This window comes from Eucyclogobius newberryi, unplaced genomic scaffold, assembly GCF_026437365.1.
Source record: "Eucyclogobius newberryi isolate DKJ021-1_F unplaced genomic scaffold, fEucNew1.0.hap1 SCAF_4, whole genome shotgun sequence".
Lineage (NCBI taxonomy): Eukaryota > Metazoa > Chordata > Actinopteri > Gobiiformes > Gobiidae > Eucyclogobius > Eucyclogobius newberryi.
In genome coordinates this window covers 41,221,754-41,293,052 of record NW_027316056.1, presented here as the reverse complement: position 1 = coordinate 41,293,052, position 71,299 = coordinate 41,221,754, and the positions used below count along the sequence as shown (strand labels likewise).

The 71,299-nt window shown below is 49.6% G+C and overlaps 4 protein-coding genes across 5 annotated transcripts in view; all 4 read left to right on the top strand.

Moving 5' to 3' along the window:
* Positions 1–10,315: 10,315 nt before the first annotated feature.
* On the top strand, positions 10,316–12,025 carry LOC140377649 (E3 ubiquitin-protein ligase TRIM21-like). Its single transcript, XM_072463125.1, has one exon. It carries the CDS (start codon positions 10,319–10,321, stop codon positions 11,939–11,941), a length of 1,623 nt encoding a protein of 540 aa, XP_072319226.1. The 5' UTR covers positions 10,316–10,318; the 3' UTR covers positions 11,942–12,025.
* A 4,337-nt stretch (positions 12,026–16,362) lies between these two features.
* On the top strand, positions 16,363–39,684 carry LOC140377565 (atlastin-2-like). The gene is made up of 13 exons (XM_072463017.1): positions 16,363–16,432; positions 21,687–21,937; positions 23,622–23,759; positions 26,602–26,706; positions 26,791–26,841; positions 26,987–27,043; positions 27,184–27,276; positions 28,424–28,562; positions 28,682–28,809; positions 30,875–30,931; positions 30,999–31,070; positions 31,844–32,275; positions 39,495–39,684. Exons 1-13 carry the CDS (start codon positions 16,372–16,374, stop codon positions 39,603–39,605), a joined length of 1,695 nt encoding a protein of 564 aa, XP_072319118.1. The 5' UTR covers positions 16,363–16,371; the 3' UTR covers positions 39,606–39,684.
* Positions 39,685–44,618: 4,934 nt separating this feature from the next.
* On the top strand, positions 44,619–50,649 carry LOC140377507 (uncharacterized). The gene is made up of 2 exons (XM_072462940.1): positions 44,619–44,692; positions 50,302–50,649. The coding sequence occupies exon 2, from the start codon at positions 50,309–50,311 to the stop codon at positions 50,501–50,503; it is 195 nt and encodes a 64-aa protein (XP_072319041.1). The 5' UTR covers positions 44,619–44,692; positions 50,302–50,308; the 3' UTR covers positions 50,504–50,649.
* A 7,504-nt stretch (positions 50,650–58,153) lies between these two features.
* Positions 58,154–71,299, top strand: part of pex6 (peroxisomal biogenesis factor 6) — a 22,505-nt gene continuing 9,359 nt past the window's right edge. The window contains exons 1-14 of one of the 2 annotated variants that reach the window (XM_072462952.1): positions 58,154–58,508; positions 59,106–59,341; positions 59,428–59,688; positions 59,852–60,133; positions 60,442–60,605; positions 61,150–61,230; positions 63,880–63,979; positions 64,056–64,189; positions 64,807–64,909; positions 65,212–65,408; positions 68,533–68,719; positions 69,057–69,133; positions 69,779–69,896; positions 70,395–70,600. In XM_072462952.1, the coding sequence (XP_072319053.1) occupies positions 58,256–58,508; positions 59,106–59,341; positions 59,428–59,688; positions 59,852–60,133; positions 60,442–60,605; positions 61,150–61,230; positions 63,880–63,979; positions 64,056–64,189; positions 64,807–64,909; positions 65,212–65,408; positions 68,533–68,719; positions 69,057–69,133; positions 69,779–69,896; positions 70,395–70,600 (2,399 nt within the window). In that variant the 5' untranslated portion in view covers positions 58,154–58,255. The remainder of the gene's footprint in view (positions 58,509–59,105; positions 59,342–59,427; positions 59,689–59,851; positions 60,134–60,441; positions 60,606–61,149; positions 61,231–63,879; positions 63,980–64,055; positions 64,190–64,806; positions 64,910–65,211; positions 65,409–68,532; positions 68,720–69,056; positions 69,134–69,778; positions 69,897–70,394; positions 70,601–71,299) is intronic. The other variant, XM_072462951.1, reaches the window with a different exon arrangement.

The following is a 71,299-nucleotide window of genomic DNA, read 5'->3' as shown; positions in this document are numbered from 1 at the left end:
TCTAACTGCAATAGAAGTATGACTCAAGTAAGAGACTCTAACTGCAATAGAAGTATGACTCAAGTAAGAGACTCTAACTGCAATAGAAGAATGACTCAAGTAAGAGACTCTAACTGCAATAGAAGCATGACTCAAGTAAGAGACTCTAACTGCAATAGAAGTATGACTCAAGTAAGAGACTCTAACTGCAATAGAAGTATGACTCAAGTAAGAGACTCTAACTGCAATAGAAGTATGACTCAAGTAAGAGACTCTAACTGCAATAGAAGCATGACTCAAGTAAGAGACTCTAACTGCAATAGAAGCATGACTCAAGTAAGAGACTCTAACTGCAATAGAAGTATGACTCAAGTAAGAGACTCTAACTGCAATAGAAGTATGACTCAAGTAAGAGACTCTAACTGCAATAGAAGTATGACTCAAGTAAGAGACTCTAACTGCAATAGAAGTATGACTCAAGTAAGAGACTCTAACTGCAATAGAAGCATGACTCAAGTAAGAGACTCTAACTGCAATAGAAGTATGACTCAAGTAAGAGACTCTAACTGCAATAGAAGTATGACTCAAGTAAGAGACTCTAACTGCAATAGAAGTATGACTCAAGTAAGAGACTCTAACTGCAATAGAAGTATGACTCAAGTAAGAGACTCTAACTGCAATAGAAGCATGACTCAAGTAAGAGACTCTAACTGCAATAGAAGTATGACTCAAGTAAGAGACTCTAACTGCAATAGAAGTATGACTCAAGTAAGAGACTCTAACTGCAATAGAAGCATGACTCAAGTAAGAGACTCTAACTGCAATAGAAGTATGACTCAAGTAAGAGACTCTAACTGCAATAGAAGTATGACTCAAGTAAGAGACTCTAACTGCAATAGAAGTATGACTCAAGTAAGAGACTCTAACTGCAATAGAAGCATGACTCAAGTAAGAGACTCTAACTGCAATAGAAGTATGACTCAAGTAAGAGACTCTAACTGCAATAGAAGTATGACTCAAGTAAGAGACTCTAACTGCAATAGAAGTATGACTCAAGTAAGAGACTCTAACTGCAATAGAAGTATGACTCAAGTAAGAGACTCTAACTGCAATAGAAGCATGACTCAAGTAAGAGATTCTAACTGCAATAGAAGTATGACTCAAGTAAGAGACTCTAACTGCAATAGAAGTATGACTCAAGTAAGAGACTCTAACTGCAATAGAAGTATGACTCAAGTAAGAGACTCTAACTGCAATAGAAGTATGACTCAAGTAAGAGACTCTAACTGCAATAGAAGTATGACTCAAGTAAGAGACTCTAACTGCAATAGAAGTATGACTCAAGTAAGAGACTCTAACTGCAATAGAAGCATGACTCAAGTAAGAGACTCTAACTGCAATAGAAGTATGACTCAAGTAAGAGACTCTAACTGCAATAGAAGTATGACTCAAGTAAGAGACTCTAACTGCAATAGAAGCATGACTCAAGTAAGAGACTCTAACTGCAATAGAAGTATGACTCAAGTAAGAGACTCTAACTGCAATAGAAGTATGACTCAAGTAAGAGACTCTAACTGCAATAGAAGCATGACTCAAGTAAGAGACTCTAACTGCAATAGAAGTATGACTCAAGTAAGAGACTCTAACTGCAATAGAAGTATGACTCAAGTAAGAGACTCTAACTGCAATAGAAGTATGACTCAAGTAAGAGACTCTAACTGCAATAGAAGCATGACTCAAGTAAGAGACTCTAACTGCAATAGAAGTATGACTCAAGTAAGAGACTCTAACTGCAATAGAAGTATGACTCAAGTAAGAGACTCTAACTGCAATAGAAGTATGACTCAAGTAAGAGACTCTAACTGCAATAGAAGTATGACTCAAGTAAGAGACTCTAACTGCAATAGAAGTATGACTCAAGTAAGAGACTCTAACTGCAATAGAAGTATGACTCAAGTAAGAGACTCTAACTGCAATAGAAGTATGACTCAAGTAAGAGACTCTAACTGCAATAGAAGTATGACTCAAGTAAGAGACTCTAACTGCAATAGAAGCATGACTCAAGTAAGAGACTCTAACTGCAATAGAAGTATGACTCAAGTAAGAGACTCTAACTGCAATAGAAGTATGACTCAAGTAAGAGACTCTAACTGCAATAGAAGTATGACTCAAGTAAGAGACTCTAACTGCAATAGAAGTATGACTCAAGTAAGAGACTCTAACTGCAGTAGAAGTATGACTCAAGTAAGAGACTCTAACTGCAATAGAAGTATGACTCAAGTAAGAGACTCTAACTGCAATAGAAGTATGACTCAAGTAAGAGACTCTAACTGCAATAGAAGCATGACTCAAGTAAGAGACTCTAACTGCAATAGAAGTATGACTCAAGTAAGAGACTCTAACTGCAATAGAAGTATGACTCAAGTAAGAGACTCTAACTGCAATAGAAGTATGACTCAAGTAAGAGACTCTAACTGCAATAGAAGTATGACTCAAGTAAGAGACTCTAACTGCAATAGAAGTATGACTCAAGTAAGAGACTCTAACTGCAGTAGAAGTATGACTCAAGTAAGAGACTCTAACTGCAATAGAAGTATGACTCAAGTAAGAGACTCTAACTGCAATAGAAGTATGACTCAAGTAAGAGACTCTAACTGCAATAGAAGTATGACTCAAGTAAGAGACTCTAACTGCAATAGAAGTATGACTCAAGTAAGAGACTCTAACTGCAATAGAAGTATGACTCAAGTAAGAGACTCTAACTGCAGTAGAAGTATGACTCAAGTAAGAGACTCTAACTGCAATAGAAGTATGACTCAAGTAAGAGACTCTAACTGCAATAGAAGTATGACTCAAGTAAGAGACTCTAACTGCAATAGAAGTATGACTCAAGTAAGAGACTCTAACTGCAATAGAAGTATGACTCAAGTAAGAGACTCTAACTGCAATAGAAGTATGACTCAAGTAAGAGACTCTAACTGCAATAGAAGTATGACTCAAGTAAGAGACTCTAACTGCAATAGAAGTATGACTCAAGTAAGAGACTCTAACTGCAATAGAAGTATGACTCAAGTAAGAGACTCTAACTGCAATAGAAGTATGACTCAAGTAAGAGACTCTAACTGCAATAGAAGTATGACTCAAGTAAGAGACTAACTGCAATAGAAGTATGACTCAAGTAAGAGACTCTAACTGCAATAGAAGTATGACTCAAGTAAGAGACTCTAACTGCAATAGAAGTATGACTCAAGTAAGAGACTCTAACTGCAATAGAAGTATGACTAAAGTAAGAGACTCTAACTGCAATAGAATTATGACTCAAGTAAGAGACTCTAACTGCAATAGAAGTATGACTCAAGTAAGAGACTCTAACTGCAATAGAAGTATGACTCAAGTAAGAGACTAACTGCAATAAAAGTATGACTCAAGTAAGAGACTCTAACTGCAATAGAAGCATGACTCAAGTAAGAGACTCTAACTGCAATAGAAGTATGACTCAAGTAAGAGACTCTAACTGCAATAGAAGTATGACTCAAGTAAGAGACTCTAACTGCAATAGAAGTATGACTCAAGTAAGAGACTCTAACTGCAATAGAAGTATGACTCAAGTAAGAGACTCTAACTGCAATAGAAGTATGACTCAAGTAAGAGACTCTAACTGCAATAGAAGTATGACTCAAGTAAGAGACTCTAACTGCAATAGAAGTATGACTCAAGTAAGAGACTCTAACTGCAATAGAAGTATGACTCAAGTAAGAGACTCTAACTGCAATAGAAGTATGACTCAAGTAAGAGACTCTAACTGCAATAGAAGTATGACTCAAGTAAGAGACTCTAACTGCAATAGAAGTATGACTCAAGTAAGAGACTCTAACTGCAATAGAAGTATGACTCAAGTAAGAGACTCTAACTGCAATAGAAGTATGACTCAAGTAAGAGACTCTAACTGCAATAGAAGTATGACTCAAGTAAGAGACTCTAACTGCAATAGAAGTATGACTCAAGTAAGAGACTCTAACTGCAATAGAAGTATGACTCAAGTAAGAGACTCTAACTGCAATAGAAGCATGACTCAAGTAAGAGACTCTAACTGCAATAGAAGTATGACTCAAGTAAGAGACTCTAACTGCAATAGAAGTATGACTCAAGTAAGAGACTCTAACTGCAATAGAAGTATGACTCAAGTAAGAGACTAACTGCAATAGAAGTATGACTCAAATAAGAGACTCTAACTTCAATAGAAGTATGACTCAAGTAAGAGACTCTAACTGCAATAGAAGTATGACTCAAGTAAGAGACTAACTGCAATAAAAGTATGACTCAAGTAAGAGACTCTAACTGCAATAGAAGTATGACTCAAGTAAGAGACTCTAACTGCAATAGAAGTATGACTCAAGTAAGAGACTCTAACTGCAATAGAAGCATGACTCAAGTAAGAGACTCTAACTGCAATAGAAGTATGACTCAAGTAAGAGACTCTAACTGCAATAGAAGTATGACTCAAGTAAGAGACTCTAACTGCAATAGAAGTATGACTCAAGTAAGAGACTCTAACTGCAATAGAAGTATGACTCAAGTAAGAGACTCTAACTGCAATAGAAGTATGACTCAAGTAAGAGACTCTAACTGCAATAGAAGCATGACTCAAGTAAGAGACTCTAACTGCAATAGAAGTATGACTCAAGTAAGAGACTCTAACTGCAATAGGGGCTGGGCTAGAGCAACGCCGGCGTCTGGTATGTGGACTGCCGCTTCTGTCCCAACGTCTTTGTTTTGTTAGTCGTTTCCATTGTTTTGTTTTGTTCCAGCGTCTCTGTGTTGTCTTCTGTCTACATCCCTGTTCCTTAACTTCATCGGACATTACTGCACCGTCCATCGCTCATCTCCTCCCTCACTCCTGGACTATCTACTGCCCTAGCCGCCAGCTAACAGCTGGCTTAACACCTGCGGAGGTCCGTCATGGTATCGCGGGGCCTCCCTGCCGTGCAGACAAGGTCTGGGGCAACCAACGCCACTCACTCCACCAGCTTCAACACCCGGTCCACTGCCGCTTTTTCACAACTCTCTGCCCACCAGCTTCTAGTTAACCAGCCTCTAGCCACCGCCAACATTCTAGCTGGATTACTCTCATCTGCTGCTACGTTCCATCTCCTCCTCGGACTATCACTCCCACGCCTCCAGGCCACCGCTCCACCAACTTCTCGCCTACTCACCTACACCGCTGCTGACCTTCACCTCCTCAACCATAACCACCGTCTCCCAGCTGCTGCTGCCTCTGCAGCTAGCTCAGCTGGGATCCTTCGCCGGCCCCGCTACATCCACAGGGGCTCTGGTCTCTCCCATAACCAACACTCCAACGACGGCTCACCTATCCCCTCACTCTGGACTAGTTTTCGCCCCCCTGTCACCCCCACCTGCCGCACTGCCAACCTCAGCAACCTCCACCCCCCCACCCCTGCGCCCCCATCCATCTCCCTTGCACTGCTGAACTGCCGCTCCCTCGCCAACAAATCACCTGTTATATCTGAACTGCTACTGGACAATAACATTGATCTGCTTCTCCTCTGTGAAACATGGCAACAGCCCCTGGACTTCTATGCTCTCAACCAAGCCACTCCCTCCAACTACACTTACACTGCCAAACCCCGCCTCTCCGGGCGTGGGGGAGGTCTTGCTGTTATTCATAAAAAATCTACATCCATCACTGAACTGAACCTCAACCTTCCATCCATCTCATCATTTGAATACCTCGCCTTCTCCCTCCCCAACTCTATCACCGCTATCCTGATCTATCGTCCCCCAAAGCCCCACCCCTCTTTCCTCACTGAATTGTCTGAACTCCTCACCATCGCATCCTCTCTCTCTGCCCGCCTCCTACTCACTGGTGACTTCAACATCCACATTGACTGCCCCAACGCCCCACTGACATCCGACTTCCTCTCTCTCCTGGACTGCTTCCATCTCACCCAACATATTGACTTCCCCACCCATACCAAAGGCCACACTCTGGACTTAGTCTGTTCCTCTCTCCTACCCATATCTAAGCCCCACCCCCTCCCCTTCCCACTCTCTGATCATCTCTGCATCCTTTTCTCCGCCCCCCTACCCTCGCCCCACAACCCCAAAAAACGCACCACCACCTACCGCAATATCAAGTCAGTCAACCCCCTCACGCTCTCCCAGCTCATATCCTCTGCTTTCCCCCCTGACTCCCCCCCCTCTTCCCCCGACGACTATGCTGTCATGCTCAACACCACCCTCTCCGACTCCCTTGACTCCCTAGCCCCCTGGAAAACCTCCTCCGTCTCATACATCAACCCCGCCCCCTGGTACACCCCTGAACTCCGCACCATGAAGCAGACTGGCCGCCAACTCGAACGACTCCTCAAAAGAGCCCGCCTCACCGTCCACGCCGAAGCTTTCAAATTACACATCTCCTCCTACCGTGACGCTCTCCAAGCCGCCAAATCTGCCCACCTCTCCACCCTCATCAACAGCTCCCACCGGAGCCCTCGCACCCTGTTCTCCACCGTCAACAAGCTGCTCCAGCCACCGGACATCACTCCACCCTCCTCCCCTGACCTCTGCAACTCTTTCCTCCTTGCCTTCAATGACAAAATTTCCAAAATCAACAGCTCCATGACTGCCGTCTCCATTAACTCCATCACCACCCCCACCCCTGCCCCCCCTCCTCTCCCTGACCACCCACCCTTCCCTGCCCTCACCACCTTCTCCTCTGTTAACTCCTCTCATATCATAGACCTCATCACCGCTTCCAAAACCACCACCTGCTCTCTCGACCCCCTCCCAACGAATCTAACCAAGGCCTGCCTCCCTGCTCTCATCCCCCATCTCACCACCCTCTTCAACCAGTCTTTATCCCTCGGCCATGTTCCTTCCATCTACAAACTGGCCTCCATCACCCCCATCCTCAAAAAACCCACCCTAGACTCCGCCAACCTCTCCAACTACCGCCCCATCTCCAACCTGCCGTTCCTCTCAAAAACGCTGGAACGCATCGTCGCCGCCCAACTTCACACCCACCTCCAGTCAAACAACCTCTATGAACCCCTCCAATCTGGCTTCCGCCCACTTCACAGCACTGAAACAGCCCTGGTCAAAGTACTCAACGATCTCCTCACCTCTGCAGACTCCGGGGCCCTCAACATCCTGTTACTACTAGACCTAAGCGCAGCCTTTGACACTATAAACCATTCCATCCTCCTACAAAGGCTGCGCCAACTGGGTGTTGAGGGCTCTGCACTTGACTGGCTCACATCCTACCTCACCAACAGGCAAGAGTTCATTTCCCTCTCCGGTCACTCATCCACCCTCTCCCCAGTAACGCAGGGGGTCCCCCAGGGCTCAGTCCTCGGCCCCCTCCTCTTCATCTGCTACATCTTCCCCCTTGGTCACATCCTCCGCCAACCTGGACTTTCACTGCTACGCTGACGACACCCAGATATACCTCACCACCAAATCCACCCAAAACCCTCCCCTCACCCACACCCACACCCTCCCCTCACCCACACCCACACCCTCCCCTCAGCCACATTGAAACCTGCATCTCTACAATAAAATCATGGCTCACTCTCAACTTCCTCAAACTGAACAGTGACAAAACAGAGCTCCTCCTCATTGGCACCAAATCCACTCTCAATAAAACTGGTCCCTTTTCACTCAGCATCGACACCTCGACCATCACCCCCTCTACCCTGGTACGCAATCTCGGTGTCATCATGGACCCCACCCTCTCCTTCACTCCCCATGTCAGCCACATTGTCAAGACCTCATACTTCCACCTCCGCCGCATCGCCAAAATCCGACACTGCCTCACCCTCCCCGCTGCTGAATCCCTCATCCATGCCTTCATCTCCTCCCGCCTTGACTACTGCAACTCCCTCCTCACTGGCATCTCCTCCCATTCCCTCCATAGACTCCAAATGGTCCAAAACTCCGCTGCCCGCCTCCTCACCCACACCCGGTCCCGTGATCACATCACTCCCGTTCTCCGCTCTCTCCACTGGCTCCCCATCAAGCAGCGCATAAACTTTAAAATACTCCTCCTCACCTTCAAAGCTCTTCACCACCTTGCCCCCCCCTACCTGTCTGACCTCCTCATCCCCCACCGCCCCACCCGAGCTCTCCGATCCTCCTCCTCTCTCACCCTGACTGCACCAACATCCCGACTCAAAACTTTTGGCGACAGAGCATTCTCCCGAACAGCACCCCGACTCTGGAACTCCCTCCCCCAACCTGTCCGCCACTCTCCCTCACTCACAACATTCAAATCCCGCCTAAAAACATACCTCTGCACCCAAGCCTATGACCTCCCCTACCCCTAGCCTCCTCTACCCCATTGCCTACTCTTCTACCCCCTGTTACATCCCCATCTTTTTCTCTCTACTTCTTCTGTCTTGTTCATTTTATCTGTATATTAATGTGTTCTGTACGTGTTGTCCCCCCTGTCTGTAAATACCCCCCCTTTTTTTTATTATGTTCAGCGTCTTTGGGTCACTGAAAAGGGCTATATAAATAAAAGTTATTATTTATTATTATTAATAGAAGCATGACTCAAGTAAGAGACTCTAACTGCAATAGAAGTATGACTCAAGTAAGAGACTCTAACTGCAATAGAAGTATGACTCAAGTAAGAGACTCTAACTGCAATAGAAGTATGACTCAAGTAAGAGACTCTAACTGCAATAGAAGTATGACTCAAGTAAGAGACTCTAACTGCAACAGAAGTATGACTCAAGTAAGAGACTCTAACTGCAATAGAAGTATGACTCAAGTAAGAGACTCTAACTGCAATAGAAGCATGACTCAAGTAAGAGACTCTAACTGCAATAGAAGTATGACTCAAGTAAGAGACTCTAACTGCAATAGAAGCATGACTCAAGTAAGAGACTCTAACTGCAATAGAAGTATGACTCAAGTAAGAGACTCTAACTGCAATAGAAGTATGACTCAAGTAAGAGACTCTAACTGCAATAGAAGTATGACTCAAGTAAGAGACTCTAACTGCAATAGAAGTATGACTCAAGTAAGAGACTCTAACTGCAATAGAAGTATGACTCAAGTAAGAGACTCTAACTGCAATAGAAGTATGACTCAAGTAAGAGACTCTAACTGCAATAGAAGTATGACTCAAGTAAGAGACTCTAACTGCAATAGAAGTATGACTCAAGTAAGAGACTATAACTGCAATAGAAGTATGACTCAAGTAAGAGACTCTAACTGCAATAGAAGCATGACTAAAGTAAAAGACTCTAACTGCAATAGAAGTATGACTCAAGTAAAAGTAAATGTATGACAAAATGTAATTCCAAGAAGAAATGTAGCTGAGTACTGCCACCTCTGGCCGGTTCGGATTCATTTTGCACAGAGAAAACACCTGCACATAACGAAAATACGTGAGGCCAAGGAGTACACGTATATATAGATACATGTATACTGCATCATTGAAAATATACATAACTTTCTTTGGGGAAATACTTTTTTCGCTTCACCGGTTGTGATTTCAGTCCCAGTGTCTGCTCTGAGGTTTGAACCGTGAACCTCCTGGTCCTGAGGCGCTGTCACACACTCTGCAGTGACAGAGTGAATCCACTGGTCCATATTCACCTGCGACAGTGAAACATAGATCTGACTCGTCTGCATCATTGTGATACATTTTCACTGCGTATCAACTGACCTAACAGCAGCATGTAGAAGTTGAACAGAAGGGGTCCCAGGACTGACCCTTGGGGCACGCCACAGGTCAGGGTCATGTGGTCTGAGACACAAAGTACTTCCTGTCTTCCAGATAGGACCTTAACCAGTTTAGGGCGGGGCCAGTAATTCCCACCCTGTCCTCTAGTCTCTGTAAGAGGGTCACATGACCCAAGATTAAAGTTGGGTGGAGCCGATTCTAATAGTTCTACATTTCCTGTGTTTAAAAACATAACATCCAGATTAAGTAAGGATCTGTCATTTAGTTTCAGACTATTGTCAGTCTTGTCTTTTTTCCGGGAATATGAATCAAAGTAAAATACAACTAAACTAATTACAGTAAATTACTGTAAAATAAAGGGTAATATTGCAGTGATACTTTATGTCACTGCAATATTATTATAATATTACAATCATTTGGATTACAGTATCACCACTTAACTTTACAGTAACTCTTTACAGTAAGTAGTGACAGTGTTTATTCGATATAAAGTAAAGTGCAGAATCACTACTTGTGTGTAGTCATTTCAAGGCTGAGACATGATTATAACACGGATGCTTTGACCACTGTGTGTTCAAAATCATTGATTGTTAACATGTTTTCCCTCCTGTCCTCAGGTGAGACATGTCTACTGCTGCTGCTGAGGACACGTTCCTGCGCTCCATCTGTCTGGAGGTCTTCTCTGAGCCAGTGTCCACTCCGTGTGGACACAACTTCTGCAAACGCTGCATCGGTCAGGCCTGGGACACTGATGGGTCCTGTACATGTCCTCTGTGCAAAGAAGTCTTCCACAGCAGACCACAGCTCAGGGTCAACACCTTCATCTCAGGGATGGTGTCTGAGTTCAAACTGGAGGCAGAAGTTAACTTAAAACAAGAGTCCAAACCTGTGGTCCAATGTGACTTCTGCTCTGAGCCCAAGATGAAGGCCCTGAAGTCCTGCCTGGTCTGTCTGTCCTCGTTCTGTGAGACCCACCTCCAGCCTCATCTCACAGTCTCTGGACTGAAAACACACCAGCTGATGGAGCCTGTGGAGAACCTGGAAGACAGGATGTGTCCCGCACACCGGCGCCCCCTGGAGCTCTTCTGTGGTACTGACCAGCAGAGCTGCGTCTGTACGACGTGTGTCCTTCTAGAGCACAAGAACCATGAGTTGGTGTCTCTGGAGGAGGCATATGAGCGCAGGAGGTCCTCTCTGCTGTACACTCAGGCTCAGAGGCAGCACATGGTGGATCAGAGGAGGCTGAAGGTCCAGGAGATCCAGTGCTGCTTGGAGCTTAGCCAGAGAAAAGGCCACAGAGAGGCCACAGAGATGGCAAAGGCCTTCACTGCTATTATGGAGTCTGTTCAGAAATGTCTGGACCGTTACACCACAGCCATTCAACAAACCCAAACTAAGCACAAAAAACAGGCTGAAGTCTTCATCCAGCAGCTGGAACAGGAGATCTGTGAGCTGGAGAAGAGGAGTTCTGAGGCAGAGCGGCTCTCACATGACCCTATCCACTTTCTACAACACTGGCCTGCACTCACGCCCCCTGCTGGTCTGAAGGAGTGGAGCAGCGTGAGCTTTAAGCCAGAGACGTGTGAGGGCAGTGCAGCCCGGGCTCTGACTGAGCTGGAGAAAAGAGTCTCTGATGAATTTAGACAACTGGCCTTAGAGTCTAAGAAGGCTGAGTTCAGGAGAGTGCAGCAGTTTGCCGTTGACATTACTCTAGACTCAGACACGGCAAATCCTAACCTAGTTCTGTCCAAAGATCTGAAACAGGTTTGTTACAGTAATGTGAAGAAAATGCTTCCTCAAAGTCCTCAAAGGTTTGATTATTGTGTTAATGTTCTAGGAAAGCAGAGTTTCTCCTCAGGCAGGTTTTACTTTGAGGTCCAAGTCAAAGGAAAAACAGACTGGGACTTAGGAGTGGCCCAAGAGTCCATCAACAGGAAGAGAAAGATCACTGCAAGTCCCAAACACGGCCAGTGGAGCATCTGGTTGAGAAATGGAAATGAGTACGTAGCTCTTGCTTGCCCTAATGTCCCGCTGTCTCTGCAGCGAGCTCCTCAGAAGGTCGGGGTGTTTGTGGATTATGGAGCGGGTCTAGTCTTCTTTTATGATGTAGATTCTGCAGATCTTCTCTACTCCTTCAGCGGCTGCTGCTTCAGAGGGAAGCTGCTGCCATTCCTCAGCCCTTGTCTCAATGACAGAGGCATAAACTCAGCTCCTCTGATCATCACAGCAGTTCAGACTCAGGTCTAGACCTTTTTGGTTCAGTTCAGTGGCATAGATAACCAGAGGAAGAGCTTTTCTGTTTATAACACACTTTGCAGATAACTGACAAAACTGTCCAAGACTCACTAGATTTCTAAAGTCTGTGCTAGTGTCGCTTCAATTTAGAACAGCCCAAAGGGCCTTGGAAGTGGTTAAGCCTCTCCTAAAGAAGAGTAGTCTTGATACCACAGCAGTGAACAACTACCGGCCCATGTCAAAACTGCTGTTTTTGGACCTTCTTTGAAAAGATTGTTCACCAAAGATTACTGGTTTTCTCTTTGTAAAAAAAAGCTCCTTTGATGTTTTCCCACAACTGACTCTCTTATCGAGGTGACAAATGACATCCGCCCGTCTGAGTCTCAGTCCTGTGGATGTCAGTGCAAGTTTTGACATTGTTGATCATGGGACCACAAGGCCTTGACCTGTGTGTGGATATCCCCAAGGGTCAATCCTGGGACCTTTTCTGTTCAATATTTACAGCTTATGCTGCCGGTGTGTGTGTTTGTGGGTGGGTTTTTTATATATAAATGTAGCTTTGTAGACTGCTGTTTGTGATATGAATATATATATATACGTTTCAATACACTTTATTTTATGCTTTTATTATTGGGGACATTTATTCTGTATGTTATGGTTACATTTCTTTACTCGGAAAAATAAATAATTTTGAGCTGATCTTGTCTTATGTATTGTTATGGGGAGAGCCAATTATGTGGCTTATACAGGTTGTGACCGCCAGGGGGCGTCAGTGAGAAAGCACCAGGAGAAACGATTCAGGGTTTTTATCTTGATTAAATATTTCACACTGTGTGTGTGTGTGTGTGTGTGTGTGTGCGTGTGTGTGTGTGTCTATGTGAGTGTGTGTGTCTATGTGAGTGTGTGTGTGTGTGTGTGTGTGTGAGTGTGTGTGTGTGTGTATGTGTGTGTGTGTGTCTATGTGAGTGTGTGTGTGTGTGTGTGTGAGTGTGTGTATGTGTGTGTGAGTGTGTGTGTGTGTGTGTGTGTGTGTGAGTGTGTGTGTGTGTGTGTGTGTGTATGTATGTGTGTGTGTGTGTGTTGATCTATAAAAACAACAACATATAATACACAAATACACATGAGCTTTGTCATAACTAATACTGTTAGCACTTAGCTCGAGGCACTTAGCATATTACAAATATTAATATATGCTAAATATCCTCAAACTATCCTATTTAACAATTTGCAGGGCATGCAACGCTTGTAAAACTATGTAAACAAATGTAGGGTTTATATGTGCCTTATTTCCATCCACTACTCACTTTTTTATTACGCACACAAATCAAGCAGGAGCTCTGCAAGGCGCTGAGAAACAACTCAAACTTAGCAAACACGGAGTGCTGTCAACCATACTTGCCTATGCTAACTTATGATTGGCTACTCGGCCTGTCACACTCGGCCTGAGATGCAGAGGTCTCTGTTTGTCCCTGTCTGTGGCTCCAGCGTACCACACGGCGATGGAGGATGGAACTGCACCATCATCTGCATTGGCAGCTGACTTTCCTGAGATCCAGGTTGTTACTACGGCACCACAACACCAGCCGGTCCACCTCCCTCCTGTAGACAGACTCCTCCCTTTCCGAGATGAGCCCGATGAGGGTGGTGTCGTCATGGTGATGAGGGTGGTGTCGTCCGCAAACTTGAGTCGTAGCTGGAGGTGCAGCAGTTTGTGTACAGGGAGAAGAGCAGAGGAGAAAGTACACAGCCCTGTGGAACTCCTGTGCTTTATGTTTGTGTAATTACTGGGCCTCTCCACATTAAACTGACATATTCAATGTCTTCTCTGTTTAGGTGAATAAACAAAAGTGAAATAACGTTCCACAATAGCTTGATGTGGTGCCATTATTCAACCCCAAAGAGGTGATTGTTGGACTGCAGCACAGAAAGGGTTCGATTCCCGTGTGGGGCCCCTCTGTGCTGAGTTTGCATGTTCTCCTTGTGTCTGTCTGTGTTTCTCCTGCCTTGGAAAAAGCGACTCTGACTCTCAGTGGGACTGTCCTGGTTAAAGAAGAATAATAATAGGTCAATGATAATGATAAAGTTCAACATTTCTGTGGATTTTTCTTTCTAAAACAGAAACCTGCACTTCAGCTGAAACTATAACACCATCAAATTCTAGAATGTGAACACCCCAAAGTATTCTGACACTCAGGGTGATAGGGCATATAGTATTGATGTCCCAGTACAGCTGATCACGTTGTTCCATTGCTCTTTTCTTTACATTTAAAATGGTGTTTCGTCTGGAGTATTTTTATTGATGATTTGCACTGCTTCCAACAAAAGACGATAATGTTCACATTATGAAGTTTGATCTCGGCCTCTATTGCAAATGATTGATTTGAATGTTGTGTATAACTCACTGTATTAAAGCCACTTTGCATTTAAAGATGTCACTCTCTGTTTTTTATCTAATATCTAAATCTAATATGTCCCAACACCACAGCGGACAGTACCAATGGAGACCAAAACAGGACAAAAAGAGGACCAAAAGAGGACCAAAACAGGACCAAGACGAGACCAAAACAAGACCAAAGCAAGACCAAAACAGGACCAAAACAGGACCAAAAGAGTAACAGAACAGGACCAAAACAAGATCAAAACAGGACCAAAACAAGACCAAAACAGGACCAAAACAAGACCAAGACAAGACCAAAACAGAACCAAAACAGGACCAAAACAAGACCAAAACAAGACCAAAACAGGACCAAAACAGGACCAAAATAGGACCAAAACAGGACCAAAAGAGGAACAAAACAGGACCAAAAAAAGATCAAAACAGGACCAAGACAAGACCAGAACAGGACCAAAACAAGACAAGACCAAAACAGGACCAAAACAGGACCAAAACAGGACCAAAACAAGACCAAAACAGGACCAAAACAGGACCAAAACAGGACCAAAACAAGATCAAAACAGGACCAAAACAGGACCAAAACAAGACCAAAACAAGATCTAAACAGGACCAAAACAGGACCAAAACAAGACCAAGACAAGCCCAAAACAGGACCAAAACAGGACCAAAACAAGACCAAAACAGGACCAAAAGAGGAACAAAACAGGACCAAAACAAGACCAAAACAGGACCAAAACAAGACCAAGACAAGACCAAAACAAGACCAAAGCAAGACCAAAATAGGACCAAAACAGGACCAAAAGAGGAACAAAACAGGACCAAAACAAGACCAAAACAGGACCAAAACAAGACCAAAACAGGACCAAAACCAGACCAAAACAGGACCAAAACAAGACCAAAACAGGACCAAAACAGGACCAAAACAGGACCAAGACAAGACCAAAACAAGACCAAAACAGGACCAAAAGAGGAACAAAACAGGACCAAAACAGGACCAAAAACAAAGACAAGACCAAAACAAGACCAAAGCAAGACCACAGCAAGATCAAAACAGGACCAAAACAGGACCAAAACAAGACCAAAACAAGATCTAAACAGGACCAAAACAGGACCAAAACAAGACCAAGACAAGCCCAAAACAGGACCAAAACAGGACCAAAACAAGACCAAAACAGGACCAAAAGAGGAACAAAACAGGACCAAAACAAGACCAAAACAGGACCAAAACAAGACCAAGACAAGACCAAAACAAGACCAAAGCAAGACCAAAATAGGACCAAAACAGGACCAAAAGAGGAACAAAACAGGACCAAAACAAGACCAAAACAGGACCAAAACAAGACCAAAACAGGACCAAAACAGGACCAAAACAGGACCAAGACAAGACCAAAACAAGACCAAAACAGGACCAAAAGAGGAACAAAACAGGACCAAAACAGGACCAAAAACAAAGACAAGACCAAAACAAGACCAAAGCAAGACCAAAACAGGACCAAAACAGGGCCAAAACAAGACCAAAACAGGACCAAAACAGGACCAAAACAGGACCAAGACAAGACCAAAACAAGACCAAAGCAAGACCAAAACAGGACCAAAAGAGGAACAAAACAGGACCAAAACAGGACCAAAAACAAAGACAAGACCAAAACAGGACCAAAACAGGGCCAAAACAAGACCAAAACAGGACAAAACAGGACCAAAGCAGGGTTAATGCTTTTTCCTTTTGCCTTATTGACCAAATTCTACCGGTGTTGTGAATTTAGACTTTATCATTTAAATCAGTCAGTGATTCAGTCAAAATTATTATTTATTTCACATTAGAATTGTATTTGTGTCAATTTATTATTGTATATTCATTCCTTTTATTTATTTATTTTTTTAGATTTTCCATTCAAAGTTTTTCAAACAGGTTTTTATTTGAAGATTAAAATAATAATATAGTTTTATGTGTTTATTTTTGGCCGGTGGGCGTGGCTCCAGAGCACGCACACAGCGCAAAGCGGCGCGTGCGTGTTACGTCACAGCAGTGAACAGCAGCGGGGGAAAGATGGCGGCGGAGGAGAGCGGGCTGAAGCGTCGGACTCACCAAAACAGCGTCCTGACACACGGTAAGCGCCCGTTTGTCCCGCACCGAACACCGCCGCGGACAGACGCCACGCTCCACCGCACCACGCGCGTATCTCCCGCACCGGAAGCGCGCGTGGAGCGGGAGAAACGGCCGTAAAAAGAGAGCAAAACGCCCGACGCGGCTCCGCTGAATAATCGCAGCATCTGCCCTTCTGCATCCAGCTCCCAACACCGCCACGAGCTCTGAACGCGGGACCGAGGGCTGACTGAACGCGGGGCTGAGGGCTGAACGCGGGGCTGAGGGCTGAACGCGGGACCGAGGGCTGAACGCGGGACCGAGGGCTGAACGCGGGACCGAGGGCTGAACGCGGGACCGAGGGCTGAACGCGGGACCGAGGGCTGAACGCGGGACCGAGGGCTGAACGCGGGACCGAGGGCTGAACGCGGGGCTGAGGGCTGAACGCGGGGCTGAGGGCTGAACGCGGGACCGAGGGCTGAACGCGGGACCGAGGGCTGAACGCGGGACCGAGGGCTGACTGAACGCGGGGCTGAGGGCTGAACGCGGGACTGAGGGCTGAACGCGGGACCGAGGGCTGAACGCGGGACCGAGGGCTGAACGCGGGACCGAGGGCTGAACGCGGGACCGAGGGCTGAACGCGGGACCGAGGGCTGAACGCGGGGCCGAGGGCTGAACGCGGGACCGAGGGCTGAACGCGGGACCGAGGGCTGAACGCGGGACCGAGGGCTGAACCGGGAACACCCTCAGATCTGACGCGTGCTGTGGAAACATGTTCATCTAAAGCTGCAGTTCTGTGTAAAGCGCCTCTTGATGCTGTTCTATTCTTTCTACTGGTTTTGTTTTCCCCACGAGTGTTTAATGCATTTAAAGTTCTTCTGATTGGATCGAGCTTTTGGGAAAACTGTTCCATGTTTACTTTAGACTTGGGTCTTCTGACTCTTTAGGGTTTAGTCCTGCTGTAGACCTGCTTTAGTCCTGCTGTAGACCTGCTTTAGACCTGCTTTAGACCTGCTTTAGACCTGCTTTAGTCCTGCTTTAGACCTGCTTTAGTCCTGCTTTAGACCTGCTTTAGTCCTGCTTTAGACCTGCTTTAGTCCTGCTTTAGACCTGCTTTAGTCCTGCTTTAGTCCTGCTTTAGTCCTGCTTTAGACCTGCTTTAGACCTGCTTTAGTCCTGCTTTAGTCCTGCTTTAGTCCTGCTTTAGTCCTGCTGTAGACCTGCTTTAGTCCTGCTTTAGACCTGCTTTAGTCCTGCTTTAGACCTGCTTTAGTCCTGCTTTAGTCCTGCTTTAGTCCTGCTGTAGACCTGCTGTAGACCTGGTTTAGTCCTGGCTTAGACCTGTTTTTAGTCCTGCTTTAGTCCTGCTGTAGTCCTGCTTTAGTCCTGCTGTAGACCTGCTTTAGTCCTGCTTTAGTCCTGCTTTAGTCCTGTTGTAGTCCTGCTGTAGACCTGCTTTAGTCCTGCTGTAGTCCTGCTGTAGTCCTGCTTTAGTCCTGCTGTAGACCTGCTTTAGTCCTGCTTTAGTCCTGCTTTAGTCCTGCTGTAGTCCTGCTTTAGTCCTGCTGTAGACATGCTTTAGTCCTGCTTTAGTCCTGTTGTAGTCCTGCTGTAGACCTGCTTTAGTCCTGCTTTAGTCCTGCTGTAGTCCTGCTTTAGTCCTGCTGTAGTCCTGCTTTAGTCCTGCTGTAGACATGCTTTAGTCCTGCTTTAGTCCTGCTTTAGTCCTGTTGTAGTCCTGCTGTAGACCTGCTTTAGTCCTGCTGTAGTCCTGCTGTAGTCCTGCTTTAGTCCTGCTTTAGTCCTGCTGTAGACCTGCTTTAGTCCTGCTTTAGTCCTGCTGTAGTCCTGCTTTAGTCCTGCTGTAGTCCTGCTTTAGTCCTGCTGTAGACCTGCTTTAGTCCTGCTTTAGTCCTGCTTTAGTCCTGTTGTAGTCCTGCTGTAGACCTGCTTTAGTCCTGCTGTAGTCCTGCTTTAGTCCTGCTGTAGTCCTGCTTTAGTCCTGCTGTAGTCCTGCTTTAGTCCTGCTGTAGTCCTGCTTTAGTCCTGCTGTAGACCTGCTTTAGTCCTGCTTTAGTCCTGCTGTAGTCCTGCTTTAGTCCTGCTGTAGTCCTGCTTTAGTCCTGCTTTAGTCCTGCTTTAGTCCTGCTGTAGACCTGCTTTAGTCCTGCTTTAGTCCTGCTGTAGTCCTGCTTTAGTCCTGCTTTAGTCCTGCTGTAGACATGCTGTAGACCTGCTTTAGTTTCTTACTTTACTCCTGCTTTCGTCTCTTGTACTAAAGTGTTTCCTCGTTCTCAGCGTGATGGTAGTTTACAGTAACTAAAGCCTGGCTCACCTCAGTGCTTCAGGCGCCACTCCAGCCCATATAAGAGCGGAGCGATCCCAGAGACTTCCCATGAGCCTCGGGGGGGCAGCGATCCGAGAGACTTCCCATGAGCCTCGGGGGGGCAGCGATCCGAGAGACTTCCCATGAGCCTCGGGGGGGAAAGGGCAAAGAAGGGCGCGTTTGTGAGTGAAGACGAGCGAGGAAGAGCGAGACAGAGATGTCATGGGACCAGGACTAAACGGGATCACGCACCGGATGAGGAGGACACGAAACAAGGCCGCACGAGTCTGGCGGGACATTCGGTTTCAAAGCAAATATTTTTAAGAGTGACGGCGGTGAGCGATATTTCTGTTTTGAGTTCTCGACCTAGACACGTCTGACTTTCTCCTCTTTTTGGTCTGTTTCCCCCACGATTGTTTAATGCATTTAAAACTCTTCTGTTCTGTTTGGATCATGATCTTGGTTTACTTTGGTCTTCTGGCTCTGTTCAGAATTTAGACCTGGTTTTGACCCTGTTTTGACCTGGTATAGATCCATGGTATAAATGGTGTATAAGTCTAAACACACTATTACATGTGTATAAGTCTAAACACACTATTACATGTGTATAAGTCTAAACACACTATTACATGGTGTATAAGTCTAAACACACTATTACATGGTGTATAAGTCTAAACACACTATTACATGGTGTATAAGTCTAAACACACTATTACATGGTGTATAAGTCTAAACACACTATTACATGGTGTATAAGTCTAAACACACTATTACATGGTGTATAAGTCTAAACACACTATTACATGGTGTATAAGTCTAAACACACTATTACATGGTGTATAAGTCTAAACACACTATTACATGGTGTATAAGCCTAAACATACTATTACATGTGTATAAGTCTAAACATACTATTACATGGTGTATAAGCCTAAACACACTATTACATGGTGTATAAGCCTAAACACACTATTACATGGTGTATAAGTCTAAACACACTATTACATGGTGTATAAGTCTAAACACACTACATGGTGTATAAGTCTAAACACACTATTACATGGTGTATAAGTCTAAACACACTATTACATGGTGTATAAGTCTAAACACACTATTACATGGTGTATAAGTCTAAACACACTATTACATGGTGTATAAGTCTAAACACACTATTACATGTGTATAAGTCTAAACACACTATTACATGTGTATAAGTCTAAACACACTATTACATGGTGTATAAGTCTAAACACACTATTACATGGTGTATAAGTCTAAACACACTATTACATGGTGTATAAGTCTAAACACACTATTACATGGTGTATAAGTCTAAACACACTATTACATGGTGTATAAGTCTAAACACACTATTACATGGTGTATAAGCCTAAACACACTATTACATGGTGTATAAGTCTAAACACACTATTACATGGTGTATAAGTCTAAACACCATCAAGAAATTTGAATATTGTCTTCCCAAAACTTAATGGAAATGATAGATAAACAAAAACACAAAGTCATTTAAATATATGACCATTGGACACTGTATAATACACAATGTAAATGTGTTCAGTTTTAACTCATGCCAGGATCAGGCTGAACTCATTTAGACACATCAACTCTTCTTGTCCTTTTCATCCATTGGACACAGGCTCAGTCAGGACCATCAGGGTTATTGGGACCTTCAGGGTTATTGGGACCATCAGGGTTATTGGGACCATCAGGGTTATTGGGACCTTCAGGGTTATTGGGACCATCAGGGTTATTGGGACCTTCAGGGTTATTGGGACCTTCAGGGTTATTGGGACCATCAGGGTTATTGGGACCTTCAGGGTTATTGGGACCATCAGGGTTATTGGGACCATCAGGGTTATTGGGACCTTCAGGGTTATTGGGACCTTCAGGGTTATTGGGACCATCAGGGTTATTGGGACCATCAGGGTTATTGGGACCTTCAGGGTTATTGGGACCATCAGGGTTATTGGGACCATCAGGGTTATTGGGACCTTCAGGGTTATTGGGACCATCAGGGTTATTGGGACCATCAGGGTTATTGGGACCATCAGGGTTATTGGGATCATCAGGGTTATTGGGACCATCAGGGTTATTGGGACCATCAGGGTTATTGGGACCTTCAGGGTTATTGGGACCTTCAGGGTTATTGGGACCTTCAGGGTTATTGGGACCATCAGGGTTATTGGGACCTTCAGGGTTATTGGGACCATCAGGGTTATTGGGACCTTCAGGGTTATTGGGACCATCAGGGTTATTGGGACCTTCAGGGTTATTGGGACCATGAGGGTTATTGGGACCTTCAGGGTTATTGGGACCATCAGGGTTATTGGGACCTTCAGGGTTATTGGGACCTTCAGGGTTATTGGGACCTTCAGGGTTATTGGGACCTTCAGGGTTATTGGGACCATCAGGGTTATTGGGACCATCAGGGTTATTGGGACCATCAGGGTTATTGGGACCTTCAGGGTTATTGGGACCTTCAGTTCCAGGAGCATCAGGTTCTCCAGGATCTTTGTTCACAGAGAATTCCTTGACTTGGTCTTGATTCTCCCTAAAGTGGAGAACTCCCTCTCACAGTCTGAAACACTGAGACTCAAGAGGATGAGAGAGTTGCCTTATCTCTTGATTGGTTGTTGCGCCCTAATAGATCCATAGCTGTTAGGGTTAGCGCCCCGCACTAGCACCCGCGCTGGGTTTTAGGGATGGTTTATTTTCCCCCCATGTCAAAACGGATGGGGGGCCATTTTGATTTATGTTGGGGATGGCGGGGCCTGAATGTACCAAGACCCCTGTACATGTGATGATCCATATACTGCTCCTGATATTCTACAATATATATCGTGATTTTTTTTTTAAACAAACCCAATACATTTGAACAACATTTTTCTCTGTAACCCCTCCCCCTCCCTCTGTAACCCCTCCCCCTCTCCAGGCGAGCGCAGCCCGTCGTCGCCGCCGCAGATGCCGCCCTCGGAGCCGGAGCGGGGCCGTCCCGTGCAGCTGGTGGTGGCGGACGAGGAGGAGCACTCCTTCTCTCTCCAGGAGGGGGCGCTGGAGAGGCTGCTGCTGCGGGAGCCGGTGCAGGACATGAGCGTGGTGGTGGTGTCGGTGGCCGGGGCCTTCAGGAAGGGGAAGTCCTTCCTGCTGGACTTCATGCTGCGCTACATGTACCGCCCAGAGCAGGTAAGCACACGCCTCCCGCTGGTCAGCGCACACGCCCCCCGGCTGGTCTGCGCACACGCCCCCCGCTGGTCTGCGCACACGCCCCCAGCACACGCCTCCCGCTGGTCAGCGCACACGCCCCCAGCACACGCCCCCCGCTGGTCAGCGCACACGCCCCCAGCACACGCCCCCCGCTGGTCAGCGCACACGCCCCCAGCACACGCCCCCCGCTGGTCAGCGCACACGCCCCCAGCACACGCCTCCCGCTGGTCAGCGCACACGCCCCCCGCTGGTCTGCGCACACGCCCCCCGCTGGTCAGCGCACACGCCCCCCGCTGGTCAGCGCACACGCCCCCCGCTGGTCAGCGCACACGCCCCTCGCTGGTCAGCGCACACGCCCCCAGCACACACCCCCCGCTGGTCTGCGCACACGCCCCCCGCTGGTCTGCGCACCCCCCCCCCCCCCCGCTGGTCTGCGCACACGCCGCCCCCGCTGGTCAGCGCACACGCCCCCCGCTGGTCAGTGCACACGCCCCCCGCTGGTCAGTGCACACGCCCCCAGCACACGCCCCCTGCTGGTCAGCGCTCCTCGCTGGTCAGTCTTAGTAATGCTCTGAGTGAGTAGCGGGTGGAATTGGCCAATTACGTAATCATTATCATAAAACTACAAATGTAAACTCCATTTCGATACTAAGGAAAAAAAAGAGTAGTTTCCTTCTTGTTTTATGGACGTCACGATATCAGATGTTAGAGTTTTGGATCAGTGCAAACATGTTCTGAAACACAGGGATTCATTTAGAGGTTTGTCAGTTCTCCTGGGCGTGTTTAACCAGGCTTTTAGGTGGCATTTGAAAACACCCGTCCAAATAACTATTGTCCGGGGATACGGGGGCCGACAGGGCAAAAACTACGTGGAGCTTTGGCATTCTCCGGACTAATAAAAAGTACTTAAAAAATTGGTGGTTATGGAAAGCCAATATGATCACACTCCGCCACTTTACGATCACACTTGAGCTTTTACAAAATAAAGCGCCGCTTTCAACGGTTCTGACTTGCGTCGTAAACAAGCCCCGTAATTACGTCATACGCCGCTCCTAAGTGGCGGATCATATTGGCTTTCCATATTATCGAGCGCCGTGGGCGGCGCGAGCAGAAAAGTTACACTGAGGGCGTCGCTCGGACGTGATCTGGTGAAAAGGCGCCAAATAAACATTTGGGACCAGAATGGAAGTCGTCTACGTTATTGAGTGTGGAGCAGGGAGGGACATTCTGCAGCAGCTGTAGTATGTGGGCTACGGCGAGCAGGGAGGGACATTCTGCAGCAGCTGTAGTATGTGGGCTACGGCGAGCAGGGAGGGACATTCTGCAGCAGCTGTAGTATGTGGGCTACGGCGAGCAGGGAGGGACATTCTGCTGCTTTAAAGAGGATTTGAACACAAAGGTCTGTGTGTGACCGGGGCCTCCAGGCTTCAAACGGCTTTATCTGAGGTCAAAGTTCAACTGCAAAAACTACAGCAACAAGTAAACACCCCCCCCCTCATGTGTCTCTCTGGTGCTTGTTCTGCCCCAGGGCGGCTGTGGCTCATGTGTCTCTCTGGTGCTTGTTCTGCCCCAGGGCGGCTGTGGCTCATGTGTCTCTCTGGTGCTTGTTCTGCCCCAGGGCGGCTGTGGCTCATGAGTCTCTCTGGTGCTTGTTCTGCCCCAGGGCGGCTGTGGCTCGTGGCTGGGCGGTGAGGACGAGCCTCTGACTGGCTTCACGTGGCGAGGCGGCTGTGAGAGGGAGACCACCGGGATCCTGGCCTGGAGCGAGGTCTTTGTGGTGGACAAACCCGACGGATCTCAGGTCAGAAGCGGGGCTAGGGCTGGGTCAGAAGCGGGGCTGGGGCCCGGGTCAGAACCGGGGCTGGGGCCACCGGGGCTGGGGCCGCCCGGGTCAGAACCGGGGCTGGGGCCACCGGGGCTGGGGCCGCCCGGGTCAGAACCGGGGCTGGGGCCGCCCGGATCTGAACCGGGGCTGGGTCCACCGGGGCCGCTGGGGCCCGGGTCAGAACCAGGGCTGGGCCCCGGTAATCATTAGGGCTGGGTCAGAACCGGGCGGGCCGGCGCTTGGGCTTTAGACTGTGTTTACATTATTATATCCAGTAATCATTAAATCAATAAACGGCTCAGTATTTATCACGTGTGTTTTCTTATTATGACCTGGTCTTTGTGACCATGGCGCTTAAGCCACAGTTCGTTAGTTTGTTAGTTAATTACAGTTCTTTAACCACATTATACAGTCAGAAAGTTTCAAGCTCGATTGCCATAAAATTGCAAATTTTGCCTCTTTTTTTTGTTGTTAAAACATGAATAAATCAGGTTTGGAATTAGATCTGTCAGAATCTTGTGCAGTTCAAGTTTGTAAAGTTTGATTTGACTTTGAAGTATTTGAACATCTTGAAGTTCTCCCACTTAGAAATGATGAAGGTCTGACATGTTCATCGTTTGTGCGTCCGACCTTTGCGTCTGTGTACCCTTAAGTCCGACCTTTGCGTCTGTGTACCCTTAAGTCCGACCTTTGCGTCTGTGTACCCTTAAGTCCGACCTTTGCGTCTGTGTACCCTTAAGTCCGACCTTTGCGTCTGTGTACCCTTAAGTCCGACCTTTGCGTCTGTGTACCCTTAAGTCCGACCTTTGCGTCTGTGTACCCTTAAGTCCGACCTTTGCGTCTGTGTACCCTTAAGTCCGACCTTTGCGTCTGTGTACCCTTAAGTCCGACCTTTGCGTCTGTGTACCCTTAAGTCCGACCTTTGCGTCTGTGTACCCTTAAGTCCGACCTTTGCGTCTGTGTACCCTTAAGTCCGACCTTTGCGTCTGTGTACCCTTAAGTCCGACCTTTGCGTCTGTGTACCCTTAAGTCCGACCTTTGCGTCTGTGTACCCTTAAGTCCGACCTTTGCGTCTGTGTACCCTTAAGTCCGACCTTTGCGTCTGTGTACCCTTAAGTCCGACCTTTGCGTCTGTGTACCCTTAAGTCCGACCTTTGCGTCTGTGTACCCTTAAGTCCGACCTTTGCGTCTGTGTACCCTTAAGTCCGACCTTTGCGTCTGTGTACCCTTAAGTCCGACCTTTGCGTCTGTGTACCCTTAAGTCCGACCTTTGCGTCTGTGTACCCTTAAGTCCGACCTTTGCGTCTGTGTACCCTTAAGTCCGACCTTTGCGTCTGTGTACCCTTAAGTCCGACCTTTGCGTCTGTGTACCCTTAAGTCCGACCTTTGCGTCTGTGTACCCTTAAGTCCGACCTTTGCGTCTGTGTACCCTTAAGTCCGACCTTTGCGTCTGTGTACCCTTAAGTCCGACCTTTGCGTCTGTGTACCCTTAAGTCCGACCTTTGCGTCTGTGTACCCTTAAGTCCGACCTTTGCGTCTGTGTACCCTTAAGTCCGACCTTTGCGTCTGTGTACCCTTAAGTCCGACCTTTGCGTCTGTGTACCCTTAAGTCCGACCTTTGCGTCTGTGTACCCTTAAGTCCGACCTTTGCGTCTGTGTACCCTTAAGTCCGACCTTTGCGTCTGTGTACCCTTAAGTCCGACCTTTGCGTCTGTGTACCCTTAAGTCCGACCTTTGCGTCTGTGTACCCTTAAGTCCGACCTTTGCGTCTGTGTACCCTTAAGTCCGACCTTTGCGTCTGTGTACCCTTAAGTCCGACCTTTGCGTCTGTGTACCCTTAAGTCCGACCTTTGCGTCTGTGTACCCTTAAGTCCGACCTTTGCGTCTGTGTACCCTTAAGTCCGACCTTTGCGTCTGTGTACCCTTAAGTCCGACCTTTGCGTCTGTGTACCCTTAAGTCCGACCTTTGCGTCTGTGTACCCTTAAGTCCGACCTTTGCGTCTGTGTACCCTTAAGTCCGACCTTTGCGTCTGTGTACCCTTAAGTCCGACCTTTGCGTCTGTGTACCCTTAAGTCCGACCTTTGCGTCTGTGTACCCTTAAGTCCGACCTTTGCGTCTGTGTACCCTTAAGTCCGACCTTTGCGTCTGTGTACCCTTAAGTCCGACCTTTGCGTCTGTGTACCCTTAAGTCCGACCTTTGCGTCTGTGTACCCTTAAGTCCGACCTTTGCGTCTGTGTACCCTTAAGTCCGACCTTTGCGTCTGTGTACCCTTAAGTCCGACCTTTGCGTCTGTGTACCCTTAAGTCCGACCTTTGCGTCTGTGTACCCTTAAGTCCGACCTTTGCGTCTGTGTACCCTTAAGTCCGACCTTTGCGTCTGTGTACCCTTAAGTCCGACCTTTGCGTCTGTGTACCCTTAAGTCCGACCTTTGCGTCTGTGTACCCTTAAGTCCGACCTTTGCGTCTGTGTACCCTTAAGTCCGACCTTTGCGTCTGTGTACCCTTAAGTCCGACCTTTGCGTCTGTGTACCCTTAAGTCCGACCTTTGCGTCTGTGTACCCTTAAGTCCGACCTTTGCGTCTGTGTACCCTTAAGTCCGACCTTTGCGTCTGTGTACCCTTAAGTCCGACCTTTGCGTCTGTGTACCCTTAAGTCCGACCTTTGCGTCTGTGTACCCTTAAGTCCGACCTTTGCGTCTGTGTACCCTTAAGTCCGACCTTTGCGTCTGTGTACCCTTAAGTCCGACCTTTGCGTCTGTGTACCCTTAAGTCCGACCTTTGCGTCTCCCTCTTAACCTTGTGTGCCGTGTGCGTTCAGGTTGCAGTTCTGCTGATGGACACACAGGGGGCGTTCGACAGTCAGTCCACCATCAAAGACTGTGCCACGCTGTTCGCCCTGAGCACCATGACCAGCTCTGTCATGGTGCGTTTGCCCTCACACACGCACACGCGCGTCGCCGTGAGCAACAGGCGGCACGACTCACACACGTCTGTCTTCATCTTTCAGGTTTATAATCTGTCGCAGAACGTCCAGGAAGACGACCTTCAGCATCTGCAGGTCAGAAACGCTTAAGCAGTCTTTACTCAGTACTTTACCTTTAGTCCATTAAACAGTCATCCATTTGTAGTCAGTTCATTGATTCATCTAATGTGTTTATCTGTCTGTGTGTGTGTGTGTTTGTTTGTTTGTTGTTGTTGTGCAGCTCTTCACAGAGTACGGGCGTCTAGCCATGGAGGAGGTTTACGAGAAGCCATTTCAGGTACAAACTGCATCCGGCTATATCTTCTGCTTTTAATCCTCTGAGTTCTGTTTTAAAGATTCCTGTTTTACAGTTTGATCACTGGAAACAAAAAAGCTCTAAAGTCGCTCACTAGAATAAAACATGAGCCTGTTTTTCAGAGTCTGATGTTCCTGATCCGAGACTGGAGTTATCCATATGAACATCCGTACGGACTCGAGGGCGGACACAGCTTCCTCGAGAAACGGCTCCAGGTGAGACCGGAGCGGGGACTAGGGGCCGGGGACTAGGGGCCGGGGACTAGGGGCCGGGGACTAGGGGCCGGGGACTAGGGGCCGGGGACTAGGGGCGACCGGCCAGGAAGCCTTGGTCCTGGACTCGCCCCACACTTGGAGCACATGTGACCTGTGAAGTCTGGTATATTCAGTGATGTGGGCGTGGTCTTGACTGTAACTGTGGTTGATGTGGGCGTGGTCTTGACTGTAACTGTGGTTGATGTGGGCGTGGTCTTGACTGTAACTGTGGTTGATGTGGTCGTGACTGTAACTGTGGTTGATGTGGGCGTGGTCTTGACTGTAACTGTGGTTGATGTGGGCGTGGTCTTGACTATAACTGTGGTTGATGTGGGCGTGGTCTTGACTGTAACTGTGGTTGATGTGGGCGTGGTCTTGACTGTAACTGTGGTTGATCTGGGCGTGGTCTTGACTGTAACTGTGGTTGATGTGGGCGTGGTCTTGACTGTAACTGTGGTTGATGTGGGCGTGGTCTTGACTGTAACTGTGGTTGATGTGGGCGTGGTCTTGACTGTAACTGTGGTTGATGTGGGCGTGGTCTTGACTGTAACTGTGGTTGATCTGGGCGTGGTCTTGACTGTAACTGTGGTTGATGTGGGCGTGGTCGTGACTGTAACTGTGGTTGATGTGGGCGTGGTCTTGACTGTAACTGTGGTTGATGTGGGCGTGGTCTTGACTGTAACTGTGGTTGATGTGGGCGTGGTCGTGACTGTAACTGTGGTTGATGTGGGCGTGGTCTTGACTGTAACTGTGGTTGATCTGGGCGTGGTCTTGACTGTAACTGTGGTTGATGTGGGCGTGGTCTTGACTGTAACTGTGGTTGATGTGGGCGTGGTCTTGACTGTAACTGTGGTTGATGTGGGCGTGGTCTTGACTGTAACTGTGGTTGATGTGGGCGTGGTCGTGACTGTAACTGTGGTTGATGTGGGCGTGGTCTTGACTGTAACTGTGGTTGATGTGGGCGTGGTCTTGACTGTAACTGTGGTTGATGTGGGCGTGGTCTTGACTGTAACTGTGGTTGATGTGGGCGTGGTCTTGACTGTAACTGTGGTTGATGTGGGCGTGGTCTTGACTGTAACTGTGGTTGATGTGGGCGTGGTCTGTCCAGGTGAAGCAGAACCAGCACGAGGAGCTGCAGAACGTGCGCAAACACATCCACTCGTGTTTCTCCAACATCGGCTGCTTCCTGCTGCCGCACCCGGGCCTCAGGGTGGCCACCAACCCGCACTTCGACGGGCGCCTCAGGGGTGAGACTCGACTCTGACCACGCCCTCACAGCGAGAGGGTCCCGGCGCCGCAGAGGAGCTGGAGTGGGTGTGTAAATTGTACCTTCAGGTTTTGATAACGGCCTCTGTCCCTCTTGTAGACATCGATGAGGACTTTAAATCTGAGCTGGTGAGCCTGGTTCCTCTGCTGCTGTCCCCGGAGAACCTGGTGGAGAAGGAGATCGGAGGGGAGAAGGTCACCTGCCGAGACCTGCTGCTCTACTTCAAGGTCTGGGAGGGCTTTCAGGCTGAGAAATAGATTTTCAAAGTTAGGGGCCAGCCAGCAATTTCAGGGGCCCACAAGCGCGCGCGGCATTGCGGCGTCATAAGAACAAGATAAATGTGTTGTTTTAAACCTCGTTATTGGCATGTAAAATAATTTAAAGTACTTTTGTCTTTTATTTGATATGAAGAGCACAAATACTGAATCATATATACCAGAGATCATGATGTTTAATACTGTTTAATTTAATATAATAATATTTCTTAAATATAAAATAAATACTGTATACAGCAGGGGTGTCAAACTCATTTGGGTCGCGGGTCGAACATAACGTAAAATATAAGAAATAAATAGCTTTATATAGCCTACGCTGTTTTGAAGCAATTACTGGATCGATAAAAAAACGTTTGTTCTCATAAACTGAAATGTATTTAGAAAAACCATGTGTAATTTCACCAATACTGTGCTTCAATTTATGTGCATTACAACTTCAGAGTTGATCTACAGTTCTACAGAGATAAACATTTGACTTTATAACAAAATAAACTTCTCAAGATCTAAAACAACTTTTTAAATGTCCTAACTAACATGTCCACGTCTGTGTAGTTCTCTGTTCACCTGAACTGACACACCACTAAACTTCTGCTCTAAAGTGCTTAAAGTGCACTTCTCCCTCGGCAGCTCACACAGCAGTGCAGCAGAGCCCCGTGGGGGAGGGGCGGCCACCGGCGGCATTGTGGGGACGCTTAGTTTTAGCGATAAAAACGGTTACGGATGTAACTACAGTTCTATGAATCGATTTTATTAAAAAAAAAAATTAAATATAAATTTTAAATGTTCGGCCGGCCGGATTAAAACGTCTGGCGGGCCGGATTTGGCCCGCGAGCCAGAGTTTGACACCTATGGTATACAGCATTTGACACAAGGAATATATAAAATCACAGCCTACAAAATAAACTAATAACATAATACATTGCCCCAACAGCTCCAAAGGGCGGGCCCCTTGGGGCCCTTGGATACTTCCACATTGACTCAGCTTTTGTTGCAAACAACTTTAAAAAGACTGAATTGTTGGACTGAGAAGAGATTGACGCCGCCGACCTAGAGATCACTTTTGGTGCAAAATTAGACCGAGCATTTCCGAGTCCATCTGAACAAGACCGAACGCAGCGGCCAATCAGATGCCTGTTAGATCACGGACACCGCTCGGCCAATGAGAAGCGAGAAGACTGCGAAGTGGCATGTCTGTCAAAACAAAACTTAAGCGATGAAAATGCCCCGAATATGGACAAATTAAATCTTGATTTTTTTTTTTGAGGAATTTCGATACAGGGGCCCGGGGACCCTCCTAATTCAAACCCCGGCCCACCGGCGATTTGAGGTCTTACGGGCCCCGGGCCCCCGTCTATTTCGCAACCTGGCTTTTACCTGTGGACCCCAGCGATTCGCACAAATGGGTACGGCGGCAGGAGAGAGGGTACGGCGGCAGGAGAGAGGGTACGACGGCAGGAGAGAGGGTACGACGGCAGGCGAGAGGGTACGACGGCAGGAGAGGGGGTGCGACGGCAGGAGAGAGGGTACAACGGCGACAGGAGAGAGAGGGTTCGACGGCGACAGGAGAGAGGGTAAGACGGCTACAGGAGAGAGGGTTCAACGGCGGCAGGAGAGAGGGTACGACGGCTACAGGAGAGGGAGGGTACGGCGGCTACAGGAGAGAGAGGGTACGACGGCTACAGGAGAGAGGGTTCAACGGCAGCAGGAGAGAGGGTACGACGGCTACAGGAGAGAGGGTTCGACGGCGGCAGGAGAGAGGGTACGACGGCAGGAGAGGGAGCAAAACGCCCCTTAATTTTATCCTCTGTATTTCACAAACTCCGAGTCCTCTGGTCGTTCAAGAGGGAAATCCGTTCAGAAGGTCTCCAGGGTCTAAGGTTCACGTCATATTTCAGTGAGTTCAAGTTCCACAGGAAAAAGTCGTATAAATGTCACCGACGTCCGCTAAAAACGAATACTGTGCAGACGGAGCTGAAGAGGGAAAGATCTGAGATTTTGTTCTGTCCCGTCGTTTCAGGCGTACATGAAGATCTACCAGGGCGAGGAGCTGCCACACCCCAAGTCCATGCTGCAGGTCAGAACCGGGGGCCCGGTTTAGCTTTGGGAAATGTCTCCGTCTGATCCTTGTTGTTTTTCCTCAGGCGACGGCCGAAGCCAATAACCTGTCGGCCGTGGCAGGAGCCAAAGAGATCTACAGCAGGAGCATGGAGCAGGTGAGGAGCCGGGGAAGCGGGCGTGAGGAGGCCGGGGGAGCCGGCGTGGGGAAGCCGGGGGAGCGGGCGTGAGGAGGCCGGGGGGAGCGGCGGTTTGTGAGGGGGCTGGGGGGGAGCGGCGGTTTGTGAGGAGGCTGGGGGGGAGCGGCGGGCGTGAGGAGGCCGGGGGGGGGCGGCGTGGCGACAGGAGGCGGGGGAGCGGCGGGGCGACAGGAGGCGGGGGAGCGGCAGGCGAGGGGGCGGGGGAGCGGCAGGTGAGGGCGAGAGGGGGCGGGGGAGCGGCAGGTGAGGGCGAGAGGGGGCGGGGGAGCGGCAGGTGAGGGCGAGAGGGGGCGGGGGAGCGGCGGGCGAGTGGAGGCGGGGGTGAGGGCGAGAGGAGGCGGGGCATCCGACACGCACAGTCCTGTACTTCATTCACTCTTGAACCTCAGCGACACATTGGAGCTTCTGACGCTCTGAAAACACAATGTGATGGAGATGACTTCAGGGTTAATGATGGTGTAATCGAAACGGCCGTTTAACTGTTCGCCGATATCGATATTATGACAATATTACTTTTTGACTCATGTTGACAGCTTCCATGGTCAAAACTAGAGCAGAATAAATCTGTTGACGCTTAGAAAGTGATGTTTTAAAAGCATAAAACCAGATGTAAAGGCGAGGAATTGAACCCCTAACCCTCGTGGGCTCCAGAGCGCTGCAGGATGGTAAACGCCGCTCAGAAGGAGAACTTCGTGTCCTTGCGCTGTACTCAGTGTGTGTGGTCTGGTCAGATCTGCGGAGGCGAGCGTCCGTACCTGTCGCCCTCGGAGCTGGAGCGTCACCACGGCGACCTGCGGGAGGTGTGCGTGCGTCACTTCCGCTCGGTGAAGAAGATGGGAGGAGAAGAGTTCTGCCGCCGGTACCAGTCGCAGCTGGAGCTGGAGCTGGACGACATGTTCTGCTCCTTCTGCAAACACAATGACGGGAAGAACCTGTTCCACGCCGCGCGCACGCCCACCACGCTCTTCGCGCTCATGGCCGTCATGTACGTGGTCTCCATGGTGACGGGCTTCGTGGGCGTGGCCTCGGTGGCGGCGCTGTGTAACCTGGTGATGGGCGTGGCCCTGCTGGCGCTGTGCGTGTGGGCGTACGCCAAGTACTCGGGCAAGTTCAGAGACGTGGGAGCGGCGATCGACCGGGCGGCCGACTTCCTCTGGGAACAGGTGAGAACGCCGACGCAGAACCTTTGACTGTCCCACAGCGGAAGACCGGCAGGAGAAAACGGCAGGCGCGAGGGTTAAACAGCAACAGAAGAGCATAAAACGCCAGGAGAAAACTGCAGGAGAGAGGGTAAAACGGCGGCAGGAGGGAGGGGGGTAAAACGGCGGCAGGAGGGAGGGGGGTAAAACGGCGGCAGGAGGGAGAGGGGTACAACGGCGGCAGGAGAAGAGGGGGGTACAACGGCGGCAGGAGAAGAGGGGGGTACAACGGCGGCAGGAGAAGAGGGGGGTACAACGGCGGCAGGAGAAGAGGGGGGTACAACGGCGGCAGGAGAAGAGGGGGGTACAACGGCGGCAGGAGAAGAGGGGGGTACAACGGCGGCAGGAGAAGAGGGGGGTACAACGGCGGCAGGAGAAGAGGGGGGTACAACGGCGGCAGGAGAAGAGGGGGGTACAACGGCGGCAGGAGAGGGGGGGTACTGCGGCGGCAAGAGAGGGGGGTTACAGCCGCGGCAGGAGAGGGGGGTACAGCGGCGGCAGGACAGGAGGGGGTACAGCGGCGGCAGGACAGGGGGGGTACAGCGGCGGCAGGACGGGGGGGGTACAGCGGCGGCAGGACGGGGGGGGTACAGCGGCGGCAGGACGGGGGGGTACAGCGGCGGCAGGACAGGGGGGGTACAGTGGCGGCAGGACAGGGGGGGTACAGCGGCGGCAGGACAGGGGGGGTACAGTGGCGGCAGGACAGGGGGGGGTACAGTGGCGGCAGGACAGGGGGGGTACAGTGGCGGCAGGACAGGGGGGGTACAGTGGCGGCAGGACAGGGGGGGTACAGTGGCGGCAGGACAGGGGGGTACAGTGGCGGCAGGACAGGGGGGGGTACAGTGGCGGCAGGACAGGGGGGGTACAGTGGCGGCAGGACAGGGGGGGTACAGTGGCGGCAGGACAGGGGGGGTACGCTGGAACAAAAGCTCTGACTGGCTCGTGAAGCAAACACACAGCAAGTGTCGAGGATCATGTGCTAACAAAACGATCAGTGTTTGAAATGTTTGGGAGGACAGTCTCCATGGAGACGTTGCTGCTTTGCCCGGAATGTTCCACAGTATGGCATTAAACATGTTTGCTTCGCTTTTCTGTTCAAAATCACCCTGAACGCTGCAGTGGCACCGATCTGCTTGAGTTTAATGCCATACTGCGGAACATTCCAGGCAAAGCCATGACCTCTGCCTGGACACGAGCAGGTGGCTCTCAGTCTCTGTGTGAACTCTAAACTCTAACATGTCTCTCTAAACGCTCTCAGAGGACTCCAGGAAAGGTGAGTGTCTCCAACACACCTGAACATCTCCAACACACCTGAACATCTCCAACACACCTGAACATCTCCAACACACCTGAACATCTCCAACACACCTGAACATCTCCAGCACACCTGAACATCTCCAGCACACCTGAACATCTCCAACACACCTGAACATCTCCAACACACCTGAACATCTCCAACACACCTGAACATCTCCAACACTCCTGAACATCTCCAACACTCCTGAACATCTCCAACACTCCTGAACATCTCCAACACTCCTGAACATCTCCAACACACCTGAACATCTCCAACACACCTGAACATCTCCAACACTCCTGAACATCTCCAACACACCTGAACATCTCCAACACACCTGAACATCTCCAACACACCTGAACATCTCCAACACACCTGATGTAGGGTCTCAAACTACATGTATTCAGTTTATGATTAAGGGAGGTTTCTTAGCAGAAACGAGATAAGACGGGGCACCAGGGTTAAACCCAAAGAGCTAAGATACGGTCCTTAATCGCGCTCGTTAAAAGGTCTGAAGGGTGTTTCACGATTCAGGGACTTACACATAATCTAATCAAACAAACAATAGTCAATAACTCTTTCGTGTAGTTTATTTATCAAAAGGGTAATCAAAACACCGAAGCAGAAATGCGCACAGGTAAATCACGGGTGATGTTATATCAGATTTAACAGCAAATTTCGTGCAGATAATGTTAAACCAGGGTTTTGCCTTTGCTAATCAAACATGTCTATGCTAATCTATATCAAAAAGAGGGAAAGTGAGAAGCTAAAGGGAGGAGGAACAGCTGAGCTCTACCCAAATCACGCCACAAAGACCGCACTCTGAACTCGGCTTACGGTTCTGTAGAGACTCGGTCCGACTGGTCCTTGTCCGCGGACGAGGTCCGTAGCGAGGCGTCGCGTGGAGCGGTGTGGCGGCGAAGGTTCGTGAAGCGGGCGGCGGCCGTGGAGCTGTGTGCTGGCCTTGGAGCTGTGTGCTGGCCTTGGAGCGGTGTGCAGCTCCGGGGAGCGGTGTGCTGCGCCGGGGAGCGGTGTGCTGCGCCGGGGAGCGAGGGGTCGCGTGGAGTGGTATGCTGCGACCTCCTTGAAGCGGCGGCGGCAACGGAGGCGATATCCGAGAGTTCCTTAGTGGTAGAACGCTTTAGCGGCGTGTTAGCTCCTCACACGGCCTTTACTCAGATGAGGACGTAGCGCTGATCCACGTAAACGGCGTAGATTACTTCAAAAAGAAAAGAAACGAAGTAGCAAAGAAAGTCTCTGTCTGGTTTAGCGCTTAAGCGTAGTTCCAGGTAGTTCCAGGTAGTTCCAGGTAGTTCCAGGTAGTTCCAGGTAGTTCCAGGTAGTTCCAGGTGGTTCCAGGTGGTTCCAGAGTCCAGGGCTGGCATGGCCTTGTCGACCACGTGACGGACGGATTTTGTTGAGACAAAGGAAAAGTGAAAGCTCGTCCGTGGAGACGGCTTCAAAGAGAGAAGAGCAAGAGGGATGAGAAGAGAACAAGAGAGCATTTCTAGCTTGGAGCGTCCTTTTGATACCTGGCCCGCAGGGCATGCTGGGAGCGAAAGGGGCGGGCGCTACTGCGCAGACTTCCCGTTTAACATTTCCTGGTCGAGAAAATAAAGCTAGAGTAACGTAAATAATGGCGAAACATTTAAACCCTGTTTTAACATTTACACGTTAAACACTTTTGGGCAGTTTGTACACATTATTTCTTGAGGTAGATACATTTTACATCTTCTTTCACCTGTGAAAGCATTGGGAATATGAAACCTTAAACAGTGGAAAAATACGTAACACAAGGTGAAACATGCGGTGTACGGAGTTGATTCGGACAAACATTCATGGCATAATCACATAAAACATAGTTCATCGGGGCGTCCTCCTGTAAGACTGTGGGGAGAAGATCTGTTATCACACAAGTCACAGCGGCTCCTGCGGTGAGGGACAGAGGGAGAACGAAAAAACCCCAATGTTCAAAGAGATTTTCTGTTATCTGGCCGTGGAATGTCCATCTCCATTCCCCTACACTGAACATCTGCTGAACATCTCCAACACACCTGAACATCTCCTGAACATCTCCAACACTCCTGAACATCTCCAACACACCTGAACATCTCCAACACACCTGAACATCTCCAACACACCTGAACATCTCCAACACACCTGAACATCTCCTGAACATCTCCAACACTCCTGAACATCTCCAACACACCTGAACATCTCCAACACACCTGAACATCTCCAACACACCTGAACATCTCCAACACTCCTGAACATCTCCAACACACCTGAACATCTCCAACACACCTGAACATCTCCAACACACCTGAACATCTCCAACACACCTGGACATCTCCAACACACCTGGACATCTCCAACACACCTGAACATCTCCAACACACCTGAACATCTCCAACACACCTGAACATCTCCTGAACATCTCCAACACACCTGAACATCTCCAACACACCTGAACATCTCCAACACACCTGAACATCTCCTGAACATCTCGAACACACCTGAACATCTCGAACACACCTGAACATCTCGAACACACCTGAACATCTCCAACACTCCTGAACATCTCCAACACTCCTGAACATCTCCAACACTCCTGAACATCTCCAACACTCCTGAACATCTCCAACACTCCTGAACATCTCCAACACACCTGAACATCTGCTGAACATCTCCAACACACCTGAACATCTCCAACACTCCTGAACATCTCCAACACTCCTGAACATCTCCAACACACCTGAACATCTCCAACACACCTGAACATCTCCAACACACCTGAACATCTCCAACACTCCTGAACATCTCCAACACACCTGAACATCTCCAACACACCTGAACATCTCCAACACACCTGAACATCTCCTGAACATCTCCAACACGCCTGAACATCTCCAACACACCTGAACATCTCCAACACTCCTGAACATCTCCAACACTCCTGAACATCTCCAACACACCTGAACATCTCCAACACACCTGAACATCTCCAACACACCTGAACATCTCCAACACTCCTGAACATCTCCAACACACCTGAACATCTCCAACACGCCTGAACATCTCCAACACGCCTGAACATCTCCTGAACATTTCCACTTTCACTTATTCTTTTGGTCTTCTCGCTCTGTGCATCCGTTTGTTTGAATGCTCTCGCTCTCTCCGTCTTCTGCCTCGTTCTTCTTCTGCCTCGTTCTTCTGCGTTGTAGGGTAATATACTTTGCGTGTGCATCCTCGCACAGGCTGCAGTATATGAAGGGTATTCTCACTAGTACAAGTACTGCAAGGTAATGAATGTCCTCCCACTTGTGAAAGAGGGCGGGGCATTGGAGGTTGATAATGATTAAAGAATTGTTCAAGATTTCAAACATGACTCACTACATAAGTGTGGGTGTGTTTGATATCATATTGTAAGAGTAAGTTGGCACCAGCCGTATATTTGGCATTTAACAACTCCAGGGTTCAGAATAAGCGGTATCGCATCGCAAAATGCGACGCAATTTCTCTCAAATGCGATGCATTCGTCAGAAAAACGTGTGTTTGTATCGCAGCTTTTGCGATACAAAAATGCGTGTTCAATTGTGTAACCAAAGCGCCTAAAAGTTCTGATCACTCGTCAATAACGGCCTGACACATGTGGACATGACACATGTAGGACGCTGCGTGGACATGACACATGTAGGACGCTGCGTGGACATGACACATGTAGGACGCTGCGTGGACATGACACATGTAGGACGCTGCGTGGACATGACACATGTAGGACGCTGCGTGGACATGACGAGTCCCGCTGCTGTCTCAGATCAGAGTCTGAAAGTGGGAGGAGCCACGTGCGGTAAAGTTAGTGTCACAGATTCAGATTTCCGAGGTCAATAGCTCCTAAACACAAAAGTCTTTGCAGATCATTCACTGCCAAAATATTCATATTTACACAGCAGTGACACAACCTCGTTTTCAACAATCAGATGCGTATTTTGGGCGCAGCGAATCACACTGATCCGAATGTGCAGCCGGAGCCGAGACGAGTACTTAGGGACCGTCATCAAATGTGCAGCCGGAGCCGAGACGAGTACTAGGGGACCGTCATCAAATGTGCAGCCGGAGCCGAGCCGAGTACTTAGGGACCGTCATCACATGTGCAGTCGGAGCCGAGACGAGTACTTAGGGACCGTCATCAAATGTACAGCCGGAGCCGAGACGAGTACTTAGGGACCGTCATCAAATAGCAAAACGAAAAATGGAAACGTTTTATAGCTGGAATGGAACGTCAAATAGAGCGGTACAATTTGAATAACACAAACACACCATGATGGACGCCACAGCAACCTTTATTTTTCCATCAGAAGCTTAATACATATTTTTTGTGAGTGTAAAGACAATTAATATGTAAATGAGACTCCTGCAAATAGTCATCTGATTGATGATGATATGGAAGAAAGTTGTAAATAAGTTAATCCAACTTGGTGTTAATTCATTTGTTCAACAACTCATTTTATTTGCAAGTTTTCTGTTTAAAAAAAAAAGTGTTTTAAAGTTTATTTGTTAGTTTTTTTTTTTTTTTAATGGAACGTTTACAAATACATTTGAAATAAATAATCTTGTTACATCAATGGAAAATATTAATTTAGTCACTTTCGTGTTTTGCTATGCAATTATCAAATTGCTATACAAATTTGGAAAAGTGAACGGATTGTTTAGCAGCACCGCTATACAAGTGAAAATCCTTCATCTGAGCCCTGAACTCTATAATCAAATATCTAAATTAATTTAAAATGTATTCGCTCGTTGATCAGAAGCTTTGTGAGAACATAACCGTGACATTGGAAAGGAATGAACACTTAACCAAATGTGGTTTATGAAGATTTTATGACCAAATAACCAAACAGACCTGATTGTTCTGGATCTATAGTGTCTTAGAGTTACTTCTAAGATGATATAATCAGCCTGTGAAGTGCATTATACGAACAGAACCAGAAGCTGTGATCCTGAGATGAGCCTGTGGAGTCCAAGAGCCTGTGTGTCGTCCGTGTGTCCTCGGCTCTGAGGCGTTCCTCAGATAAAAAGGCCGTTGCCCTGATTCACAGATGAAGCTGGTCTAAAAAGACCGTCCTGGACTTGAAAACTTGCAAAAAGGTCCTTTGCTTGATTTTGCATGATGCCGTCTTAGTTCTGGGAGAGAAAGTTAACTTCTGCGGGCCTGTCTCTTGGAAAAGTCCTTGTCCCGTAGCTTAGCTTAGCCTAGCTAGGCCAGAGGCCCTCTCCCAAGGTCTCATGGACCTTCCTCAGGTGGAACTCCCGAAGGAGCTTGAATGAAACGGTCTGTTTCCTTTGTCTCTCTCTGACTTACCCCCCTTTGTTTGGCTTTACCTTAGACCACATAATTACAAAGGCAAAATTATCCACAAGACAAGTTATAAAACGGTTAACTGGACATGTAGAACACAATCATTATGTACAGTAAAATCATCATCTGATGATTGTTTACTAAAACCGCATAGTCTTTTTAGCGTTCTAGCTTTTTTCTTGGAGAGAAAATGATTCTCGTGAGTTCATTTCAATCCAGAAGAAGTCATTTGATGGCAAAGTTATTTTTCACGTTCAAAGCGTCTGTTCGTTCGCTCACGTTCTCTGCTCCCGCAGAGAACCATAAATCTCCACATGGACTGTTAGCTGATAACACTCTAGCCCGCATTCCTGTCACCATGGCAACAGGGAGAGGTCATCTGCATATCCTACAGCGTCATGTCATTCTTCTGCCTCTTTCCTCTGCGTCCTTCCTCTGCGTCACAGCTGTCCAGTTCTTCTGCGATCGTGGTCTCGTGGTCTTGTTTTTCACACGTTCTGATCACTGTTTTTGTCGTCGATTTCCAGATGATGTCCAAACTTCTGGAGGTGGCCCGGAGTCGTGTGCCGCTGATGAATCTGATCCCGCTGCCGCGACCTCGACTCGCCACCAACAACAACGTCAAGAAGAAAAACTAGAGCGCCCATCTCGTCTCCTCCTCTTCCCTCCTCTTCCTCTTTCCTCCTCTTCCTCTTCTTCTTCACTCATCCACTTTTGAGGAGCAGACGAGCGTTTTTTCGGTTTCGTTCCCCCCCGAATCCGCTCGAACCCCAGACACAATCGTCACGTTCTGTCTGACCCCACCAAAGTTTACAGCTTTATCACGCCGTTTCACCGCCGCCGTTTTGTGGGAGGAGCTCACACTTTCTATGCGTCTGAGGTTACAACAACGCGGCGTCTTTAACGTCTTACGTCGGGATCATTTTTCTGCAACGCGGCAACAGACTTCAACTGTCGTTTTATCACCGCGAAAAGGTCGTCCGAGCTTCGTGACGTCACGGGCGACTCCCTGAATGTAGCACCGCCGAAGTCTTTCAAACGTATGATTTTGACACGATTATGGCGCCCTCTGGTGGCCAAACTCGCTCTTTTAAACCTTGAGAAGCAGTGAAATCCCCCCAGACGCATTCACATCTCGACTGAACCAAACGAGCTTGATTTGACCACGAATCCTGCTGATATTTGAAGCTGTTTTTGTTCCTTTCTTTTAGATTTGTCCTTGGCGGGCTCCCGTAGGCCTCCGCACGACTGTAGACTGTATCAGAGCACTATTTATCCATGTACAGGTCATTCTTCATAGTATTGTGTAAAGGAGTTTTTATCTGAAGCGAATGAGCACACGTTTTGACTTTTTAGCAGTCAGAATCACCAACGACTGAAAATATACGCTTTTTTTGTAGATTTTTAAAAGGTGAGACGCGAATCGGGGCGTCGACCGCACGTTTTGCTATATTTTTTTGCTGCATTTTAACATAGAGAGTTATTAAAGAGTGTAGGACCAAAGTAGATGAGTGATTCCTCGTGAGATTCCCAATGTCATTCCATTTGTTCCGTTTGAATCATGACCAAGACACTTCAGTGTGGACGACGTCTTCACCCAAACGTGAGACAAAACGACACAAAATGACCCAAATGAAGAGTAATGTTTGTAAATGTGATGAGTTTTGACGAGCTAAAGCTGCACCGTGTAACGTTTGCGGTGGCGTTTCGTGCTTCTTCGACTTGGGAAAGAGATGAATGTTGCGTAAGCGTGCTCGCCGCTCCACAGATCCGAGCTGTCGTGTACAAACCACGCGTACGCACAGAACACGCTAACCTTGTGATAGAAAACGGTCCAAAAACTCAAATTGTCACGTCACAAATGAGGCGATCTAAGCTAACGAGGCCCCCGACCCGTAACTTGGCCCGGAGGCGACGCCCGTTTGTCTCCACGCAGCTGGATTAATACCGCACTGTGGAACATTTCAGCTCGAGCATTTTCATGGAGACGAACAGGTGGCGAACTGTTCACCAGAAAAGATCCAGAGCGCCTCTTTAGAATAACGAAGAAGATTATGTCGTCGTGGATTATTTCTTCATTTACTGCTATCAATTTAGTCAAATTTCAAGGTTTTTTTGAACAGTCGAACACATCAAATGCCAGAGAAAAGTTACATAGTGCAGCTTTAAAGGACACATATTATGCAGAATTTACTGTTATAAGATATTCTTCTCTCAACAGAAATGTGGCTGGAGTTGCCTTTAGCTTGATTCGCGCCCGTTTCCTTCATGTTTGCGAGGTTGTCCTTCTGAGCCTCACAAAAACACCTTTTCCAGATTTGCGGCGTCAAAGGGCGACGTCTGGAGCTCGATTTGAAGGCCGTAAATCATCAGCAGAATCGTTCCCATCGCAAAACCTCTACATTACCACCGCGTGTTTGCATCAGCACGTCAGGGCAAGCTAGCTTTTTGTTCATTTCCCCGTGGGAGTGTCCTCTGCTGCCAGTAGATGGAGCGCTAACACACATTTTGACGAGCGCTAACACACATTTAAGAGAAGGTTGTGTGTGGTTTTCAGTACAAACATTATTTTAAGTCTTACAACACGAGTTTAAAGGACAACGACACAAACGATGCAGAATATGTGTCCTTTAAACCGGTCCAGCATGTCAAAGTTCACCTCGTTCAAACCCGTTTCGCGCCGTTGTTTTGCCACGTTTCCATTTCAACGCCAAACCTGATCATTCCTCATAATCATATTGAATCTTGTACAGACATTTTTACAGCGGTTTCCGGGCGGAGCTCCGACGTATGCACTGTACAAACGCTGGTATGCACTGTACAAACGCTGCTGGTATGCACTGTACAAAAGCTGCTGGTATGCACTGTACAAACGCTGGTATGCACTGTACAAACGCTGCTGGTATGCACTGTACAAACGCTGCTGGTATGCACTGTACAAACGCTGCTGGTATGCACTGTACAAACGCTGCTGGTATGCACTGTACAAACGCTGCTGGTATGCACTGTACAAACGCTGCTGGTATGCACTGTACAAACGCTGCTGGTATGCACTGTACAAACGCTGCTGGTATGCACTGTACAAACGCTGCTGGTATGCACTGTACAAACGCTGCTGGTATGCACTGTACAAACGCTGCTGGTATGCACTGTACAAACGCTGCTGGTATGCACTGTACAAACGCTGCTGGTATGCACTGTACAAACGCTGCTGGTATGCACTGTACAAACGCTGGTTTTCTAGAGACTTTTCCAGAGCTTCGGTTTAAGGTTCACACTGGAAACGCAGAGGACACTTTTGGATTTTATTTTGGAGAGAATCCTGAGCGCTGCAGGCCGCCTCCCCTTTGGGATTCTGTTACCTTTTTAATTTAATTTTTAATTTATTGAAATAATAAACAGAACAACTATGGATTAACCCCGTCTCTGTCGCCTCAGTTTAGTTCATACTTCACTGTTGGAGTAACACCAGTTTTATTGGTACAAACGTGGTACTTACTGTGTATTTTGTGATGTATTTGTGGCGGTAAAGGGTTAGTTGGGTAATTCAGTGTACAAATACACATTAAACACACACAATTCCCCATGTGTTTTATATATTCTTCCTGGCGCTTCGTCTTGGAACTAAAAACTGGTCACAAATCTAAACTGAACTAAAAGAACTGGTCACAAATCTAAACTAAACTAAAAGAACTGGTCACAAATCTAAACTAAACTAAAAACTGGTCACAATTGGCGTGCGCAAACTGATTCTGAACGTTTGTTACAGTTTTTCGGTCGTGAGTTTTAGTGTGTAACTTTCTGAACGTTCTTATAATAAGACTAATGACAAAATAATTGTATATAGGCCTAATACGATATCAATGTTTTATCGAAGATTTTTTTTGTTAAGTTCCTTGTTATCCAAGGGGACAAGATGGCAAAGATAAGCCTTTATTTGGCCACATGATGGGGAAATTCCAGTGTTGCAACAAGAAGTAGGTACAGAAGTAAAAGAACAGATAACTTAAAAAACACACACACACGCACTTAACAGAAAAGCTCTTATAAAGAAAATGTTAACTGCATTTTGAGCTGGGATTAGGCCCTAGAACCTGAATTTTAACCGCATTTATTTCAGTTTCCCGCCCAATCTGTATTTAATATTACTGTCTCATAAAATGTCCTCAGAAACCCAGCAATACATAAAATAGTCAAAAAGATGTAATAATGTCCTTCTAATGTCCTTTTGAACACGTTCCAGTCCAAATAACTGCTTCTGTGACATTTGTTTTGTAACTGTGTTGTTTTTTTGTCAATAAAGAATAAACAAAGCGGAGGGGAAAAAACGCGGCACAGACGGAGGTGTCCCGCGTGGCGCCTGATCAAAACTAACGCCACATTTTGTCTTTCCGCTGTATTTAGACGTGTTACGCACCCGGTCACGTGTTTGAACGCGGTCGTAACGGAACAGCCGTGGTATTTGAAACGGTGAGTGCGTAAATCTGTGCCGGGCGGAGCGGGGGGGGGCTTCAGCCGAGGACCCGGAAGTAGCTGGAAGGACCCAGAAGGACCCCCGGCAAAGATGGCGCCGCCCGGAGCCGCAGCACGTCTCTGAAGGTGAGAGAAGTTTAAAGTGTTTAAAGCTTTCAAACGTGTTTACGACTTAAACACGCGTCAGGACTATTGTGTTTTAAAGCTTTAAACACAAAATACTTTGTGTAGAAAACGACAAATGTCAAATCTGAACGCGAAGGAACGTTACGTAACTGAATATAAAATGTGTTTTGTTTTTAAGTATGTGTTACATTTTAAGTTTGCGGTTGTGTTTCCGGTTTGTCTGTTTAAACGCAGTTATTAAAGGTGCATTGCGTCACTTTCCTGGTGGTGGTCTGGCTTGTGCTCAGTGCGGCATTGAACTTAAACGCGTTCCCATGGAGACGGCGTCAGGGGTCTCATTTCAAAAGAGGGGTCAATGTTGCTTAAATGAGTTTTCAAGTTTGTGATCTGTAAAAATGATTTGACACGGGAAAATGAGCTTAAAATGGTTAAAAAACCGAGCGAAATTAAGAATGAGCAAGTTTGAGTTTTGTCCGTACGTTTTATAAATGATACGGTTTAGTTTAGTTTAGAGACGACGCCGCGCTCTGTACGAATGTGTGTTTTTCCAATTTTGACTCCGTTTGGTGGGAGGGCATCTGTGGTAAACTGTTGTGTCATTTATGTGGAGTTTGGCTCTTGTTTACAGCCTGGTTGCTACGGTAACGGCTGTGACATCACCTCTACCTGTGTCATATTTGTGCTCACGTCCAACAGGAAGTAGAATTACAAACTTTACCGAGGACAAACGGGCAAAATGTTGAATTAAATCTGGAATATAATAGTGGTTCTGACCCTGTAGTGTGAACTTTGACCCTGTTGTGTGAACTTTGACCCTGTAGTGTGAACTTTTACCCTGTTGTGTGAACTCATGAGGTTTTGTTCTAGACGTGTCAGACCGAGTGTCCATCTTCTCGTCCTCCTCAGATCTCCGTGTGTCCAGCAGGATGGGCGTGGCTCGGTTCTGGAGGAACTATAAGGTTCTGATCGTGATGGGCTCCGCTCTGGGCCTGGTGCACTTGGGCTGGTACCGGCTGAAGGAGACTAACCCGCTGAGACGACCCCGTGACCCCGAGACCCCCGAGCCGGGCATCGTGGCCTTCCTCTCGTCCACTCCGTCTGCCGCGGGAGCTAAGCGCGAGTAGAGGTGTGAGTGTCCTCCCCGTGTTCTCCCCACGTTCTCCTCGCTCTTCCTCTCAGACACAGGGGGCGCTCTTCCTCTCACACAGACACAGGGGGCGCTCTTCCCCTCACACACACACAGGGGGCGCTCTTCCTCTCACAGACACAGGGGGCGCTCTTCCTCTCTCACAGACACAGGGGGCGCTCTTCCTCTCACAGACACAGGGGGCGCTCTTCCTCTCACAGACACAGGGGGCGCTCTTCCTCTCACAGACACAGGGGGCGCTCTTCCTCTCACAGACACAGGGGGCGCTGTTCCTCTCACAGACACAGGGGGCGCTCTTCCTCTCACAGACACGGGGGGCGCTCTTCCTCTCACAGACACAGGGGGCGCTCTTCCTCTCACAGACACAGGGGGCGCTCTTCCTCTCACAGACACAGGGGGCGCTCTTCCTCTCACAGACACAGGGGGCGCTCTTCCTCTCACAGACACAGGGGGCGCTCTTCCTCTCACAGACACAGGGGGCGCTCTTCCTCCTTCCTCTCACACACAGGGGGCGCTCTTCCTCTCACAGACACAGGGGGCGCTCTTCCTCTCACAGACACAGGGGGCGCTCTTCCTCTCACAGGCACAGGGGGCGCTCTTCCTCTCACAGGCACAGGGGGCGCTCTTCCTCTCACACACACAGGGGGCGCTCTTCCTCTCACACACACACAGGGGGCGCTCTTCCTCTCACACACACACAGGGGGCGCTCTTCCTCTCTCACACACACAGGGGGCGCTCTTCCTCTCTCACAGACACAGGGGGCGCTCTTCCCCTCACAGACACGGGGGGCGCTCTTCCTCTCACAGACACAGGGGGCGCTCTTCCTCTCACAGACACAGGGGGCGCTCTTCCTCTCACAGACACAGGGGGCGCTCTTCCTCTCACAGACACAGGGGGCGCTCTTCCTCCTTCCTCTCACACACAGGGGGCGCTCTTCCTCTCACAGACACAGGGGGCGCTCTTCCTCTCAGACACAGGGGGCGCTCTTCCTCTCACAGGCACAGGGGGCGCTCTTCCTCTCACAGGCACAGGGGGCGCTCTTCCTCTCACACACACAGGGGGCGCTCTTCCTCTCACACACACACAGGGGGCGCTCTTCCTCTCACACACACACAGGGGGCGCTCTTCCTCTCACACACACACAGGGGGCGCTCTTCCTCTCACAGACACAGGGGGCGCTCTTCCTCTCACACAGACACGGGGGGCGCTCTTCCCCTCACAGACACGGGGGGCGCTCTTCCTCTCACACACACACAGGGGGCGCTCTTCCTCTCACAGACACAGGGGGCGCTCTTCCCCTCACAGACACGGGGGGCGCTCTTCCTCTCACAGACACGGGGGGCGCTCTTCCCCTCACAGACACGGGGGGCGCTCTTCCTCTCACAGACACGGGGGGCGCTCTTCCTCTCACAGACACGGGGGGCGCTCTTCCTCTCACAGACACAGGGGGCGCTCTTCCTCTCACAGACACAGGGGGCGCTCTTCCTCTCACAGACACAGGGGGCGCTCTTCCTCTCACAGACACAGGGGGCGCTCTTCCTCTCACAGACACAGGGGGCGCTCTTCCTCTCACAGACACAGGGGGCGCTCTTCCTCTCACAGACACAGGGGGCGCTCTTCCTCTCACAGACACAGGGGGCGCTGTTCCTCTCACAGACACGGGGGGCGCTCTTCCTCTCACAGACACGGGGGGCGCTCTTCCTCTCACAGACACGGGGGGCGCTCTTCCTCTCACACACAGGGGGCGCTCTTCCTCTCACAGACACAGGGGGCGCTCTTCCTCTCACAGACACAGGGGGCGCTCTTCCTCTCACAGGCACAGGGGGCGCTCTTCCTCTCACAGGCACAGGGGGCGCTCTTCCTCTCACACGCACAGGGGGCGCTCTTCCTCTCACACACACACAGGGGGCGCTCTTCCTCTCACACACACACAGGGGGCGCTCTTCCTCTCTCACACACACAGGGGGCGCTCTTCCTCTCTCACAGACACAGGGGGCGCTCTTCCCCTCACAGACACGGGGGGCGCTCTTCCCCTCACAGACACAGGGGGCGCTCTTCCTCTCACAGACACAGGGGGCGCTCTTCCTCTCACAGACACAGGGGGCGCTCTTCCTCTCACAGACACAGGGGGCGCTCTTCCTCTCACAGGCACAGGGGGCGCTCTTCCTCTCACAGGCACAGGGGGCGCTCTTCCTCTCACAGACACAGGGGGCGCTCTTCCTCTCACACACAGGGGGCGCTCTTCCTCTCACACACACACAGGGGGCGCTCTTCCTCTCACACACACACAGGGGGCGCTCTTCCTCTCACACACACACAGGGGGCGCTCTTCCTCTCACACACACACAGGGGGCGCTCTTCCTCTCTCACAGACACGGGGGGCGCTCTTCCTCTCACACAGACACGGGGGGCGCTCTTCCTCTCACAGACACGGGGGGCGCTCTTCCCCTCACAGACACGGGGGGCGCTCTTCCCCTCACAGACACGGGGGGCGCTCTTCCTCTCACAGACACGGGGGGCGCTCTTCCTCTCACAGACACGGGGGGCGCTCTTCCTCTCACAGACACAGGGGGCGCTCTTCCTCTCACAGACACAGGGGGCGCTCTTCCTCTCACAGACACAGGGGGCGCTCTTCCTCTCACAGACACAGGGGGCGCTCTTCCTCTCACAGACACAGGGGGCGCTCTTCCTCTCACAGACACAGGGGGCGCTCTTCCTCTCACAGGCACAGGGGGCGCTCTTCCTCTCACAGGCACAGGGGGCGCTCTTCCTCTCACAGGCACAGGGGGCGCTCTTCCTCTCACACACACACAGGGGGCGCTCTTCCTCTCACACACACACAGGGGGCGCTCTTCCTCTCTCACACACACAGGGGGCGCTCTTCCTCTCACAGACACAGGGGGCGCTCTTCCTCTCACAGACACAGGGGGCGCTCTTCCTCTCACAGACACAGGGGGCGCTCTTCCTCTCACAGACACAGGGGGCGCTCTTCCTCTCACAGGCACAGGGGGCGCTCTTCCTCTCACAGGCACAGGGGGCGCTCTTCCTCTCACACACACACAGGGGGCGCTCTTCCTCTCACACACACACAGGGGGCGCTCTTCCTCTCACACACACACAGGGGGCGCTCTTCCTCTCTCACACACACAGGGGGCGCTCTTCCTCTCTCACAGACACAGGGGGCGCTCTTCCCCTCACAGACACGGGGGGCGCTCTTCCTCTCACAGACACGGGGGGCGCTCTTCCTCTCACAGACACAGGGGGCGCTCTTCCTCTCACAGGCACAGGGGGCGCTCTTCCTCTCACAGGCACAGGGGGCGCTCTTCCTCTCACACGCACAGGGGGCGCTCTTCCTCTCACACACACACAGGGGGCGCTCTTCCTCTCACACACACACAGGGGGCGCTCTTCCTCTCTCACACACACAGGGGGCGCTCTTCCTCTCTCACAGACACAGGGGGCGCTCTTCCCCTCACAGACACGGGGGGCGCTCTTCCTCTCACAGACACAGGGGGCGCTCTTCCTCTCACAGACACAGGGGGCGCTCTTCCTCTCACAGACACAGGGGGCGCTCTTCCTCTCACAGACACAGGGGGCGCTCTTCCTCCTTCCTCTCACACACAGGGGGCGCTCTTCCTCTCACAGACACAGGGGGCGCTCTTCCTCTCACAGACACAGGGGGCGCTCTTCCTCTCACAGGCACAGGGGGCGCTCTTCCTCTCACAGGCACAGGGGGCGCTCTTCCTCTCACACGCACAGGGGGCGCTCTTCCTCTCACACACACACAGGGGGCGCTCTTCCTCTCACACACACACAGGGGGCGCTCTTCCTCTCACACACACACAGGGGGCGCTCTTCCTCTCTCACAGACACAGGGGGCGCTCTTCCCCTCACAGACACAGGGGGCGCTCTTCCTCTCACACAGACACGGGGGGCGCTCTTCCCCTCACAGACACGGGGGGCGCTCTTCCTCTCACAGACACGGGGGGCGCTCTTCCTCTCACAGACACAGGGGGCGCTCTTCCTCTCACAGACACAGGGGGCGCTCTTCCTCTCACAGACACAGGGGGCGCTCTTCCTCCTTCCTCTCACACACAGGGGGCGCTCTTCCTCTCACAGACACAGGGGGCGCTCTTCCTCTCACAGACACAGGGGGCGCTCTTCCTCTCACAGGCACAGGGGGCGCTCTTCCTCTCACACAGACACGGGGGGCGCTCTTCCCCTCACAGACACGGGGGGCGCTCTTCCTCTCACAGACACGGGGGGCGCTCTTCCTCTCACAGACACAGGGGGCGCTCTTCCTCTCACAGACACAGGGGGCGCTCTTCCTCTCACAGACACAGGGGGCGCTCTTCCTCTCACAGACACAGGGGGCGCTCTTCCTCTCACAGACACAGGGGGCGCTCTTCCTCTCACAGGCACAGGGGGCGCTCTTCCTCTCACACAGACACGGGGGGCGCTCTTCCCCTCACAGACACGGGGGGCGCTCTTCCTCTCACAGACACGGGGGGCGCTCTTCCTCTCACAGACACAGGGGGCGCTCTTCCTCTCACATACACAGGGGGCGCTCTTCCTCCTTCCTCTCACACACAGGGGGCGCTCTTCCTCTCACAGACACAGGGGGCGCTCTTCCTCTCACAGACACAGGGGGCGCTCTTCCTCTCACAGGCACAGGGGGCGCTCTTCCTCTCACAGGCACAGGGGGCGCTCTTCCTCTCACAGGCACAGGGGGCGCTCTTCCTCTCACAGACACAGGGGGCGCTCTTCCTCTCACACACAGGGGGCGCTCTTCCTCTCACACACACACAGGGGGCGCTCTTCCTCTCACACACACGCAGGGGGCGCTCTTCCTCTCACACACACACAGGGGGCGCTCTTCCTCTCACACACACACAGGGGGCGCTCTTCCTCTCTCACAGACACAGGGGGCGCTCTTCCCCTCACAGACACAGGGGGCGCTCTTCCTCTCACACAGACACGGGGGGCGCTCTTCCTCTCACAGACACGGGGGGCGCTCTTCCCCTCACAGACACGGGGGGCGCTCTTCCTCTCACAGACACGGGGGGCGCTCTTCCTCTCACAGACACGGGGGGCGCTCTTCCTCTCACAGACACGGGGGGCGCTCTTCCTCTCACAGACACGGGGGGCGCTCTTCCTCTCACAGACACGGGGGGCGCTCTTCCTCTCACAGGCACGGGGGGCGCTCTTCCTCTCACAGACACAGGGGGCGCTCTTCCTCTCACAGACACAGGGGGCGCTCTTCCTCTCACAGACACAGGGGGCGCTCTTCCTCTCACAGACACAGGGGGCGCTCTTCCTCTCACAGACACAGGGGGCGCTCTTCCTCTCACAGACACAGGGGGCGCTCTTCCTCTCACAGACACAGGGGGCGCTCTTCCTCTCACAGACACAGGGGGCGCTCTTCCTCTCACAGACACAGGGGGCGCTCTTCCTCTCACAGACACAGGGGGCGCTCTTCCTCTCACAGACACAGGGGGCGCTCTTCCTCTCACAGACACAGGGGGCGCTCTTCCTCTCACAGACACAGGGGGCGCTCTTGTTGCTGACGCTTGTCTTGTTTTCGCAGATTGAAAATGCGGCCTCACAATTGGCTGAGGAGAAACTGGGCGTGGGCTGTGGGCGGAGCCTTCGTCTCGGTTCATCTGTTCACTTGGCTCATGCAGAAGGCCATGAAGAGCTCCGTCCAATCGGAGCGAGCCCTCAGGAGCTCCAGCCAATCAGACGCAGCCGTGGGACAAGCCCCGCCTCCAGAGCAGAGCACAGACTGAAAGCAGAACGTTCTGACCCTGACGTCCAGAAACACGTGAAGAAGAAACGTGAACACGTGAGTTCATTTGGAAAAACTGAAGATGTAAAAAACGTTTAGTTCTGCTTTGAACTCTAAATAAAAGTGTTTTGATCCAGAATAATTTATGATTCAAATGTGTTGTATTTGTGTCATTGATCGTAATAAAACATGAGATGGATTTATGTGAGTTTATTTCATATTTATTTGGTCGGAACACGAGGAGAACATGCAAACAGAACACTCATTCACCTGCAGAACACGAGGAGAACATGCAAACAGAACACACACATTCACCTGCAGAACATGAGAACATGCAAACAGAACACACTCATTCACCTGCAGAACACGAGGAGAACATGCAAACAGAACACTCATTCACCTGCAGAACACGAGGAGAACATGCAAACAGAACACACTCATTCACCTGCAGAACACGAGGAGAACATGCAAACAGAACACACTCATTCACCTGCAGAACATGAGAACATGCAAACAGAACACACTCATTCACCTGCAGAACACGAGGAGAACATGCAAACAGAACACACTCATTCACCTGCAGAACACGAGGAGAACATGCAAACAACACACACATTCACCTGCAGAACACGAGAACATGCAAACAGAACACTCATTCACCTGCAGAACACGAGGAGAACATGCAAACAGAACACACACATTCACCTGCAGAACACGAGAACATGCAAACAGAACACTCATTCACCTGCAGAACACGAGGAGAACATGCAAACAGAACACACTCATTCACCTGCAGAACACGAGGAGAACATGCAAACAGAACACACATTCACCTGCAGAACATGAGGAGAACATGCAAACAGAACACACATTCACCTGCAGAACACGAGGAGAACATGCAAACAGAACACTCATTCACCTGCAGAACACGAGGAGAACATGCAAACAGAACACACTCATTCACCTGCAGAACATGAGAACATGCAAACAGAACACACTCATTCACCTGCAGAACACGAGGAGAACATGCAAACAGAACACACTCATTCACCTGCAGAACACGAGGAGAACATGCAAACAGAACACACACATTCACCTGCAGAACACGAGAACATGCAAACAGAACACTCATTCACCTGCAGAACACGAGGAGAACATGCAAACAGAACACACTCATTCACCTGCAGAACACGAGGAGAACATGCAAACAGAACACACATTCACCTGCAGAACATGAGGAGAACATGCAAACAGAACACACATTCACCTGCAGAACACGAGGAGAACATGCAAACAGAACACTCATTCACCTGCAGAACATGAGTAGAACATGCAAACAGAACACACACATTCACCTGCAGAACACGAGGAGAACATGCAAACAGAACACTCATTCACCTGCAGAACATGAGGAGAACATACAAACAGAACACACTCACCTGCAGAACACGCAAACAGAACACTCATTCACCTGCAGAACATGAGGAGAACATGCAAACAGAACACACACATTCACCTGCAGAACACGAGGAGAACATGCAAACAGAACACTCATTCACCTGCAGAACATGAGGAGAACATGCAAACAGAAAACACTCATTCACCTGCAGAACACGCAAACAGAACACTCATTCACCTGCAGAACATGAGGAGAACATGCAAACAGAACACACACATTCACCTGCAGAACAAGAGAACATGCAAACAGAACACACTCATTCACCTGCAGAACACGAGGAGAACATGCAAACAGAACACTCATTCACCTGCAGAACACGAGGAGAACATGCAAACAGAACACACTCATTCACCTGCAGAACACGAGAACATGCAAACAGAACACACTCATTCACCTGCAGAACACGAGGAGAACATGCAAACAGAACACACACATTCACCTGCAGAACACGAGAACATGCAAACAGAACACTCATTCACCTGCAGAACACGAGGAGAACATGCAAACAGAACACACTCATTCACCTGCAGAACACGAGGAGAACATGCAAACAGAACACACATTCACCTGCAGAACACGAGGAGAACATGCAAACAGAACACACACATTCACCTGCAGAACATGAGGAGAACATGCAAACAGAACACACATTCACCTGCAGAACACGAGGAGAACATGCAAACAGAACACTCATTCACCTGCAGAACATGAGTAGAACATGCAAACAGAACACACACATTCACCTGCAGAACACGAGGAGAACATGCAAACAGAACACTCATTCACCTGCAGAACATGAGGAGAACATACAAACAGAACACTCATTCACCTGCAGAACATGAGGAGAACATGCAAACAGAACACACACATTCACCTGCAGAACACGAGGAGAACATGCAAACAGAACACTCATTCACCTGCCGAACATGAGGAGAACATGCAAACAGAACACACTCATTCACCTGCAGAACACGAGGAGAACATGCAAACAGAACACACTCATTCACCTGCAGAACACGAGGAGAACATGCAAACAGAACACTCATTCACCTGAAGAACATGAGGAGAACATGCAAACAGAACACACTCATTCACCTGCAGAACACGAGGAGAACATGCAAACAGAACACTCATTCACCTGAAGAACATGAGGAGAACATGCAAACAGAACACACTCATTCACCTGCAGAACACAAGGAGAACATGCAAACAGAACACACTCATTCACCTGCAGAACACGAGGAGAACATGCAAACAGAACACACTCATTCACCTGCAGAACACGAGGAGAACATGCAAACAGAACACTCATTCACCTGAAGAACATGAGGAGAACATGCAAACAGAACACACTCATTCACCTGCAGAACACAAGGAGAACATGCAAACAGAACACACTCATTCACCTGCAGAACACAAGGAGAACATGCAAACAGAACACACACATTCACCTGCAGAACACGAGGAGAACATGCAAACAGAACACTCATTCACCTGCCGAACATGAGGAGAACATGCAAACAGAACACACTCATTCACCTGCAGAACACGAGGAGAACATGCAAACAGAACACACTCATTCACCTGCAGAACACGAGGAGAACATGCAAACAGAACACTCATTCACCTGAAGAACATGAGGAGAACATGCAAACAGAACACACTCATTCACCTGCAGAACACGAGGAGAACATGCAAACAGAACACTCATTCACCTGAAGAACATGAGGAGAACATGCAAACAGAACACACTCATTCACCTGCAGAACACAAGGAGAACATGCAAACAGAACACACTCATTCACCTGCAGAACACAAGGAGAACATGCAAACAGAACACACTCATTCACCTGCAGAACACGAGGAGAACATGCAAACAGAACACTCATTCACCTGCAGAACACGAGGAGAACATGCAAACAGAACACACTCATTCACCTGCAGAACACGAGAACATGCAAACAGAACACACTCATTCACCTGCAGAACACGAGGAGAACATGCAAACAGAACACACACATTCACCTGCAGAACACGAGAACATGCAAACAGAACACTCATTCACCTGCAGAACACGAGGAGAACATGCAAACAGAACACACTCATTCACCTGCAGAACACGAGGAGAACATGCAAACAGAACACACATTCACCTGCAGAACACGAGGAGAACATGCAAACAGAACACACACATTCACCTGCAGAACATGAGGAGAACATGCAAACAGAACACACATTCACCTGCAGAACACGAGGAGAACATGCAAACAGAACACTCATTCACCTGCAGAACATGAGTAGAACATGCAAACAGAACACACACATTCACCTGCAGAACACGAGGAGAACATGCAAACAGAACACTCATTCACCTGCAGAACATGAGGAGAACATACAAACAGAACACTCATTCACCTGCAGAACATGAGGAGAACATGCAAACAGAACACACACATTCACCTGCAGAACACGAGGAGAACATGCAAACAGAACACTCATTCACCTGCCGAACATGAGGAGAACATGCAAACAGAACACACTCATTCACCTGCAGAACACGAGGAGAACATGCAAACAGAACACACTCATTCACCTGCAGAACACGAGGAGAACATGCAAACAGAACACTCATTCACCTGAAGAACATGAGGAGAACATGCAAACAGAACACACTCATTCACCTGCAGAACACGAGGAGAACATGCAAACAGAACACTCATTCACCTGAAGAACATGAGGAGAACATGCAAACAGAACACACTCATTCACCTGCAGAACACAAGGAGAACATGCAAACAGAACACACTCATTCACCTGCAGAACACAAGGAGAACATGCAAACAGAACACACTCATTCACCTGCAGAACATGAGAACATGCAAACAGAACACTCATTCACCTGCAGAACACGAGGAGAACATGCAAACAGAACACACTCATTCACCTGCAGAACACGAGGAGAACATGCAAACAGAACACACATTCACCTGCAGAACATGAGGAGAACATGCAAACAGAACTCACATTCACCTGCAGAACACGAGGAGAACATGCAAACAGAACACTCATTCACCTGCAGAACATGAGTAGAACATGCAAACAGAACACACACATTCACCTGCAGAACACGAGGAGAACATGCAAACAGAACACTCATTCACCTGCAGAACATGAGGAGAACATACAAACAGAACACACTCATTCACCTGCAGAACACGCAAACAGAACACTCATTCACCTGCAGAACATGAGGAGAACATGCAAACAGAACACACACATTCACCTGCAGAACACGAGGAGAACATGCAAACAGAACACTCATTCACCTGCAGAACATGAGGAGAACATGCAAACAGAAAACACTCATTCACCTGCAGAACACGCAAACAGAACACTCATTCACCTGCAGAACATGAGGAGAACATGCAAACAGAACACACACATTCACCTGCAGAACAAGAGAACATGCAAACAGAACACACTCATTCACCTGCAGAACACGAGGAGAACATGCAAACAGAACACTCATTCACCTGCAGAACACGAGGAGAACATGCAAACAGAACACACTCATTCACCTGCAGAACACGAGAACATGCAAACAGAACACACTCATTCACCTGCAGAACACGAGGAGAACATGCAAACAGAACACACACATTCACCTGCAGAACACGAGAACATGCAAACAGAACACTCATTCACCTGCAGAACACGAGGAGAACATGCAAACAGAACACACTCATTCACCTGCAGAACACGAGGAGAACATGCAAACAGAACACACATTCACCTGCAGAACACGAGGAGAACATGCAAACAGAACACACACATTCACCTGCAGAACATGAGGAGAACATGCAAACAGAACACACATTCACCTGCAGAACACGAGGAGAACATGCAAACAGAACACTCATTCACCTGCAGAACATGAGTAGAACATGCAAACAGAACACACACATTCACCTGCAGAACACGAGGAGAACATGCAAACAGAACACTCATTCACCTGCAGAACATGAGGAGAACATACAAACAGAACACTCATTCACCTGCAGAACATGAGGAGAACATGCAAACAGAACACACACATTCACCTGCAGAACACGAGGAGAACATGCAAACAGAACACTCATTCACCTGCCGAACATGAGGAGAACATGCAAACAGAACACACTCATTCACCTGCAGAACACGAGGAGAACATGCAAACAGAACACACTCATTCACCTGCAGAACACGAGGAGAACATGCAAACAGAACACTCATTCACCTGAAGAACATGAGGAGAACATGCAAACAGAACACACTCATTCACCTGCAGAACACGAGGAGAACATGCAAACAGAACACTCATTCACCTGAAGAACATGAGGAGAACATGCAAACAGAACACACTCATTCACCTGCAGAACACAAGGAGAACATGCAAACAGAACACACTCATTCACCTGCAGAACACGAGGAGAACATGCAAACAGAACACACTCATTCACCTGCAGAACACGAGGAGAACATGCAAACAGAACACTCATTCACCTGAAGAACATGAGGAGAACATGCAAACAGAACACACTCATTCACCTGCAGAACACAAGGAGAACATGCAAACAGAACACACTCATTCACCTGCAGAACACAAGGAGAACATGCAAACAGAACACACACATTCACCTGCAGAACACGAGGAGAACATGCAAACAGAACACTCATTCACCTGCCGAACATGAGGAGAACATGCAAACAGAACACACTCATTCACCTGCAGAACACGAGGAGAACATGCAAACAGAACACACTCATTCACCTGCAGAACACGAGGAGAACATGCAAACAGAACACTCATTCACCTGAAGAACATGAGGAGAACATGCAAACAGAACACACTCATTCACCTGCAGAACACGAGGAGAACATGCAAACAGAACACTCATTCACCTGAAGAACATGAGGAGAACATGCAAACAGAACACACTCATTCACCTGCAGAACACAAGGAGAACATGCAAACAGAACACACTCATTCACCTGCAGAACACAAGGAGAACATGCAAACAGAACACACTCATTCACCTGCAGAACACGAGGAGAACATGCAAACAGAACACTCATTCACCTGCAGAACACGAGGAGAACATGCAAACAGAACACACTCATTCACCTGCAGAACACGAGAACATGCAAACAGAACACACTCATTCACCTGCAGAACACGAGGAGAACATGCAAACAGAACACACACATTCACCTGCAGAACACGAGAACATGCAAACAGAACACTCATTCACCTGCAGAACACGAGGAGAACATGCAAACAGAACACACTCATTCACCTGCAGAACACGAGGAGAACATGCAAACAGAACACACATTCACCTGCAGAACACGAGGAGAACATGCAAACAGAACACACACATTCACCTGCAGAACATGAGGAGAACATGCAAACAGAACACACATTCACCTGCAGAACACGAGGAGAACATGCAAACAGAACACTCATTCACCTGCCGAACATGAGGAGAACATGCAAACAGAACACACTCATTCACCTGCAGAACACGAGGAGAACATGCAAACAGAACACACTCATTCACCTGCAGAACACGAGGAGAACATGCAAACAGAACACTCATTCACCTGAAGAACATGAGGAGAACATGCAAACAGAACACACTCATTCACCTGCAGAACACGAGGAGAACATGCAAACAGAACACTCATTCACCTGAAGAACATGAGGAGAACATGCAAACAGAACACACTCATTCACCTGCAGAACACAAGGAGAACATGCAAACAGAACACACTCATTCACCTGCAGAACACAAGGAGAACATGCAAACAGAACACACTCATTCACCTGCAGAACACGAGGAGAACATGCAAACAGAACACAAACACACAAACGGCCCTCGGGTCATTGACCCCTGAACACGTGACGTGTTTCAACGTCTCTTTAATCCAGAGGAAGAATGTTCTAGAGTTCAGGAGCCTCTGGTTTTAATCCAGACCTGAGACAGTTCAGCCTCAGCCCCGCGGGCCGTTTGTCCAGAGGATTAAAACGCACCCGCTTTTAAAGTTCTTTAATTCTGAAACAAGAGCCCTCCACACCGCACGGTGGCGGTAATGCGCCTTTACCCGCGCGTCAACTGCAAATAAACCAATAGATCCACGCAATAAACACGGAAGACGCGGCTCTGAAGCGTGGAACTGTTATGTTCTGAGGCTCCGTGACGGGTCAGGGACGGGTCAGGGACGGGTCAGGGACGGGTCAGGGACAGGTCGGTGATGGCGGCGCAGGCGGAGCTGTGCGCGCTGGACCCGTTCCCCGCAGGCTTCTGCCCGCTGGACGCGCTCTTGCCCCAGGAGCAGCTCCAGACTCTGCTCGGGGAGGAACACGGAGCGGACACGGAGCTCCAGGCCGCGCTGCTCTTCACTCCACACCGGGCCGACAGCACCAGAGCCCGGGGAGTGTTTCTGCGATGCACCGGGACCGAGCTGGAGCCGAGAGGAGCCGCGGGCCCCGGAGCGGGACGCACAGGTCAGAGGTCAGAGGTCAGAGAGCTCCATGGAGATGTTGGAATGTCCCACAGTGTGGCATTAAACATGGCGTGATTGTTACATTCCTGGTGCTTTTTATTGCAACAATATCTTTTCACTTTGATAATCGATGAATCTATTGATTATTCTTTCCATTGATTGATTAGTTCAGATTGTTTTGTAGTAAAGTAAAAAGTAAAGTAAAATAAAGCTGAGCTGGACTTCCTGGTGGAGCAGATGTTTGTGTAAATCCAGATGACAAACTCCATAAAAGACCATTATATCAATAGTATTAATAATAATATTAATAATATTAATAACATGTCAGTTATGAATCGATCGCCTCGTTTCAGTGCAACTTAAAAACATAAACCTGACATTACCGAGCGCTCGCCTCTTCATAGACCTGACCTGTAGATGAGCTGCACTGTGGAACATTCCAGTAACGTATAACATCACCATGGAGACAGAAAAGTTACACAGTGCAACTGCACTCAGGATACTACAACTGTCTAAACCGGGCCTAAACCAACCGGGCCTAAACCGGGCCTAAACCGGGTCTAAACCGGGTCTAAACCGGGTCCTGGTCTCTCCTCAGACGGGCTGCTGCAGCTGTGGGTCAGTCCTCTCTTCCTCCGTCTTCATCCGGACCTTGGTCCTGGTTCGGTCCGGACTCTGGAGCCGGTCAGTCTGGACCGGGTGGTCCTGGGTCTCAGGGGAGGATCTGGACTCTGTGTCCAGGATCGGAGCCTGTTACCTGGGCTGCTGCAGCGCAGTGGGCCCCTGACGCTAGTGGAGAGGGGCCAACCGCTGGTGCTCACAGACTCTGCACATGTGCGTTCTTTAAGGCCATTGTCCTTTATTATGTCAGTATTTGTTTCATCGATGGATTTGTTTTACAGTCGTTTGTCGCTCCTCAGACTCTGGATGTCCCGGTCCTGGTCCCGGTCCTGGTCCTGGACTGCAGTCCTGTGTCCAGGGGCCGGGTCACGCCTCAGACCTGTGTGCTGATGACCGACTGCTCTGATTGGCCCGACCCTCTGCAGACCCCGCCCCCCGCGCCCTTTCAGCCAATCAGCCTGTGTGTCTCGGACTTTGCGGTGATGTCAGAGGGTCTGAATGGGCGGTCCCTGCTGGAGCGGCGTCGGCTGCTGGAGGCGGGGCTTAACGGGGTCCTACAGGTGAGAAGAAGAAGATTAACCCTGTTTTGTGTTCTCAGGAGGTCTCAGGAGGTCTCAGGAGGTCTCAGGAGGTCTCAGGAGGTCTCAGGAGGTCCTGGTGTCCCCCCTCCTCCCCTTTCGTCCTCCCTCTCGTCCTCCCTCACTCTCTGTTCCTCCCTCTCAGGCTCTGGAGTGTGGCGTGGACGTCCTGGTGTCCCCCGTCCTCTCCTCTCGTCCTCCTTGTGCCTCGGATCACTCTCTGTTTCTCCCCAAACGCCTGATGCTCAAACTGGGCCTCTGCGACGCTCAGTGGGTGCGCCTGTCGTCGAGGGGCGGGGCCAGGGAGCGCCTCGTTTCCGTGGCGATTGCGGACGGTCAGGAGGAGGGGCTCATCTCTACGACGCTGTGGTTCAACCTGAGCGAGGGAGAGCCACTTCCTGTCAGCGCCACCTCCCTGCGAGTCAAGGTAGTGCAAGAGTCCACGACCAATCACTGCGTTTACATTCTCTTTGTTTACATTCTCTTTGTTTACATTCTCTTTGTTTACATTCTCTTTGTTTACATTCTCTTTGTTTACATTCACTGCGTTTACATTTGTGAGTGCTGACCTCTCTGCGGCTCCGCCCTCTTTAGCGCTGGCTTCCCGAGTGCTAACCTCTCTGCGGCTCCGCCCTCTTTAGCGCTGGCTTCCTGAGTGCTAACCTCTCTGCGGCTCCGCCCTCTTTAGCGCTGGCTTCCTGAGTGCTAACCTCTCTGCGGCTCCGCCCTCTTTAGCGCTGGCTTCCTGAGTGCGTCCCCGGGCGGTCCGAGACGCTCGCTCTGTCCGCGTCTCCACCGTTTGCGTCGCAGTTGCACCTTCAGCCTGTGGAGGCGCCACTGTACGACTGCAGCGCCCTGAACTACGATGCCGTCCTGACAGAGTTCTTCACCACGCCCAGGTATGAACACGCCCACTAACACGCCCACTAACACGCCCACTAACACCCACACTCTGGTACAAACATGCCCAGGTTTAGAACACACCCAGGTTTAGGACATGCCCATGTACAAACACGGCCACGCCCAAGTATAGGACACGCCCAGGTTTAGGACATTTAGGACAAGGGTCTGGTCTCAAAGGGCCTGGTCTCAAAGGGCCTGGTCTCAAAGGGCCTGGTCTCAAAGGGCCTGGTCTCAAAGGGTCTGGTCTCAAAGGGTCTGGTCTCAAAGGGTCTGGTCTCAAAGGGTCTGGTCTCAAAGGGTCTGGTCTCAAAGGGTCTGGTCTCAAAGGGCCTGGTCTCAAAGGGCCTGGTCTCAAAGGGCCTGGTCTCAAAGGGTCTGGTCTCAAAGGGTCTGGTCTCAAAGGGCCTGGTCTCAAAGGGCCTGGTCTCAAAGGGCCTGGTCTCAAAGGGCCTGGTCTCAAAGGGCCTGGTCTCAAAGGGCCTGGTCTCAAAGGGTCTGGTCTCAAAGGGTCTGGTCTCAAAGGGTCTTCTCTTCTCTCAGGCTGGTGTCGGTGGGAGACCTGGTTTCAGTCCCGGTTCAGAACCATCCAGACCTGGTCCAGTCCTCACATGGGGTCTTCAGGTACGTCCGGTCTGTTTTACACGATCTGTGCCACGTTCTGACTCGAGACCCCGTCAGATAAAGGAGCGGTCAGTGCAGTCCGAAGCCCCTCCTCTGTGACCTTTAGTACAGGTCATGGTCTGATCTCTCTGTTCTTGTGTCCTTCAGGGGCCATGGTCTGATCTCTCTGTTCTTGTGTCCTTCAGGGGCCATGGTCTGATCTCTCTGTTCTTGTGTCCTTCAGGGGCCATGGTCTGATCTCTCTGTTCTTGTGTCCTTCAGGGGCCATGGTCTGATCTCTCTGTTCTTGTGTCCTTCAGGGGCCATGGTCTGATCTCTCTGTTCTTGTGTCCTTCAGGGGCCATGGTCTGATCTCTCTGTTCTTGTGTCCTTCAGGGGTCATGGTCTGATCTCTCTGTTCTTGTGTCCTTCAGGGGTCATGGTCTGATCTCTCTGTTCTTGTGTCCTTCAGGGGTCATGGTCTGATCTCTCTGTTCTTGTGTCCTTCAGGGGTCATGGTCTGATCTCTCTGTTCTTCTGTCTTTCAGGGGTCCGGTCTGATCTCTCTGTTCTTGTGTCCTTCAGGGGCCATGGTCTGATCTCTCTGTTCTTGTGTCCTTCAGGGGTCATGGTCTGATCTCTCTGTTCTTGTGTCCTTCAGGGGTCATGGTCTGATCTCTCTGTTCTTGTGTCCTTCAGAGGTCATGGTCTGATCTCTCTGTTCTTGTGTCCTTCAGGGGCCATGGTCTGATCTCTCTGTTCTTGTGTCCTTCAGGGGCCATGGTCTGATCTCTCTGTTCTTGTGTCCTTCAGGGGCCATGGTCTGATCTCTCTGTTCTTGTGTCCTTCAGGGGCCATGGTCTGATCTCTCTGTTCTTGTGTCCTTCAGGGGCCATGGTCTGATCTCTCTGTTCTTGTGTCCTTCAGGGGCCATGGTCTGATCTCTCTGTTCTTGTGTCCTTCAGGGGCCATGGTCTGATCTCTCTGTTCTTGTGTCCTTCAGGGGTCATGGTCTGATCTCTCTGTTCTTGTGTCCTTCAGGGGTCATGGTCTGATCTCTCTGTTCTTGTGTCCTTCAGGGGTCATGGTCTGATCTCTCTGTTCTTGTGTCCTTCAGAGGTCATGGTCTGATCTCTCTGTTCTTGTGTCCTTCAGGGGCCATGGTCTGATCTCTCTGTTCTTCTGTCCTTCAGGGGTCATGGTCTGATCTCTCTGGTCTTCTGTCCTTCAGGGGTCATGGTCTGATCTCTCTGTTATTGTGTCCTTCAGGGGCCATGGTCTGATCTCTCTGTTCTTGTGTCCTTCAGGGGTCATGGTCTGATCTCTCTGTTCTTCTGTCTTTCAGGGGTCCGGTCTGATCTCTCTGTTCTTGTGTCCTTCAGGGGCCATGGTCTGATCTCTCTGTTCTTGTGTCCTTCAGGGGTCATGGTCTGATCTCTCTGTTCTTGTGTCCTTCAGGGGTCCGGTCTGATCTCTCTGTCTTTTGTTCTTCAGGGGTCATGGTCTGATCTCTCTGTTCTTGTGTCCTTCAGGGGTCATGGTCTGATCTCTCTGTTCTTGTGTCCTTCAGGGGCCATGGTCTGATCTCTCTGTCTTGTGTCCTTGAGGGGTCATGGTCTGATCTCTCTGTTCTTGTGTCCTTCAGGGGTCATGGTCTGATCTCTCTGTTCTTGTGTCCTTCAGGGGCATGGTCTGATCTCTCTATTCTTGTGTCCTTCAGGGGCCATGGTCTGATCTCTCTGTTCTTGTGTCCTTCAGGGGTCATGGTCTGATCTCTCTGGTCTTCTGTCCTTCAGGGGCCATGGTCTGATCTCTCTGTTCTTCTGTCCTTCAAGGGCCATGATCTGATCTCTCTGTTCTTCTGTCCTTCAGGGGCCATGGTCTGATCTCTCTGTTCTTCTGTCCTTCAGGGGCCATGGTCTGATCTCTCTGTTCTTGTGTCCTTCAGGGGTCATGGTCTGATCTCTCTATTCTTGTGTCCTTCAGGGGCCATGGTCTGATCTCTCTGTTCTTGTGTCCTTCAGGGGTCATGGTCTGATCTCTCTGTTCTTGTGTCCTTCAGGGGTCATGGTCTGATCTCTCTGTTCTTCTGTCCTTCAGGGGCCATGGTCTGATCTCTCTGTTCTTCTGTCCTTCAGGGGTCATGGTCTGATCTCTCTGTTCTTGTGTCCTTCAGGGGCCATGGTCTGATTTCTCTGTTCTTGTGTCCTTCAGGGGTCATGGTCTGATCTCTCTGTCTTGTGTCCTTCAGGGGTCATGGTCTGATCTCTCTGTTCTTGTATCCTTCAAGGGTCATGATCTGATCTCTCTGTTCTTGTGTCCTTCAGGGGCCATGGTCTGATCTCTCTGTTCTTGTATCCTTCAAGGGTCATGATCTGATCTCTCTCTGTTCTTCTGTCCTTCAGGGGCCATGGTCTGATCTCTCTGTTCTTCTGTCCTTCAGGGGCCATGGTCTGATCTCTCTGTCTTGTGTCCTTCAGGGGTCATGGTCTGATCTCTCTGTTCTTGTGTCCTTCAGGGGCCATGGTCTGATCTCTCTGTTCTTGTGTCCTTCAGGGGCCATGGTCTGATCTCTCTGTTCTTGTGTCCTTCAGGGGCCATGGTCTGATCTCTCTGTTCTTGTGTCCTTCAGGGGTCATGGTCTGATCTCTCTGTTCTTGTGTCCTTCAGGGGCCCCGTGCTGTTCTTCAGAGTGCAGAGGGTGTGTTCAGCCAAAGACGAGTCGACGGGGGCTTTTCTGTGCGACAGAGACCACACCTCGCTCTACATGGTGACCACAGACCCCTGAGGACCATCAACGTCACCTGTAACACGGAGTCCACATGTGCATCTGCTTTGTGTTTCAGGGCGCGGCCACTAACAGCCCCGCCCCCTTTGTGTGTGTGGGCGGGGCCTCTCTCTGGAGCCGTGTGGACCCTCCAGGACTGAGCCCCAGTGTGGAGCGTCTGTGTGCGATCATCGCCCCCCATCTGAAGCACAGGTCTGACCTGATGGAGTTTGATGGAGTTGATGGTGTTGATGGAGTTGATGGAGTTGATGGAGTTTGATGGAGTTTGATGGTGTTGATGGTGTGTGATGGTGTGTGATGGTGTGTGATGGTGTGTGATGGTGTGTGATGGTGTGTGATGGTGTGTGATGGTGTTGATGGTGTGTGATGGTGTTGATGGTGTTGATGGTGTGTGATGGTGTGTGATGGTGTGTGATGGTGTTGATGGTGTGTGATGGTGTGTGATGGTGTGTGATGGTGTGTGATGGTGTGTGATGGTGTGTGATGGTGTGTGATGGTGTTGATGGTGTTGATGGTGTGTGATGGTGTGTGATGGTGTGTGATGGTGTTGATGGTGTGTGATGGTGTTGATGGTGTTGATGGTGTGTGATGGTGTGTGATGGTGTGTGATGGAGTTTGATGGTGTGTTGATGGTGTGTTGATGGTGTGTGATGGTGTTGATGGTGTTGATGGTGTTGATGGTGTGTGATGGTGTTGATGGTGTTGATGGTGTGTGATGGTGTGTGATGGTGTTGATGGTGTTGATGGTGTGTGATGGTGTTGATGGTGTGTGATGGTCCTGATGGTCCTGATGGTCCATCTTCTCTCAGAGCTCTGGGCGTCTGCTCTGTTTTACTCTGTGGTTCTGGAGGAAGTGGCAAACTGACTGTGATCCGAGCTGCCGCCCGCCGCCTGCACCTGCACCTGATAAAGGTGAGGCCCGCACGCCGTCCCGCACGCCGTCCCGCACGCCGTCCCGCACGCCTTCCCGCACGCCGTCCCTCACGCCATCTCGCACGCTGCCCGCACATTGTCCCGCACGCCGTCCCTCGGGCCGTCCCGCACATTGTCTCGCACGCATGCCGTCCGTCCCGCACACCACAACGTCACACACGCCATCCCGCTCGCCGTCACGCACATTGTCCCGCACGCCGCCCGTCCCGCACGCCCCCACGCCGTCCCGCACGTTGTCTTGCACGCACGCCGTCTCCTCCTGACGTGTGCGTGACCTGCAGGTGGACTGCGTGTCGCTGTGCTCAGACTCTCTGGCCGCTGCAGAGGTCAAGCTGCTGTGGGCGTTGGACAGGTCAGAGGAGGTGCGCCCGTGTGTCCTGCTGCTGAGGAACCTGCAGCTGCTCCTCAAGGCCAGCGCAGACCATCAGGGACGACTGCAGAGCGCTCTGGGACAACGACTGCTCCGACTGTCCAGCAGGTGAGGGCAGACTTTACCTTCAGACCTTCTCTAAACCTTCAGACCTTCTCTAAACCTCAGACCTTCTCTAAACCTTCAGACCTTCTCTAAACCTTCAGACCTTCTCTAAACCTTCTGACCTTCTCTAAACCTCAGCCCTTCTCTAAACCTTCAGACCTTCTCTAAACCTTCAGACCTTCTCTAAACCTCAGACCTTCTCTAAACCTTCTGACCTTCTCTAAACCTCAGACCTTCTCTAAACCTCAGACCTTCTCTAAACCTTCAGACCTTCTCTAAACCTCAGACCTTCTCTAAACCTCAGACCTTCTCTAAACCTCAGACTTTACCTTCAGACCTTCTCTAAACCTCAGACCTTCTCTAAACCTTCAGACCTTCTCTAAACCTCAGACCTTCTCTAAACCTCAGACTTTACCTTCAGACCTTCTCTAAACCTCAGACCTTCTCTAAATCTCAGACTTTACCTTCAGACCTTCTCTAAACCTCAGACCTTCTCTAAACCTCAGACCTTCTCTAAACCTCAGACTTTACCTTCAGACCTTCTCTAAACCTCAGACCTTCTCTAAACCTCAGACTTTACCTTCAGACCTTCTCTAAACCTTCAGACCTTCTCTAAACCTTCAGACCTTCTCTAAACCTTCTGACCTTATCTAAACCTCAGCCCTTCTCTAAACCTCAGACCTTCTCTAAACCTCAGACCTTCTCTAAACCTTCAGACCTTCTCTAAACCTTCAGACCTTCTCTAAACCTCAGACCTTCTCTAAACCTTCAGACCTTCTCTAAACCTTCAGACCTTCTCTAAACCTTCAGACCTTCTCTAAACCTCAGACCTTCTCTAAACCTCAGACCTTCTCTAAACCTTCAGACCTTCTCTAAACCTCAGACCTTCTCTAAACCTTCAGACCTTCTCTAAACCTCAGACCTTCTCTAAACCTCAGACCTTCTCTAAACCTCAGACTTTACCTTCAGACCTTCTCTAAACCTCAGACCTTCTCTAAATCTCAGACTTTACCTTCAGACCTTCTCTAAACCTCAGACCTTCTCTAAACCTCAGACCTTCTCTAAACCTCAGACTTTACCTTCAGACCTTCTCTAAACCTCAGACCTTCTCTAAACCTCAGACCTTCTCTAAACCTCAGACTTTACCTTCAGACCTTCTCTAAACCTTCAGACCTTCTCTAAACCTCAGACTTTACCTTCAGACCTTCTCTAAACCTCAGCCCTTCTCTAAACCTCAGACCTTCTCTAAACCTCAGACCTTCTCTAAAACTTCAGACCTTCTCTAAACCTCAGACCTTCTCTAAACCTCAGACCTTCTCTAAACCTTCAGACCTTCTCTAAACCTCAGACCTTCTCTAAACCTCAGACCTTCTCTAAACCTTCAGACCTTCTCTAAACCTCAGACCTTCTCTAAACCTTCTCTAAACCTCAGACCTTCTCTAAACCTCAGACTTTACCTTCAGACCTTCTCTAAACCTCAGACCTTCTCTAAACCTCAGACCTTCTCTAAACCTTCAGACCTTCTCTAAACCTCAGACCTTCTCTAAAACTTCAGACCTTCTCTAAAACTTCAGACCTTCTCTAAACCTCAGACCTTCTCTAAACCTCAGACCTTCTCTAAACCTCAGACCTTCTCTAAACCTCAGACCTTCTCTAAACCTTCAGACCTTCTCTAATCCTCAGACCTTCTCTAATCCTCAGACCTTCTCTAAACCTCAGACCTTCTCTAAACCTCAGACTTTACCTTCAGACCTTCTCTAAACCTCAGACCTTCTCTAAACCTCAGACCTTCTCTAAACCTCAGACCTTCTCTAAACCTCAGACCTTCTCTAAACCTCAGACTTTACCTTCAGACCTTCTCTAAACCTTCAGACCTTCTCTAAACCTCAGACTTTACCTTCAGACCTTCTCTAAACCTCAGACCTTCTCTAAACCTTCAGACCTTCTCTAAACCTTCAGACCTTCTCTAAACCTCAGACCTTCTCTAAACCTCAGACCTTCTCTAAACCTCAGACCTTCTCTAAACCTCAGACTTTACCTTCAGACCTTCTCTAAACCTCAGACTTTACCTTCAGACCTTCTCTAAACCTCAGACCTTCTCTAAACCTCAGACCTTCTCTAAACCTCAGACCTTCTCTAAACCTCAGACTTTACCTTCAGACCTTCTCTAAACCTCAGACCTTCTCTAAACCTCAGACCTTCTCTAAACCTCAGACTTTACCTTCAGACCTTCTCTAAACCTTCAGACCTTCTCTAAACCTCAGACTTTACCTTCAGACCTTCTCTAAACCTTCTGACCTTCTCTAAACCTCAGACCTTCTCTAAACCTCAGACCTTCTCTAAACCTCAGACCTTCTCTAAACCTCAGACCTTCTCTAAAACTTCAGACCTTCTCTAAACCTCAGACCTTCTCTAAACCTCAGACCTTCTCTAAACCTTCAGACCTTCTCTAAACCTCAGACCTTCTCTAAACCTCAGACCTTCTCTAAACCTTCAGACCTTCTCTAAACCTCAGACCTTCTCTAAACCTTCTCTAAACCTCAGACCTTCTCTAAACCTCAGACTTTACCTTCAGACCTTCTCTAAACCTCAGACCTTCTCTAAACCTCAGACCTTCTCTAAACCTCAGACCTTCTCTAAACCTTCAGACCTTCTCTAAACCTCAGACCTTCTCTAAAACTTCAGACCTTCTCTAAACCTCAGACCTTCTCTAAACCTTCAGACCTTCTCTAAACCTCAGACCTTCTCTAATCCTCAGACCTTCTCTAATCCTCAGACCTTCTCTAAACCTCAGACCTTCTCTAAACCTCAGACTTTACCTTCAGACCTTCTCTAAACCTCAGACCTTCTCTAAACCTCAGACCTTCTCTAAACCTCAGACCTTCTCTAAACCTCAGACTTTACCTTCAGACCTTCTCTAAACCTTCAGACCTTCTCTAAACCTCAGACTTTACCTTCAGACCTTCTCTAAACCTTCAGACCTTCTCTAAACCTTCAGACCTTCTCTAAACCTTCAGACCTTCTCTAAACCTTCTGACCTTCTCTAAACCTCAGCCCTTCTCTAAACCTCAGACCTTCTCTAAACCTCAGACCTTCTCTAAACCTCAGACTTTCTCTAATCCTTCAGTGTGGTGGTGATGGCGACCGTCCCTCAAGCTGCAGACCTCAGTGCTGCTGTAGCGCCTCTCTTCCTCCACCAGGTGTCGCTGCAGAGCCCCGAGGAGCCTCAGAGGACGGCCATGCTCCAGGGCCTCACCCAAGACCTGGACCTGGGACCAGACGTGGACCTGGACCGACTCTCCAAAGTCACAGCGGTGAGACACGCGGGAGGGCATCTGACACATGGTGGGAGGAGCATCTGACACATGGGGGAGGAGCATGGGAGGAGCATCTGACACACAGGGGGAGGAGCATCTGACACACACGGGGAGGAGCATGGGAGGAGCATCTGACACACAGGGGGAGGAGCATTGGAGGGGGAGGAGCATCTGACACACAGGGGGAGGAGCATTGGAGGGGGAGGAGCATCTGACACACACGGGGAGGAGCATTGGAGGGGGAGGAGCATGGGAGGAGCATCTGACACACACGGGGAGGAGCATTGGAGGGGGAGGAGCATGGGAGAGCATCTGATGTGTTGTTTCTGCTCAGGGCTGGTTGCTGGGCGACCTCTGTGCTCTGGTGGCTGAGGCGAGTCGAGAGGCGCTCCACAGACTTCTGCACATGTGGTGAGCCTCACTTCTGCTGTCGTCCTCTCTGGGCTCCTCTGGGCTCCTCTGTGTTCCTCTGGGCTCCTCTGTGTTCCTCTGTGTTCCTCTGGGCTCCTCTGTGTTCCTCTGGGCTCCTCTGTGTTCCTCTGGGCTCCTCTGTGTTCCTCTGGGCTCCTCTGTGTTCCTCTGTGTTCCTCTGGGCTCCTCTGTGTTCCTCTGGGCTCCTCTGTGTTCCTCTGGGCTCCTCTGTGTTCCTCTGGGCTCCTCTGTGTTCCTCTGGGCTCCTGTGTTCCTCTGTGTTCCTCTGGGCTCCTCTGTGTTCCTCTGTGTTCCTCTGGGCTCCTCTGTGTTCCTCTGTGTTCCTCTGGGCTCCTCTGTGTTCCTCTGTGCTCCTCTGGGCTCCTCTGGGCTCCTCTGTGTTCCTCTGGGCTCCTCTGTGTTCCTCTGTGCTCCTCTGGGCTCCTCTGGGCTCCTCTGTGTTCCTCTGGGCTCCTCTGTGTTCCTCTGTGTTCCTCTGGGCTCCTCTGTGTTCCTCTGCTCCAAACATGTCGACTCCCAATGTTTAGTCAAGTGGCACTTTAGGAAAAAAAGTTCAGTGGAAAAAGTCCAGGTTGAGTTCCAGGTTGTGTTTTGTCTTTCTGATGGACTCTGTGTTTGTCTCAGTCCCGGTCGCTCGGAGGACGAGCTGCTTCTCTGTGGAGTTTGTGTCCAGCAGCAGGACTTCAGCTCAGCGCTTAGGACTCTGCAGGACGCTCAGGGACGAACTGTGGGAGCGCCAAAGGTCACAACTCTTTCAAACTGTCCCCCATGTGTCCAAACGTTCTTCACACGTGTCCAAACTGTCCCTGCACGTGTCCAAACTGTCCCTGCACGTGTCCAAACTGTCCCCGCACATCTCCAAACTGTCCCCGCACGTCTCCAAACTGTCCCCGCACGTCTCCAAACTGTCCCCGCACGTCTCCAAACTGTCCCCGCACGTCTCCAAACTGTCCCCGCACGTCTCCAAACTGTCCCCGCACGTCTCCAAACTGTCCCTCCCGTAGATTCTCCTGTAGACCCTCCCGTAGACCCTCCCGTAGACCCTCCCGTAGACCCTCCCGTAGATCCTGCCGTAGATTCTCCCGTAGATCCTCCCGTAGATCCTGCTGTAGATTCTCCCGTAGATCCTCCCGTAGACCCTCCCGTAGACCCTCTTGTAGATCCTCCCGTAGACCCTCCCGTAGATCCTCCTGTAGATCCTTTGGGTGTTACTCTCTCCTAAAGTGCTGTTTGGGTTCAGATCCCGTGCGTGCGCTGGGACGACGTGGGTGGGCTGCATCACGTGAAGCGGCAGATCCTGGACACGGTCTCTCTGCCTCTGACCCGACCCGAGCTCATGTCTCTGGGCCTGAACCGGACCGGGCTCCTGCTGTACGGGCCCCCGGGCACGGGCAAGACCCTGCTCGCCAAAGCAGTGGCCACCGAGTGCAGCATGAACTTCCTCAGGTTTGGACTGGAACACACCGGAGCCCAACCCAGAAAGGACAGAGGTTTAGACCGGGGTTTAGACCGGGGTTTAGACCGGGGTTTAGACCGGGGTTTGGACCGGGGTTTAGACCGGGTTTAGACCGGGGTTTAGACCGGGTTTAGACCTGTTTGTCACATACACTTGACTTTTTCAGAAAATTGATTTGATAAAACTGCTCAGACACAATGTGAAATCCTCTCAATATTTGTAACAAAAACAAAGGTCTGAGCTCCAACCTCCCCTCAGTTTACAACAGACTCATGAAACCTCCCCTCAGTTTACAACAGACTCATGAAACCTCCCCTCAGTTTACAACAGACTCACGAAACCTCCCCTCAGTTTACAACAGACTCATGAAACTTCCCCTCAGTTTACAACAGACTCATGAAACCTCCCCTCAGTTTACAACGGACTCACGAAACCTCCCCTCAGTTTACAACAGACTCACGAAACCTCCCCTCAGTTTACAACAGACTCACGAAACCTCCCCTCAGTTTACAACAGACTCACGAAACCTCCCCTCAGTTTACAACAGACTCATGAAACCTCCCCTCAGTTTACAACAGACTCATGAAACCTCCCCTCAGTTTACAACGGACTCACGAAACCTCCCCTCAGTTTACAACAGACTCACGAAACCTCCCCTCAGTTTACAACAGACTCACGAAACCTCCCCT

Bases quoted from the DNA above. Each gene is read 5' to 3' on its own strand.
- LOC140377649 (XM_072463125.1), top strand. From the start codon at position 10,319: ATGTCTACTGCTGCTGCTGAGGACACGTTCCTGCGCTCCATCTGTCTG.
- LOC140377565 (XM_072463017.1), top strand. From the start codon at position 16,372: ATGGCGGCGGAGGAGAGCGGGCTGAAGCGTCGGACTCACCAAAACAGC. The intron at 27,044-27,183 runs GTACAAACTGCA...CCTGTTTTTCAG, and splicing joins TTTACGAGAAGCCATTTCAG to AGTCTGATGTTCCTGATCCG. The intron at 32,276-39,494 runs GTGAGAACGCCG...GTCGATTTCCAG, and splicing joins CCGACTTCCTCTGGGAACAG to ATGATGTCCAAACTTCTGGA.
- LOC140377507 (XM_072462940.1), top strand. From the start codon at position 50,309: ATGCGGCCTCACAATTGGCTGAGGAGAAACTGGGCGTGGGCTGTGGGC.